Genomic DNA, 67913 nt, shown 5'->3' with positions numbered 1-67913 from the left:
AGGCCACAACACCAACCCCCTGACGGTGATTGGTTGGAACACTGTTTGTTTTGCTCTGGAATCTTTGGTAGCACCAATTGTTTTGTTTTTTTTGGCATATCTCGGACCCTAGACTGACCAGAGAGACACGTTTTTTTTACAGCTGATTTATGGGGCAGGCAGCGAGCGGATCATGAAGAAAGGTCAGCTGAAATCGACACTTTATGTTTCAGCCTAGAATCGCTGATACAACCTTTAAGGAAATTTGTTCTTGTCAAACAAGGCCAGTCAATTCTTGTTTATGTTTAGTTTGTGGTTACATTTTAATAATGGCAAGCTGTTTATTCTTTTAATTTCAAATTTGTATAATAATAATCGAGTATTTGCAATGCTAGTTTAGTCAGTTGTGTTTGTATTTTAGTTACACAGATGTAGTTTACAACAGTTTGATACCTTATGCATTGTAGTTTAATCTAGAAAAGAGGTTTGCATTGAAAAACCAGAAGGATGTTATTAAAAGTAAAGAAAAGTGTCTTTTTTTACTTCTAGTTTGTCTGACAGAAATGTGTTTTAATAGATTCTTGTTTTTAAATGTTTCATGGATATGGCTTGTATTTTATTCTCGAGTTTGCCAGAGTGAATCAGCATTGTCATAGTGGAGTATATCAACTATTTTCAGAAATGTCAGAAACTGCAAATTGAGATTTTTTGTTATTTGTTTGACTAACAAATATTTATCTTTTTTTACTTTTTAGATCAGAAAATGTCAAGCAAAAGTTTAAGTGCAACATCTCCGTACCGCTTGGTTAAAGTAGCAACAGTTGCAGGTCTCATCTCTCTGATAATTGCATTTTTCTGGTTCTCAACTTCAAACAACTGTCCAGTGAGACAGTATTCTGAAAAATACTACACAAATACCAACAACTCTGTTATTCCAGCAGCAGAAGAGAAACCTATACTTCTGTTATGGTTCTGGCCTGAAAATTTTAGATGGGACTTGAGTGACTGTAAAACCATTTTCAATGTTGATTGTTGTTTAATAACGGATGATAGATCTCTCTACAACAATGCAGATGCCGTCCTCCTTTATCACAAGTCCATAAGTTGGGATCTGTCCAACCTTCCTCCATCTCCTCGTCCTCCGTTCCAGAAGTGGATTTGGTTCAATCTAGAATCTCCAACCAACACGGCGAAAAAACCAGGTCTGGAAAACCTGTTCAATCACACTCTCAGCTACAGAAAGGATGCTGATATTTTTACCAGGTTGCACTTGACTGTGAACAAGAAACCTAATGAGGATTTTGTAATTCCCAAAAAAGACAAACTGGTGTGTTGGATAGTAAGCAACAACGCTGCCTCAACTGGTGTTGGCACAAGAAACAGTTTTTACAGAGAATTCAGCAAGCACATCCAAGTGCACATGTTCGGGAAGGCTTACGCAAAATTCTTGAATCATGACGAATACTTTCCAACCATAGCTAGCTGCAAGTTTTACCTTTCCTTTGAGAACTCCATTCATAGGGACTACATCACCGAGAAGTTAAATGGGCCACTTTCTGTAGGTACCGTCCCTGTGGTGTTGGGTCCTCTGAGAAAAAACTATGAAAACTTTGTTCCCGGTGATGCCTTCATTCATGTGAATGACTTTCCTGATGCAAAGTCACTAGCTGAATATTTACTTCAGCTGGACAAGGATGATGCTGCGTATCGCAGGTACTTTAACTGGAGGACATATATCACTCCAAGACGTCATTTACTGCAGCAGCAGGAGTTTGTCCTGCCCATTTGCCATGCCTGTCAATATATAGCAACACACAAGGAATATAAAGAAATTCATGACCTCTATGATTGGTATTTCAATTAATTGATGATTACTTCTGTTTGTGGTGTTTGTTATTTACGGCAATGATTTTGATGTAGGTGTTTTGTTAATCACATATAATTGGAATGAAAAATGGATCTTTAATGACTGATTTGTGCTGGCCAGTTGAAGTCTGAACATATTCAACTAAGATTATTCAATAAACTCTGGCCTTTTTTTTTTTTTTTTTTTTTTTTTTTTTTTTTTTTACAATAAATCACTTTGTCTCCTGCTTTTGCTCCACTCTGGCTTTGCTCAGTCAACTTAAAATACAGTTTTGGGTACTAGACAAAGACAAGGACAAAGCTATTAATGAGTTTTGGGTATTAGACAATTATTAGTGGATATTTTCTAACAGGATCTAGTGTTCAAGGCTGAATCTGATATTTCTGGTGTTGGGTAACAGGTTGCATGTGTAGCCTTACTTATTTGTAAGTTGGTAACACTTTAGAATACTGTATCTTACTTACTGCAGAACTAATAAGGAATTATTGAAGAACTAACAGCTAACTATTCATTAACACTTGACTCATTACTGTTAACTACTAAGGAAGATGTGTTAACTAATCAGTATGTAATACAATTTTGAGAATGTGTTAAGTAACAGGTAGCTAATCAATAACTAATGTATTCTGTCATACCTCCTGAAGAACTACTATTAATTATCTAGTAGTTAAGGTTCAAGAAAAAATAACTATGAAGTAACTACTAATGAACAGTCATACACAACTAAACTGAGTTGTGACCCTTTCATATATAAATGTTATTAGCAGTAGTAGTAGTATGCAAATGCAATATTAATAAACGGAATAAACTTCACAGGTTTTGCCTGTGTATTGAATTGTCTTGTGAATGTTTTGTAAGAAATTCACTTAGCTTCTGATAGGAACCCAACTACCACTCCAGTGCCATGCGATAACTTACTGTAGTTTTTATATTTTGTATAAAGTACTGTGTGTCCTCAGCATATATCATACTAATTCAGTTCCTGTATGTAAGGCCAGGACTGAGCGAAAGTAAAAATACAGGTTACCCATTAGTAAATAGAATTAGAGTTGTCAAAAGAATGATCAAATAATTCTGCAGGACGTATTTCAAACCTGAAACAATAGGCCTATTCTAAAAGGAAAATATTGGGAACCCATTAGTAATTAATAAAGGATTATTAGATAATTCTGCAAGAATTATTTAGAACCTGAAACAGTATTCTAAAGTGAAAACAAAGGGAACTCATTAGTAATTAATGAATAATTATCAAATAGTTCTGCAAGACTCATTTCAAACCTGCAACAATAGACCTGTTCTTAAGCGCAAATATAGTCAACCCTTAAGTAATTAATGAAAAATTATCAGATAGTTATGCAGGAATTACTTAGAACCTGAAACAGTATTCTAAAGTGAAAACAAAGGGAACTCATTAGTAATTAATGAATAATTATCAAATAGTTCTGCAAGACTCATTTCAAACCTGCAACAATAGACCTGTTCTTAAGCGCAAATATAGTCAACCCTTAAGTAATTAATGAAAAATTATCAGATAATTACGCAGGAATTACTTAGAACCTGAAACAGTATTCTAAAGTGAAAACAATGGGAACTCATTAGTAATTAATAAATAATTATCAAATAATTCTGCAAGACTTATTTCAAACCTGCAACAATAGGCCTGTTCTAAAGTAAAATTATAGTGAACCCTTTAGTAATTAATAAACAATTATCAGATAATTTCACAAGAGTATATTTCATTTTCATTATAGGCTAATAATAGTAGTAGACCGTAACAAAGTTACTACTGTAGTTGTCCTTTTACTCAAGTAGTTTTGAAAATGAATAGGCCTATTTATAATTGGACTAATATTAATAACTAATAACTGGAGTAATATTTTATTGTGGTATCTGTAATTTTACTCAAGTACTTGATTTGTGGGCCACAGCCCGATTATTATGGTGACTATTTGCATATAACTGTTCTGTAGTAGTTATTACATAGTTATGTTTTTGAACCATAACTACTAGATAATTAATAGTAGTTCTTCAGGAGGTATGACAGAATACATTAGTTATTGATTAGCTACCTGTTACTTAACACATTCTCAAAATTGTATTACATACTGATTAGTTAACACATCTTCCTTAGTAGTTAAAAGTAATAAGTCAAGTGTTAATGAATAGTTGGCTGTTAGTTCTTCAATAATTCCTTATTAGTTCTGCAGTAAGTAAGATACAGTATTCTAAAGTGTTACCAAATTTATAACCTCTAATATTTAAGTATTATAATGTATGATAATTGTTATGAATATTCATTGGATGATATAATATATTATACGTTTTTTTATAATGCATTATGCGTTCATTATAATGCCTTAGAAATACCCTTATAATAGGGGCTTCATAGAAAGTGTTACCAAATCAGTGAGAGACAAACAAAACATTTCATAATTTTTTTATGCTTTTTAGTGTTTATTTTAAAAATAGGTAAAAGTATTATGACAGTACAGTACATAACAACTCCAAATAAATCTATGCATTCGTTTCTTTGTTGCACATTGAGAATGAACAGAATAGGATTAGAGGTAAAAATATTCCTTATCATACGAGGACCTCTGGTGTTCATCCCTTGTATTACAGTCTTCATTTCTCCCTCTCTCACTTCTGGATACTTTTAATGTTTTTGGGGCCTCTGAGCATGATACAATTTTGATACCAAGTGTATTTTCTAAGAATGATTTGTTCTTAATACATACAAAGTTTTGAAGAGTTGGTATTAGGCACTTTAAAGATATAGAAAAATTAATGCAACTTTTTTTACTGTGACTTTTAAAAAATCACCACATCAACACCGTTCAAGATATCCAAAATCCGCTCACAATTTAGCATTTTGAGTATATTCTTATCATGTTGACAAAGTTTGGTGTGAACTTCTTGTTTCTGCTTTGTTTAGTATGATTTTATTTACAGCCTGATTTTTCCAAAAATCCACATTCAAATGAAAATAGCCAACTTCCTGTTTATTGTAGCTAATGAGTGTTAATTAGAAAGTTGTCCGGCTTGATGAGACCAATATATGTACCGAGTTTGGTAACTGTAGGCAAAACTAAACCCCCAACTTTTGTCAAAAGGTGGCGCTATAGAGTGCCTCCTCCACGCCCATTTATGGGCTTTTATCAGTGTCTAAATATCATTAATACAGATGTGTGTGTTGAGTTTCATGAAATTCCAAGTATTTTAAGTGGCTCGAAAACACAAAAAACTAAAGTTAAAGTTTGACACGTTGCCATGGCTACATGATAAAAGTTATCGATAATGCCCTTCACAGATTCTCATTGGCCGTGTTTCGACATTATTGGGATGAAGTTTCAAGCAAATTGAGTAAAATTAAGAGGCTGATTTAAAAGCATTTAGAAAACGTTGCGCTTTCTGCTGCCAGTTGGTGGCGCTATAACTTTAACTCATAATAGTCACATCTCTGTGATTGGCATCATAAGATCAAAATCAGACAAAGTGTGTTAAAGTTATTAGACACTTCCTGTTTCTCATTTCTCGCCATAAATTTGTCGCCCCACCACGGCCAAACCGTTCGAGATATCAAAATTCCCCTGGCAATTTAGCGTCCCCAATGTCTTGAGATCATGCTGACCGAGTTTGGTGGCCATCAGTGGAAAGGCCTTGGAGGAGTATTTCAAATTCCATTGCATGCGCTTTTTAGACATTCCTGAATAGCTGACTTCCTGTTGGGCGAAGAATGGACTTTGAGCATGAAAGTTGTTCAGCCCGATAAGGTCTATATGTGTATGAATTTTGATAACTGTAGGTCAACCGGCGTGCGCTCCAGAGTCGCTCAAATGTAAAAATTTTAAACGCTGTGCCACACCCCCCCCCCCCCCCCCCCCAGGTGACCCCCCTCATGTCAAAGTTTGTCCGGCCCTGATGGCCGCAGGTTCCAATGTGTGTGCAAAGTTTCAAGAGTTTTCGTGTATGTTAAGGGCCCCGAAATGACCCAAAACATTGATGAAATAATAATAATAATAATAATTCTTAGAAAAACAATAGGGCCTTCGCCCTTTTGGGCTCGGGCCCTAAAAATAAGAATCCTTAGAAGAACAATAGGTCCTTCGCCCTTTTGGGCTTGGGCCCTAATAAGAACCCTTAGAAGAACAATAGGGCCTTCGCCCTTCTGGGCTCGGGCCCTAATAAACGAAGCAGATCCAATAGGGTCCTCACACCATCGGTGCTCGGGCCCTAAAAATAAGAATCCTTAGAAGAACAATAGGGCCTTCGCCCTTTTGGGCTCGGGCCCTAAAAATAAAAAATAAGAACCCTTAGAAGAACAATAGGGCCTTCGCCCTTTTGGGCTCGGGCCCTAATAAACGGAGCAATTCCAATAGGGTCCTCGCACTGCAGTGCTCGGGCCCTAAATATTGCGAAAGTTTTACAGTTTCTCATGAATGTACTTTTGTGCTTGGGTTTCTTACAGTCTCATTATGGTGCACTAAAAAAAACTCGCCAACAATGTTCCATGCATTAAAAAAGGAGTCATAGCCATCTATTTGAATAGCTCAATATTTGTTATTGGTAAGGCAGTGAGGCCAGTAATATTGTAAATGATGCTCATAATCATTATATTAATTATCATTTTTATCTAGTTAATGGAAGGCCAGTACCAAATGCAGGTGTGAGAGCTGGACAAAATCAAAATATATTTGGATCCAATAGAAGAATATGTACACTAATTTCCAGTAAACCATTAATGCCTTTCAGTGTTCATGTTTATAATAAACAGTGTTTAAACTTAAAATATGTTTTTGTCGAGAAACATGGAATATAAGTAAATGGTTGTCTAACAGCTATAAAGTGTATATTTTACAGTCAGTAGATTTATAAATACTGTCCAGAAATATTAGTAATATTAATTTCTTGGTAGTTTTATGCACCAAAGATGGACACTTATGCTTTAATAAAAATGTAAAATTTGTTTTAAGAAACAAGCAGATATTTGTTGTCACATTTATGTGTTAAAGATAAAGAAAAAGCTCACTTCAAAAAAAGAAAGATGTTCATATAGCTTTATAACAACACAAGGGTGAGTAAATAATTCTTGAATTTGGGAGATTTACCCCTTTAAGTTTACATTAACAAACTATTTTAAAAAGGATGAGTTCCCAAGTTAAACCCAAATAATTATTTCTTGTGTACATTAGGTTTGTATTCTATTTTCCTCTTAGCTAAAGGCACATTATTTAAACTCATCTCATGAAAAACTTTTTTTTTTTTTTTTTAAGGTTGCAGTGGAGGATGGGAATGGCTTCGGTAGGACAGTAAGACCAAACAAATGATGTAAACTCACACTGTTGAAAAGGTTGTGATGTGTGGAAATTATTATATTGGATTCCATATAGCTTATATAGCCTATAGCCTTATAATAGACCTACTGTAGCAATAAAAAAGATATAATCTAAAACCAGGAAACAGATCTGAGAAAATGATCTGAGAAAACCAGCAAGACCAACAAAACTTTATTTATTCTAGCAGTTGTCCATGACTATAATTCATAATGAAGATAATATTGTTTATTAAAGTCAACACACCTTTAAATGCTTAATTATTTTTAATCATTAGAGCCATATATATATATATATATATATATATATATATATATATATATATATATATATATATATTGTGGCGAGGCAAAGGATCACACGACAAGGGGCGTTGGGCCGCCCGATTGAAGTGTTTCTGTTGGGCTTGCTGGGCCTTCACTAGGTGTTCCCGGACCAACGGCATCACTCTGTCGATCCTCTCCCGCATCTCCCGGACGTGCTCAATTGTGGAGCGCATTGGGGCCGGCTGCTGCTCCCAGGCCTCCCTCGCGACATCGAGAAGTCCTCGGGGTTGCCGGCCGAAAAGAAGTTCAAACGGGGTAAACCCTGTTGAGGCCTGGGGGACCTCTCGGATGCCGAAGAGGACATAGGGCAGCATCTCGCCGATCCTCGGCTGCGACCCTCTTAAGCATTTGCTTGAGGGTCTGATTGAAGCGCTCCACGAGCCCGTCCGTCTGCGGGTGGTAGATGGAGGTGCGGAGTTGCTTTACCTTGAGGAGCCGACAGAGCTCCGCCATCAGCCGGGACATGAAGGGGGTCCCTTGGTCGGTCAGTATCTCCGCTGGGATGCCGACTCGGCTGGCTAGGAGGAACAGCTCCTGGGCGATCGCCTTCGAGGTGGCCTTCCGAAGAGGGATCGCCTCGGGGTACCGGGTGGCATAGTCGACGATCACCAGGATGTGTTCGTGACCACGGGCGGACTTAGGCAGCGGCCCGACCAGATCCATCCCTATCCGCTCGAAGGGTACCTCGATGATAGGCAGCGGAATTAGTGGGCTGGGGGGAGGGGTCCGAGGAGACGTCCGCTGGCAGGTGGGGCAGGCCTGGCAGAAGCGCCGAACATCTCCTTCCATGCCAGGCCAGTGGAACCGATCCCGGATGCGTTGGGTGGTATTTTGCGCTCCTAGGTGCCCCGCCATAGGATGAGCGTGGGCCAGCTCCATCACGGTCTCGGTCTTGCTCCTCGGGACCACCAATAATTTCTTCTCCTCCCCCCGTCGCTGCGCGACACAGTATAACAGGCCATTTTGCACAATGAAGTGTGGGACCGGGTGTGGACCAGGAATAACCGTCTGGTTTTCCACCACCCTCACTTGGGCCCAGGCATTCTTCAGCCGGTCATCCTCGTGCTGGGCCTTCGCAAATGTTCCCCCTCCCGTCACCTGTTGGAAGACATCAAAGTAGAGGTTAGTATTTTGGGAGGGGGACTCACCGCTTGGAGGATGGTCGGAGGCCATCAGCACGGGACGCCGGCCAGTCTTCTTCGGCCTGGGCCGTCTTCGGCGGCCCCCGGCGGCACTGTCGGGCTGGCTTGCGGCGGCGAGTAGGCGGTCCAGCCCTGGCCAGTCCCTCCCGAGCAGTACTGGAACGGGCAGATCCTTCACCACGCCGACCTCCACAGCCCAGGCACCAGGACTGGCCGAGATGGTGACGCGGCGAGCGGGCACCTGGAAAGTGTCTCCGTGCACGCAGGTAATTGGAAGACACGCTTTAGAATCTGCTCGTGGGGGAAGGACGGCCGGATGGACGAGGCTGACCGCACTACCCGTGTCCAGGAGGGCTTGAAACGGATGGCCGTTTATCTTCACCTCCGTCTTCAGAGCCCCACTGGGCGGCTCGCGGTGGACAGCACAGCCCGCTAGCCAGGCGCGGTTCGGCGGTCGCGGGGCTTCGGTGGGCATTGGCTCATCCTGCATGCCGGGGGCGGCCGGCCTGCTCACTGGTCGCTGGGTACCCTCCGGCGGGCGTCGCTCTGGATTCACCCTCCGGGGGAAGGGCGGTGCTCGCTCCCCAGCCTCCCGGTGTTGGGCCGCTTCTGCCAGCTCAACCGCCTCCACGAGCTCGCCGACGGTGGTGGGGTTCCTCATCCCAGCGGCCTGCCTCAGAATGCGGGGAAGGGCTCGCAGCAGTTTGTCTACCACCACACGCTCCGCCACCTGGGTGGCGCTGGGACCCCCGGCCAATAGCCAATGCTGGGCGAGACGGGACAGCTCTGCGGCTTGGGCACGTGCTGGCACCCGGGACTTATACTCCCATTCGTGAAATTGTTGTGCGGCGCAGATCGGTGACAATCCCATTCGGGCCAGAATTTCCTGTTTCAATTCTTCATACTTCTCGCTGGCATCGGCAGAGAGGGAGAAATAAGCCCGCTGAGCTTCCCCGGTGAGTAAAGGGGCCAGCAAGCGTGCCCAATCCCCTCGTGCCCAGCCTTCGCGAGTGGCGACGTTCTCGAACATCTGTAAGTAATTTTCCACATCATCATTAGCCGTCATTTTGGGCAGAAGCTGTGTTACTGTGATCCGGGGGTCCGGCGGCGGAGCGGGTTGGGCTGCAGCCGCCCGGAGAGCGGCGAGCTCGCGGTCAGCTTCTCCTTGGCGGGTGGCGATGTGCTCCACGATTTGTTGCTGGCGAATGCTGACCTCGGTGAGGCATTTGAGCAGCTCTTCCATCGTTGGGGGAGGAGCGACCGCCTGCACAGGGACAGCAAACAAAAAGGAAAAAAAGGCGGGAAAAAGAACAAAGGGCTGAGGTTAGTCAAAGAAAAAGTGGGGTTTGTCGGTGATCCTCTGCTTAGTTTGCCCGCATTCTCCACCAGTGTGGCGAGGCAAAGGATCACACGACAAGGGGGTATGCAGTTTGTCCCCGGAGGGTGAATTTATTAACAATAAAGGTGCTCGTGGAAGTGAAGACTGTGTGCTCGAAGCTCCCTTGTGATACTCCTTCCCCGTGGCAGTGTGATCCGTGCTGTGCTCTGTCTGGCGGTGCTGATCGGTCACGTGCTGTTTTCTGTAGGAAGAGTGAGGGAAAAGTCATTAGCCGTGTCTTCGGAGACGTCTCTCACCAAACTAGTGTTGGCGGCGGCTTATATGGCCGCCGCTTGATTACTCGCCAGCCGGGACCGATCAGGTGTGGGAGGGGCGTGGTTGCTGCTCCTCGTCGGTTACCAGGGCGACGCTGATGAGGACTCAGGCCATGTGTCACAATATATATATTATTATTATTATTATTATTATTTTTTTTTTTATATTATAGACTTGTCCTTATTAGTGAAAATATATCAATTGTATTAATAATTAGAGCACTTATAGACGTTGTATCAAAAAGATTTTAGTTTTTGTCTTGTCTCAAAAGATCACTGGTATATTTCAATTAGTCTGTGAGTTACAGAAAATTGTTACAGTTGCCCCTGTGAGGAAATTATAATTTCTTAAAATAGATGTTCAAACAGGGCAAACTAATAGATTAATAGGAAAATATTAGAGTTTTCGTATCAAAATTTGGTTGCAATATTTTTTGTTAAAGTAATGATCTTGCAAATCTTGTACATTGCTATTCTTGTTGTGGTAAAACATTAAAAGTTTTGCTGCACAGCAACATTTATTTGACATAATTTTATGATAAAGACAGTACCATCATGATGTTAACTAGTAGGCATGTCCAGATGTCAGACAAAACTGCTGACAGGTGTTTTATATTATTTAAAAAAAATCCTCTCAGAGGTGGAAAGTAACTAATTACAAATACTTTTGTTACATTTTTAAATACATTTTGAATACATTTTTAAATTATGTTCTACTTCCTTGAGTATAATTAAATTGTGGTACTATTACTTTTACTTGAGTTGAATAAAAGTAAAGTATTCAACTTCACTAAATTAATTTTTCACCCAAAGTACAAAAAAAGAAAAAGGTGCCAGTAGAGAAAGAGAGCGAGCTGGCAATTGACGACTGTCACGTTACAAATAGGAGATCTGGGTCCAAATGCAGGTAAGGATTTTAATTAAATAAAAACACAAATAAACAAACAAAAAGGCCAACACGGCACAATCAAACATAAACTCAAACATAAACTGAACAAAACAAGAAACACGGTCAAGGGCCAAGATCAAGAATACAAAAAACTGCTCACAAAATAGCCCGGACACATATATCCACGCCACATGGCACTGCCCACCCATTAAACAATTCTGGGAAGATGTCACTGAATCCCTATCCCACCTCCTGGGCTGTCACATCCCATTATCCCCTTCACTCTGTCTACTGGGCGATCTATCAACACTTAATCAGGAAATAACAAACAAAAGGATACTCCTCATAGCTCTAGCCATTGCCAAGAAAACTATCTTCTTGAACTGGAAATCCCGAAACACCATTCACATAACACACTGGAAAAATTTGCTTACAGAATACATCTCCCTAGAATATTTTTCATCTCCATATACATCAGAATCGCAACATCCAACATCAGACCTCAGTCAACTCTTACAAATCTGACACACTTATCTTTAAGTATTCACAAAATATTATTCACATTTATATAAGGTATTAGTAACATGAGTGTTTTCATTATTATTATTTTTATTATTATTAATATTAATATTATTATTATTATTATTGTTGTTGTTTTCATTTATTGTATCACTATATCAGAGAAACATTGAAAAGTAATAAATTGATGGGATGATGTTTTGTATGGACGGTAACAGTTTACTGAAGATTACATCATTAAATATACATAATTAAAAATTTATAAATATAAATAAATTAAAACTGCACCCAACAAATACCACCCATGTTTTGCACCACATATTGATTTTAATGCACCGCACTCTTCTTTTAATGCACCACTTGAATTCAAACTTACATACATCATATGATGTCTACAATGTTGCCTTGAATGGAGAGGAGGAAGGAGGGAAAAAAAAAAAAAAACATGCACACTGACACAGAAGCTAGGATAGGTGTGGTATGTGTTGGGTATGGTTCATTAGTATATTTTCCTGCATACATATATTTAGATAACTACTATTGTGATTATATCATTATTATTATCATCATTATTATTATTATTATTATTAATAGTAATAGTACTGTTGCCTTCATCACAAAACATCGTCACAAAATATCATTGTTACAACTCAAACTTTACTATTGTTATTAATACTACTACTACTATTATTATTATTATTATTTATTTATTTATTTTTTTATTATTATTATTTATTATTATTATTATTATTTTATTATTATAATTATTGATATTACTGTTACCATCATCACAACATCATACTGTAATCACCATCCTTGGGATTGTTGTTGTTATTATTATTATTATTATGATTACTGTTATTATTGATATTACTGTTACTGTCATCACAAAATATTAACCGTATCATCACTACCTTTGGTGTTATTGTTGTTACTCCGATTTATGGCCATTTCTATTATTTTTGAACATGCTAATACTACCTATACTGCTACTACTACTTATACATTATTATTATTCAGATTGTCTTGTTCTCATTTCTCATTTATTATCATTGTTTTTGTTTTTTGTTGGTATTGTTTCTGTTGTTGTTGTTTCTGTTTCTGCATTTGCCATGTATGTTTTTGCACTCCAAATAGAAAAAAAAAAAAAAAAAAGAATACAAAAAACCACAGAAGACAAAAGACAGGTGAATGCAATCAGAAGGTGCAGTGTGAACAGCGACCTCAGGAGGCTGAGGGGAGACCCACAGCCCCGATCATGACAGTACCCCCTCCCTACGGAACGGCTCCCAGACGTTCCCAAAGTCTGGAGGGAGGAGGCACGGAGGAAGGCAACTCAGGGGGAGGGATGGCGGGCCAGGCCCGTGCAGCACAGTCACCGCCGCGTCAGGAACAGAGAGCGCGGTTGCCTCCGCGTCAGGAACAGAGACGGCGATTGCTTCCGCGTCAGGAACAGAGAGCACGGTCACGGCCACCTCAGGCACGGAAATAGCGGACACCGCCGTGTCAGGCACGGAGATAGCGGACACCGCCGCGTCAGGCACGGAGATAGCGGACACCGCCGCGTCAGGCACGGAGATAGCCTCAGAGATAGCGGACTCCACCGCGTCAGGCACGGAGATAGCCTCAGAGATAGCGGACACCGCCGCGTCAGGCACGGAGATAGCCTCAGAGATAGCGGACACCGCCGCGTCAGGAACAGAGGGCGTGGTCACCTGCGCGTCAGGAATGGAGACAACGGACACCGCCGTCTCCCCGCGGAAGAGCCTCTCCGCCCCCGCCGCAAAGCAGGCACGCATCCGTGCAGTCTCGGCCCTACGAGCGTCCATCTCAGCCAGGCAGGCGTAGATAAACTCGAAGCGAGTAGCCGACGCCGCCTCAAAGGACATTCCCGTCGTGTCGGGAACAGAGCGGGTGGTCGCCGACCCCAAACGCGCGTCCGCCGCCGCCAAACGGGGAATCTTCGCCTCCCCGAAAAAAATCCTTCCCGCTGGACCCATTTTGGATGGTTGCATTCTGTCACGTTACAAATAGGAGATCTGGGTCCAAATGCAGGTAAGGATTTTAATTAAATAAAAACACAAATAAACAAACAAAAAGGCCAACACGGCACAATCAAACATAAACTGAACAAAACAAGAAACACGGTCAAGGGCCAAGATCAAGAATACAAAAAACCACAGAAGACAAAAGACATTTCATTTTGAAAGGAACAGATAGTTCTGACTCAAGTGTAGGTCTTTCCAGGAAAGTTATGTGTTTTGAATCAGCAACAGTGCTTCAATATTTTAGTGCATGTGAGCTATAATTTTAAATCATAATTTTGACATCTCCTTTAAAAAGGTATCACTCTCTAAATTAACACTCTCAGCCAGGGTGCTTTAAATTAATCTGCTCCATCACCAAGATGAAGGGTGAAGATGATCGATCTGATTTTTTTCATAAAATACCAGTGAGAAACATTTTGAGTAAAAAATATAAAAGAAGTGACTTTTTTTAAAACTAGGTGTTCTATCAAGGCTATCAGAGAGAACAATACATTATAATAATAATAGTTAATAGTAGGGCTATTGCCAATAATAGCCATTAGGTGGCAGTGCCCTTCCACATGCTAAAACTAACTATATAAATTCCATTCACTATTCATTCAAATACATACTTTGTCTGTTCCAAAAATGTAAGATATATATGTTTTCAGGGGGAATATGTAGGGTACAACGTATATAAACATTCTAAACATGGTGATTATCTTTAAGATGGACACCCAACATAATCACCCTACAAGACACCCAATCGCATCAAGGATCAGACAAAATTGCAGGTGTATCTATAAAAGTGGATGTTTTGGAAAGTGCTACGGCAGGTTTTTCTGCCATCTAGTGATTCAGAGAAAAATAATATCAAAGGCGCTTTTACCCCACCCCCGTCGTACCCTACACTTTCCGTATACTGGAAACTTCCACTGGAAATAGTTTCATAAACATAGTATGCTAAGACTTAAAAACTAGGTTTACCAACTAGCAATAGACGAGGGGTAACCAGACTTACTTTTCATGTTAATATTAGACCAATCTATCTTTTTGTAAGTTATAACCAGTCTTGAAGGGAAAAAAGATTCACTAACTTTTTAAGACTAATCTAAGCTGTTTATGCAACCGCCCTCAGGACTGAGTTTGGGCACCCCTTTGTGACAGCCAAAGACCCATGAGTTTGGTTGTCACACTTACTGTTTGTGTTTTTGTTCTGGTTCCTTCTGTTGATAACTGATTCATTATTTAGTTCAGCTGTGTTCACCTCGTTTTCACTAGTACAGATCTGGCCATTAAAAATGCGTCTATTTTCACGCGGCAGCCTGCAATTCGGCACGCGTGGGCACGCGTCCTGCCGCAGCGGCTTTTTTAGATTTTTTTACAACGTTGTTGCACTTCATATAATATCCACCAGGTGGCGCAAGGAACAACATTCTGTAGCCAAACACCACGGCCAGCTCTAGGGGGCGTTGGTCACAAATACCAGTACAATAGTTCAATGATTCCTCTTTCCTGAAATTATGGTTCAAACCAATAGCAAAAAGATAGCCTATTCATAAGCAGGTGCAGTTGTATTGTTATTTTGTTTTCTTTCTTTGTTTTCCTGACGAACATTTATTAGACTGCATCGGAAACAGAAATGTTAATTTCGGTTATTTTATTTCTCCAACCGACAACTGACGTAAACCGCTAAATTCGTTTTCAGGGATTAATTATACACAAGCAAGAAGCAGCATAAACATCAGAACCTCACGTGCAGAGCTTATGCACAGAGAAAAACCCAATAAACCTATATATAATAATAAATAAATAAAATAGGCCCACATAAGAAATATATGTTTTTCTTTTCTGAATGAATAATAATTTAACAAATTAATAAGTAGCAAGCCTATATGCAGAATTTTAGGCAATTTCTGTGATGCGCCCTTAAACCAGCATCTTGTTTCCATTTTTTTTTTTACAAATAGCCTACACGTTTTTTTTAATTTTTTTTTTATTTTTATTGTGATTGTACACAAATAACAGAAATATGTAAAATATCATAGTTTTAAGCAATGCCGTACTCTTGAAGGAGTATTGTAAGCTGTATCCACTTTATTAAGGGGAAAAAAATCAAGTGATCCTGACGGCGCCGCGGGCAGTTAAATTACTCGACCTCTTTCACCTTCAGAATAAAATACATTATATATTTCAGCGTTTTAAAGCAACATCAAATTAAGATATGCATGGTAGTTCGTCTTTTTCTTTTTCTAAGATACACAATTTTAGATACACTGACAATTAATTTGAGTAGAGACAGATAGAAATGGGAAGGATAAATATAAACTACAGTATTTTTGCGATTTTGGTGCTTAGAAATTTATTCTAAGCGGGCAGCGGGCGAATAATATAGTTAATATAGCGGGAGCGGGTGGATGCGGAATAAAACCTCGTGGAAGCGGGACTGGAAAAGCACTTTGTTATATCCTATAGACTATTTAGATACTTCATCATCAAGCAAAAATTTATTCATAAGCAGGAGCAGTTTTATTATTATTTTCTTTTATTTTTTTCCTGTTGAACTTTTATTAGACTGCATTGAAAATAGAAATGTTAATTTCTGTTTTTTTTTTTTTTTCCAAACGACAACCGACGCGTTTAGTTATTATTAACGACAAGATTGTGTTAAATTACATTTAAATTGAAACGTGGCTGTGACACATTAATAACAGTTAAATTCGTTTTGAGGGGTTAATTGTACACAAGCAAAAAGCAGCATAAACATCAGGGCTGGGTTCTCCGAAACCACCTTAACGCTACGTCGTTCTTAAGTTGTACCTTAAGAAGTACCTTATCGTTAATATGTGTTTTCCGAAACCTTCTTTGTTAAGTATACCTTCTGTAAGTCATACGTTCGTAAGGTTGGTCTGGAGCGCTCTTAGCTATACCTTACCGCTGCTGACGGTTCATACCGCTAGTGGGCACCACGCAAAAAGCTTTTTTACATCGCAGTTTAATTACAAATAGAAAATTTTATATGAACATTTAATATAAAATCTGATTTAGTATTAAAATTGCATTTTTTACTTTACTTTAAAATTTTACACATAAAATACTTAAGTTGTTATAGCCTACACCCAGTGTCAAGTCAAGTCACCTTTATTTATATAGCGCTTTTAACAATACAGATTGTGTCAAAGCAACTACACAGTATTTAAACAGAACAATAGTGTGTAAGTAACGCATTATTGTAAACAATCAATTTTCAGTAAAAGGCAGTTCATCAATGAATTCAGTGATATCATCATCCAGTTCAGTTCAAATAGTAGGCTATACGATATGGCTGGAAAGTGTCCCCAACTAAGCAAGCCAGAGGCGAGAGCGGCAAGGAACCAAAACTCCACATGTGACAGAAATGGAGAAAAAACCTTGGGAGAAACCAGGCTCATTCGGGGGACCAGTTCTCCTCTGGCCAGTGTATGGAAGTGTTTTCATTAATAAAGCTTCCATGGTTGTTAGCTTTTTTAATTACTATCTCGAGGCACATCAGCGGGCGAACCATTTGACAGAAAAGACTATGAGTCTATATAAAGAAAGATGAGTTTACACAAACTTTATAGCTATGGCAGCGAGACAGAGTACTTGTTTTAAATCAAAGACGGCGCCGTGCGCGGAGAGTGTAATGCATACGCCAAAGTCCAATTTTGCGTGCATATGATAAGCCAATCCTTCCCATTAACTTTAATGGAGAGAGGATGCATACAAATACCACGCATCATCTTTTATATCATCTATATAAAAGATGATGCGTGGTATTTATACGCATCCTCTCTCCATTGAAGTTAATTGGAAGGATTGGCGTATCATATGCACGCAAAAATGGACTTTGGCTTATGCATTACACGCTATTGCAAAGTCGTTTTATTCGTCCGCAAAATGATGAGAATAAGTTGAAACACATACACATGTATTTCTGCATGTACATATTTCAATGAGCCCCGATAAATGCAGTTTGTACTATTTCTAAAACGCTTCTTTATGAAAAAAAAAAACATTGTTTTCTCAATACTTTACCTATACCGCTGTGAAGGAAAGAGCGCACAATCGATCACCGAGGCATCGATATCAACCTATTCAGCACCTCCACCATGGACAGCACCTGCTAAGGTCGCACTTAAGAAGGTTTACCTTAAGCAATATCCTAAGGTATAGTTTGGAGAACACACGTAGGAAAGGTATACCTGTAGTTAAGGTGTACCTTTTGAGTCTTCGTAGCACGCTAAGAGACAACGTTATCGGAGAACGCAGCCCAGAACATCACGCGCAGATCTTATGCACAGAGAAAACCCAAAAAAGCTGTATGTAAAATAAATAAAAATGCCCATATGCGAAATATAAATTTCTTAATGAATAATAATTTAACAAAACGAAATAAAATAAAATTAATAAGTAGCAAGCCTATATGCAGAATTGTAGGCAATTTCTGTGACGCGCCCTTGAACCAGCATCTTGTTTACATTTTTTTTTTTTTACAAATAGCATACACATCTGTTTTTTCGTTGTGATTGTACACAAATAACAGAAATATGTAAAATAGCATAGTTTTGAGCAATCCCTTACTCTTGAACGAGTATTGTAAGCTGTATCCACTTAATTAAAAGGGGAAAAAAACGCGATCCTGACGGCGCCGCAGGCAGTTAAATAACTGGACCACTTTCACCTTCAGAATAAAATACATTATATATTTCAGCGTTTTAAAGCAACATCAAATTAAGATATGCATGTTTAAGAGGTAGTTCCTCTTTTTCTTTTTCTAAGATACACAATTTTAGATACACTGACAATTAATTTGAGTAGAGAGGAATAGAAATGGAGAGGATAAATATAAACTACAGTTTTTATAGAGTTAAAAATTAATTTATTTATTTATTAGTATTATTACTATTATTATTTTGATTTGTTTTTGCGATTTTGGTGCTTAGAAATTTATTCTAAGCGGGCAGCGGGCGAATAATATAGTTAATATAGCGGGAGCGGGTGGATGCGGAATAAAACCTTGTGGAATCGGGACTGGAAAAGCACTTTATTGTTATATCCTGTAGACTATACTTCATCATCAAGCATGGGCGTCGGAAGCAAAATAAATGTGGGTGGGTCCTCCCCCAGAAAAATAAATTCTTTAGTATATGCCATTTTCTGTAGTCTGGTGCCTTTTATTTAATGTTTTTACACAATGCAAATACTCCATATTTACAAATATTACAAAAGACGGCTATACTGCAACATTTTCAGTGGCGTAAGTGATAATGCGAGTAACATATCGATTTTGACGCGGGAGACCCGAGTTCGCATCCGCCTTTTGGTGAAATCATTTTCGAAATGATTTGAATGAACATGTCTCCCTTTTCACTTATATCATATCGGAAAGGCATTTGTTTATTAGTTAATTAATGAAATAATTGAAAAGTTGAAATAAAGTATCAACTAGGGTTAGGTCACCTACCGTAAGTGTATCTGAGCACTATACTGTACTTTTAGGAGTGTTAATAATTAATTTTATTATTATTATTGTTATTATTATTATTATTATTATTATTATTATTATTATTATTATTATTATTATTATTATTATTATTATTATTATTGTCTTTAGATTTGTTCTTACATTTTGATGCCGTACATTATTATGACGCACTGCCCATGCAGTTTTTTTTTCTTTTTTCTTAAAAACTAATTGAAGTGAAAGGGAAGAAACCCATGTAGATTTGGCCTAATGTCCATAAATACTATAGCCTAGTATTATATCCTAATATAGAAAATAATTTAGACAATAGGCTCACTTTTCAAAACAATAAAGCTTAGCCTATATGACTGACAACGAATACAACAATTGTTAAGTATCAAATCGACCAGACACCGAAACAGTTTCTTTCCTCAGGCAATCCATCTCATGAACACTTGATCGTGCAACATACAACACTATACATTCTTTATTCATTTTCCGTTATTTATTTAAAGCACATACTTACTTCTATTCAAATGTCTTTGCTATTTTTGCACATTGTCTGTCTTGTATACCTCTATATTGTTCTTTTTATAATATGTATCGTCTTGTCACTGTCATTCTGTAGCACTTTGGAGCTCTGTCACAAAAACAAATTCCTAGTATGTGCAAACATACCTGGCAATAAAGCTCATTCTGATTCTGATTCTGATTCTGATTCTGAAAAGTGCTCCAGTGAGTTATGCAATTTTTTTCCACCTTTTTTTCTTTTTCTTTTTTTTTTTTAAGTGGAAAAGTAGTTCTTCTATTTCGGAGAAGTTCATTAAGTCTGTCTCTTAACAGCTTCCAGTCACGAACTGCGGGTTGAATCTCCGACCAACGATCAGTAAAAGTTTTTTTTTTTTTTTTTTTTTTTTTTTTTTCTCCATCTTTAAACAGCTCCGATTTACATCATTTTAGCCTGGAACTAGGCTTAAGTCTGTTCTGGGAAACCAAAGGGAAGTGTATTTTTTTTTTTTTTTTTTTTTCAGTTTTCTGAAAAGTAGCCGTTAATGAGGCATCAGAGTTAAGCGGCATGCAGTATAAAGAGCGAAATGTTTATGAATGGCAGAGTGGGGGTGGGGTGGGGTGTTGAATGCTGTCTGTTGCCTTGTTGTAATCAACATTTGGAGACTTGGGGGTGGTGGGGGCGGATTCCGACTGCATTCAGTTGCATTTCGAATTCAGCATTCAAATGCATGCCAGGGAGAAGGGGAAAGCTTTCCTCACACGCTCCACTTTTTTCAAAACATTAGTGTCCAACCTGACACGCGGGTCAGTGGATAAACAACCCGAACCCGACCGTTTTCAAATAACCCACCCGCAACTCGGACCGCAGAATAAAAAAAATAAATATTGTACCCGACCCGCCTCCTGACCCGTATGTTTAATACTAAAGTGATTAAGCTGTGGAGATGCAGTCTGAAATATCCCGACATCAGAAATCCATTGGTGTACAAGCTAAAAAATAAAATTAAAATAAAACAATGTGTCCTGTTGTAAAGTCGTTGCCGTATTGTTGTGTATGAAGTTCAGATGTTATTATTTTAAGAAATATATATGTTTTAGGATTCTCCTTATTTTTGTTTTAGACATCCATCAATTACGGTGAATAAAAAAAATTCCGCGCTGGTGGAAACAAGACTTTCGCTTCTACTTTTGAGACCGGTGTTCGGACGTTTTTCTAAAAAAAAAAAAAATAAGAATTCAAAATTCAAAATTTATTGTCATAAAAACAGAAGGTGAATATAATTCAAAAATGTTAAGTATTTGCTGATTAAAGAAAACATGAAGGATGCCGCTTAATATTTGGCTTTTACGTGAACTTTAAAGCTTATCCCTCATTCCATTTGTTTTCTTTGTTTTGTAATCTTTATATTATTTTCGTGAAATGTATTTTTGCTCAACATGCATTTCTCGTGGCCACGAGTTTAATGAATAAACCAACCTGCGTGACATTAGTAACCCAGAATTATTTGAGATATTTCGTTTTGAGTTAAGAAATTGTTTGCCTATATTAATTGTTATAGAAATTAATACAATATTAAATAATTATACAGGCGATGCTGTATATGCTAATGCTGTCTGTGCGCAATGTAGACAGCTTTCACAAGTGTTTACATGTATTACATGTTGGCCTACTTCAAATTAAATAGCCCTGCAAGAAACATTTCATGCATCCCACAATCTTGTCCATTGACTGACCTTCTTTTTTTCCCATTATATTTGTATTATTCGTTTGTATTCGTTATTTTTTCCTTCATTTTGATCTCGTTACATAACATTCTGAATGTAAATGATACTGTAAAGGTGCTATGACTGGGGTTTTTACTGGAATGCAGTTTAAAGGTTAAATTTAACATATATTGTATTTTATTAAGTCTAACTAATAGACAAATAACTGAAGAGTGAATCATTCACGTAGTTTCATTTGGAAATAATTTATCGTCACACAGTAAAATAGGCCTACATTCCTTCTCTTAACTAAAGAATTGAACATATAAAATATGAATTGAACATATTTTATTTTGTTTAGTCTAATTAACAGACTAGACTATATAAATATTAAACTGTTTTACTGAGAAATGAATCATTCACGTAGTTTCATTTGTAAATGAAAACATCATGTATCGTCACACACGGGGATAAATACAATCAAAAAGTCAAAACGTAATTGGCATAATTGTCAGGCGTTAAAAATAAATAGCCCTAACCAGGTATTGAAATAATAATAAACTATAATAAGAATAAATAATAAGTGATTTAGAGCTATCTACTTTTTTCTTTATTGTGAATCGCTTAACCTAAATAACTTTATATATGCTATTTGGCATATATTTAGCAAATATTGTGAACTACAATTATGCCAATAAAGTTTTGACTTTATGATTGTATTAATGCCCGTGTGTGACCATACGATTTACAAATGGAACGTGAATGATTCACTCGACAATGAAACACTATATAGGTTATAATTAGACTAAAAATGAATATATGCCATATAGTATAATCAAAGCTTTCATGGCATGTCAGCATTTATCATTTAGATTCGGAATGTTAAGAGATCGAAATTAAGGGGGACATACTGAATATAAACGAATAATACATTTATTACAGAAAAAAAGGATCAATTAATGGATAAGACTTAAGGATGCATAAAATGTTTCTTGCAGGGCTATTTAATTTGAAGTACTTTTATGTAATAAATTCTTGATAAACTTTTGAATGCTGTCTAAATCGCGCACAGACATTCGCATATACAGCATTGCCTATTGTTAATATATAACTTAATATTGCATTAATTTCTATAACAATTAATAAAAACATTTCTTAACTCAAAATAAAAAATATTAATAAACCTATCTCTGATAATCCTGGGTTATGGTTACGCAGGTTTGTTTATGCATTAAACATAAGGATGTCGTTACCTCGACAAAATAATCTTGTGGCCACGACATAATATGACATTCCCAGGAATTAATATCTCATGGCAATGACAAAAAGTAATATGACGTTCCTAGGAATTCATTTGTGTGGCCACGACAAACATAAGTGAACCGAAGGTGTCCCCTCCAGGTTACCGTACCTTTTAGTTTGCAGCAATGTTTTCAGCCTGCTCCAGTCCAGTGCGTTACATGACTGCCCCCTACTGATCATGTCTTTCCTATGTCATTGTATTTTCCGTGTTCCTTTGGAATACACCGGCGTCACGCGAGACCACTTTACTTCCCGCGCGCATTTTAAATGGCCAGATCTGTATTTAGGTTCTCTTTGTTTCTGTGCAGTTGGTCCTGCCTGGTCAGTGCTATTTCTAGTGTTGGGTCGAGTCCACCTAAGTCGAGTCCGAGTCTTTATCCATTCGAGTCCGAGTCGAGTCCGAGTCCAAAATGGGTCGAGTCCGAGTCGAGTCCGAGTCCAACTAAACACTATACAATTCAATTCAATTCAATTCAAGTTTATTTGTATAGCGCTTTTTACAATACAAATTGTTGCAGAGCAGCTGTACAAAAGTTTTAGGCTACTACAATATATTTAGTAGCTTATTAGTGGTGAATACTGTATGTTGAGTCGATGTACATATGATATAAATATTAAAATCAGTAACTGTGTAATCAAACAGATGATGAACACTAATTGCAATGGTTATGTGCTGTAATCGACTTGTAGGAAAATTATGTAGTGCTGTATGTTGTTTCAAGGCTGGCATCATCTCTTCTTCTGAATCCGGGCTGAATCTTGTGTAAACCCTAGTTACCACGGGATGGAAATCCCGTGGCAGAGACAGAGAAACAAAGAAATAATTAGCGTAGCTGCTGTTCCAACTTCCGACCAAACAAAAATGATGTGTTTAGCCCAAGCTGAGGAATATTAATGTGCATTTGATCAGATGTAACTGAAATTACAACGTTATGAGATACATTATGTGAATGCTTGGCTAAAGAGATGAGTCTTTAATCTAGATTTAAACATAGAGAGTGTGTCTGAACCCCGAACGTTATCAGGAAGGCTATTCCAGAGTTTGGGAGCCAAATGAGAAAAGGCTCTCCCTCCTTTAGTGGACTTTGCTATCCTAGGTACTACCAAAAGTCCAGAGTTTTGCGACCTTAGGGGGCGTGAGGGATTGTAGCGTAGTAGGAGACTAGTTAGGTACGCAGGAGCTAAACAATTTAGGGCCTTATAGGTAAGAAGTAATATTTTGTAAGTGATACGGAACCTAATAGGTAGCCAGTGTAGAGACTGTAAAATTGGGGTAATATGATCATATTTTCTTGACCTGGTAAGGACTCTAGCAGCTGCATTTTGGACTACCTGTAGCTTATTTATTGAAGAAGCAGGACAACCACCTAGTAGTGCATTACAATAGTCCAGTCTAGACGTCATGAATGCATGAACTAACTTTTCTGCATCAGAAACAGGTAACATGTTCCGTAGCTTAGCAATGTTTCTAAGATGAAAGAATGCTGTTTTTGTAACATAGGAAATATGATTTTCAAAAGACAGGTTGCTGTCTAATATAACACCCAGATTTTTGACTGTAGAGGAAATAACAGTACATCCATCTAGTTGCAAGTTGCAGTTTAAGAGATTCTGTGTACTGTTTTTTGGTCCAATAAGTAATATCTCAGTCTTATCTGAATTTAACAGTAGAAAATTATTGGTCATCCAGTCTTTCACATTTTTAACACACTCTGTTAACTTTGCTAAGTTAGAAGTTTCATCTGGTCTTGTTGAAATATATAGTTGAGTGTCATCAGCATAACAATGGAAACTAATCCCATATTTCCTAATAATATTACCGAGGGGTAACATGTAAATTGAAAATAGCAGAGGACCTAGGACAGATCCTTGTGGCACTCCATACTTTACTGGTGATAACTGCGATGACTCCCCGTTTAAATAAACAAAGTGGTAGCGATCGGACAGGTATGATCTGAACCATCCTAAAGCCTGCCCTTGAATACCTGTATAGTTTTGTAATCGATCTATGAGTATTTCATGATCTATAGTGTCGAACGCAGCACTAAGATCAAGTAAGACTAGCAATGAGACGCAGCCTTGATCTGACGCAAGTAGCAAGTCGTTTGTGATTTTTACAAGTGCAGTTTCTGTGCTATGATGGGGCCTGAAACCAGACTGAAATTCTTCAAAGATAATATTATTTTGCAAGAAGGAGCACAATTGAGCAGACACAACTTTTTCTAGAATTTTAGACATAAATGGAAGATTAGAAATGGGTCTGTAATTTGCCAATTCACCAGGGTCTAGCTGTGGTTTCTTAATAAGAGGTTTAATAACCGCTAGTTTGAATGGTTTTGGGACATGACCTAAAGATAACGATGAGTTAACAATATTAAGAAGCGGTACTTCTGCTACAGGTAACAACTCTTTTAGTAATTTAGTGGATACTGAAAAACAGTAGTGTTACTGAAAAACACTACTGTTTTTCAGTATCTTAACCTTGTTTTAACCTTTACAACTACAATAAGGCAATGACAATTTAAATGTAAAAAAGCAAACCGACATTGCATATTGCCATTTGGATTTTTTATTTCACATCATCTCATCTTATCTCATCTCCTAATTAGTGTCCTGCTCAGCAAACTTTAAAGTCATGTAACAGAAGTTATAACTTATGTATTGTGACATATTTTATAGGGAAACAGCTTTCAGAATTTGAAAAATTATAGGGCAAGAGAGGACTTGACTTTATTTGCTGTTATATAGTAAATATATAAATTCAACGGGGTGGGTAGGAAGCTTAGTGAGACCTGAGGAGCAGAAAATTCACCTCTTATCTCTGATTTTGGCTGTTTTGGGTTTTATATGACGAATGATAAGACCTTAGACAGGGTTGCATTGGCATTGGTATGGCATTTTGATTTTTTTTCTTGGATAAAAATGAGACTGTAAGGGGACAGTTTTTAAGTAGCAGTCTATGGAGGCCATGGAATAAAAGAGTAAAAAAAGTAAATTTGAGTTTATATTTCAAAATTCTGACTTTATTTTCACACTTCCGAGATTATATATCACAATTTTGATAAGAAATGACATTCTGCCTTTTCCCCTCAGTTCAAAATCATGAGTTTAAATCCCACACTTCTGACATTTTTCCCCTCAGAAAACTCTGTTGAGTTAATTTGAGTAATAAAGTCCGAAATACAACATATAATCATCATATAAAAAAATTCTGAATTGTGTCATTTAGGTAAATGTAATATGACGCAGTCTGCTGCAGCAGGTTTACGCTGCTGTCGCTTTAAGACCGGATGCACAGATCAGACATCATGACACATCTGTATTTCTCAAAACAGGCTTTCAAGTACTGGCAAGACTTTTAAACACGTCAACTGTTCCTGGACTCGGCTGGACTCGGCAATTATTCCGAGTCAAGTCCGAGTCAAAATGCAATCCGAGTCCGTGACAAGTCCGAGTCCGCTGTGACGAGCGTCCATGGAGGGATCAGCGTCGCCCTGGCAACCAACCACGTGCACCTGCACGCACTCACCACCGGCTGATCGGTCACAGCTGAAACTCATCAGCCATGACCTACTTAACCAGCACATGCTGAAGCAAACAGACAGACTCTGGTCTCGAGCCGAATGCAACGTTGGTCTAACCTTTCTCTCTTGTTCTCCGACAGAAAGCAGCGAGTGACCGATCAGCCCACACATTTTTGGAGCACTTTGGACACCCTCTTCTCACGGATTGAGCACTTGGAGCACTGAAAGCACCGACCACGCCAGCACTTCTCACCGGCTCACCTTCATTCATTCACCTTTCATTTCTTTGTAAATAAATCCACCCTCCGGGGCCTTGTTTTCACTAAGCCTGCCTTGTCGAGTGGTTCTTCCCCCGTCACAGTGGTGGAGAATGCGGGCAAATTCGCGAAGCCTGGCCGGAGGATGAGTGGGCACGCGCGCTGGCACCCCTCCTCACAGGGGAAGCCCAACGGGCCTATTTTGCACTTCCCTTGGCTACAGCGGACGATTACGGCGAAGTCAAGAGTGAAATTCTAGCGAGGCTCGGCCTCTCACCCATCTGTGCAGCGCAACAATTCCATGAATGGGAATTCAAGCCCCGTGTGCCAGCCCGTGCCCAAGCCGTGGTCTCATCGTGGTCGATCGCCTCCTCCGCGTACTTCCCCGCGCTCACCGGCAAGCCGTTGGAATGAGGAACCCCACCACCACCTTGGAGCTTGTGGAGGCGATCGAGCTGGCGGATGCTGTCCACCACCGCGAGGCAGGGGATCGAGTGACGCCGTTTCCCCGGAGGGTGGTCCAGGAGCGGCGCCCGCTCGAAGGCACCCAGCGGCCAGTCAGCAGGCCGACGGTTCCCCCACCGCGTGATGAGCCGATGCCCAGCGCTGAACCGCCTTCGCCCCCACGTGCGTGGCTGGCCGGCTGCATCGTACATCAGCGCCTACCATCGGGAGCCCCCGAAGCCGACGTGACGATGAACGGGAAACGGTTCCGGGCCCTCTTGGACTCAGGCAGTGCGGTCACCCTCGTCCAGACCCGGCTGTGTGGACGCCGCGACAACCAGAAGACGTACCTTCCCATTACCTGTGTGCACGGGGACACCCGCCAAGTGCCGGCCCAACCGGTAATCATCTCAGCACCTCAAGGCACCTGGACGGTGGAAGCTGGCCTCGTGGAAGACCTGCCGGTGGCCGTACTGCTTGGGAGAGACTGGCCCGGCTTTGATCGACTGCTCACCGCCGCCACTCAGCCGGCCAGCCAAAAGGGGAACCGTCGAAGACGGCGGCGGCCACGTGGACCCCGTCGCCGCCCAGCTCTGCTTGCCTCCGACAGCGGGAGAGATGGTGAGTCCCCCTCCCAAAATACTAACCTCTTTTTTGATGTTTACCAACAGGCTGCTGGAGGGGGCTCCTTCGCCAAGGAACAGCGGGAGGACGACCGTCTCAAGCACTGTTGGTCCCAAGTGCGGGTCATCGACGGAAAGGACGTCCTCCCACGGCCCCATCCTCTCCCGCACTTTGTCGTTGAGAATGGCCTGCTGTACTGTGTCGCTCAGCGGAGGGGGGAGGAGAAGAAACTGCTGGTTGTACCGAGAGGGAAGACCGAAACCATCCTGGAGCTGGCGCATTCCCATCCTATGGCAGGTCACCTCGGGGCAGCCAACACCACCCAGCGCATCCGCGACCGCTTTCACTGGCCGGGCCTGGAGGCCGAGGTGAAGCGGTTTTGCCAAGCCTGCCCGACCTGCCAAGCCACGTCGCCCAGGACCCCTCCCCCCAGCCCGCTCATACCGCTGCCCATCATCGAGGTGCCCTTCGAGCGGATTGGAATGGATCTCGTGGGGCCGTTGCCAAAGTCTGCCCGTGGCCATGAACACATCCTGGTTATCGTCGACTATGCCACCCGGTACCCAGAGGCAGTCCCCCTGAGGAAAGCTACCGCCAAGTCCATCGCCCAGGAACTGTTTCTGCTGGCCAGCCGAGTCGGCCTTCCTGCGGAGATACTGACTGACCAGGGTACTCCGTTCATGTCCCGGCTAATGGCGGATCTCTGCAGGCTGCTGCGGGTGAAGCAGTTGAGGACCACAGTCTACCACCCACAAACGGACGGCCTCGTGGAGAGATTCAACCAGACCCTCAAGCAAATGCTTCGACGTGTCGCTGCGGAGGATAAGCGGGACTGGGACCTCATGCTCCCGTATGTACTGTTTGGAATCCGCGAGGTCCCCCAGGCCTCAACTGGCTTCACCCCCTTTGAGCTCCTCTTTGGCCGGCAACTGCGCGGCCTCCTGGACGTCGCCAAGGAAGCTTGGGAGCAGCAGCCTGCCCCTCATCGTACCATCATCGAGCACGTCCGACAGATGAGGGAACGGATTGACCGAGTGATGCCGTTAGTCCGGGAACATCTGAGTAAGGCCCAACAAGCGCAGCAACGCCACAACAACCGGGCAGCCCAACCACGGGAGTTCCAGCCTGGAGACCGTGTCATGGTCCTGGTCCCTAGCTCCGCCTGTAAGTTCCTGGCCTCCTGGCAGGGACCCTACACAGTCCTGGAGAAGATCGGCCCAGTCACCTACCGGTTGAGGCAACCCGGTCGACGGCAGGCGGAGCAACTTTACCATGTCAACCTCCTGAAGAAGTGGGTAGGGGACCGGGAGCAAGTGGCTGCCCTCAGTCTCGTCGATCCCGTGGTTGTGGACGTCAACCCCCATCTCTCGGCTGCCCAGAAGGCGGAGCTGCAGCACCTGGTCAGTCAGTTCCAGGATGTGTTCTCCTCTTAGCCAGGGCAGACCAACATCGTACACCACGACATCAGGACGCCCCCAGGAGTGATCGTCAGGCAACGGCCTTACCGAGTTCCAGAAGCTCGTCGGCAGGCTATTGAGGAGGAAATTCAACAGATGCTAAAGTTGGGGGTAATCGAACCATCCCGGAGCCCATGGTCCAGCCCCATCGTCATGGTCCCTAAGCCAGATGGCACCCTCCGCTTTTGTAATGACTTCCGCCGCCTGAACGAAGTCTCCGAATTCGACGGGTACCCCATGCCTCGGGTTGACGAACTGCTGGACCGCCTGGGAAGGGCCCGGTACATCAGCACCCTCGACCTCACCAAGGGCTACTGGCAGGTACCATTCAGGAGGCTCAGGAAGCCATGGCCGAGTAAACGGTCCAGGTGGCCATGGCGGATCTGGGGGCTCAGGAAGCCATGGCCGAGTAATCAGTCCGGGAGGCCATGGTGGATCTGGAGGCTCAGAAAGCCATGGATGAGTAAACAGTCCGGGTGACCATGGAGGATCTGGGGGCTCAGGAAGCCATGGCCGAGTAAACAGTCCGGGAGGCCATGGAGGATCTGGGGGCTCAGGAAGCCATGGCCGAGTAAACAGTCCGGGAGGCCATGGCCGAGTAAACAGTCCAGGTGGCCACGGCCGATCAGGGGAGTAGCCCCCCCCCAAAATTTTCTTGGGGGAACTTAAGGCATAGTCCACCCAGGAGAGCACGGAAGGGCGTGCTGGAGAAAGCGCCAGCTCTGGAGGGGGAGCTGGAGAGAGCTCCGGCTCTGGAGGGTGCGCTGGTTCTTGAGGAGCGGGCTCTGGACGGCGCTCTGGCTCTTGAGGAGTGGACTCTGGACGGCGCTCTTGAGGAGAGGGCTCTGGAGGACTGGACGACCCTAGCGGAGACTCTGGAGGGCTGGGCGGAACCAGAGAAGACTCTGGGAGACTGGGCGGAACCAGCGGAGACTCTGGAAGGCTGGGCGGAACCAGCGGAGACTTTGACTTGGCGGTAGCCATCTTGGGTACATACTCAGGCTTGGTGGCCATCTTGGCCTGGGACTCAGGCTTGGCGGCCATCTTGGCCAGGGACTCAGGAACAACGACCATCTTGGCCAGGGATTCAGGCTTGGCGACCATCTTGGCCGGGAACTCAGGAACGGCGGCCATCTTGGCCGGGGACTCAGGAATAGGGGTGGGTATCGTTTGAATTTTATCGATTTCGATTCCGATTCCACTTATCGATTCCGATTCTTTTCGATTCCCAGTTTCGATTCCGATTTAGTAAAAAAAAAAAAAAAAACAACAAACACAAAAGTCAAACATTAATATATTAAACATGTTTATTTTCAGTGCTAGCTTGCAACATATTATTTTATTACAGGGGTTCTCAACCTTTTTTATATCAGGGCCCCCTTCTTCTCGGGTCAGTTTTGCAAGGCCCCCCTATGCCTGACATTTCCTCTAAAGGTGTTTATTTTTTTAACCTTTTTTATTAACCTAAACATTAGTTTTGCCTTTTTATTTTTCTCCTGCATGTTATAAAAAAATTCAAACAAACTTTAAATTAAAGCTATACTTTTGAATTTAAAAGAAAATCCTCTGCTCTAACTTTTTAACATGAATACACATATACAGATTTAAAGCACCTAAATTATTTAATTCAGACATTCTTCACAATTTCAGAGTACTCTTTCTTAAGTGACTGAATATCTACTGTTTGTATTTATTATAAAATAAACATATAAATGAAAAATACAGTAAATACATTGTAAATCTGTTTATGCTGGTGCTCATATGTGCTTAAACACCACTGACCCTTACAAGATCCACCTCTATGGGTAAGCATTCATTATAAAAAACTCACAGGACATTCATTTTGAAAACTATGCAAATATTTTGAAATTTCACACAAAAATACTATGGATCAGAGCACCGAATGCATGAATAGTTTGTGAATCAACAGCGGACTTATGCGTGCCTAATGTACGACTCCGATATACAAGAATGAATACATTAGGCACGCGCGAGTTCGTTACTATTACTCTGGTCATCTTTGCCTTTACATTACCGGGAGGGTTTGTTTCATGCAGCCAAGAGATAAAGTAGATACCTGTCTTCCCGCGGGGGTATAAGTGACTTTTATGTGGGATTTTGCGGGACGAAATAACATATATTCCTTCTGGAGTGGGCGGGCGCAGGACTAAAATCCGTCCCTTGCAGATCTCTAAGATGAAGTTTGCGTGCAGCGGTAGATTTGTCTTCGGTTTTTACAAAGCGTAGACACTTTTAAACGCTTACCGTGATCCATCTTGTCGACTGATGTTTACATTACCACGTAAGGTCCTGGCAGATTGCACGCGCGGAAGGTCCTGGCAGATCACTACAAGGAAAAAATGCAACCAGGAATCGAAACGAGGAATCGAAATTTTAATATTATAACAAGTATCCGATTCTTTATCTTAAGTATCCGATTCCAGAATCGGAATCGATTTTCGATTCCCAACCCTACTCAGGAACGGCGGCCATCTTGGCCAGGAACTCAGGAACGGAGGCCATCTTGCGTGCAAACTCTGGCGTGGCAGCCATCTTACATACCGACTCTGGCGTGGCAGCCATCTTACATGCCGACTCTGGCGTGGCAGCCATCTTGCTTGCAGACTCTGGCGTGGCAGCCATCTTGCTTGCAGACTCGGGCGTGGCAGCTATCTTGCTTGCAGATGCTGGCGTGGCAGCCATCTTGCTTGCAGACTTGGGCGTGGCAGCCATCTTGCTTGCAGATTCGGGCGTGGTAGCCATCTTGCTTGCAGACTTGGGCGTGGTAGCCATCTTGCTTGCAGACTTGGGCGTGGTAGCCATCTTGCTTGCAGACTCTGGCGTGGCAGCCATCTTGCTTGCAGACTCTGGCGTGGCAGCCATCTTATGCTGTGGCTCTGGGCTAGCAAACACCTTGCACTGTGGCTCAGGGCTAGCAGACATCTTGTGCTGTGGTTCTGGGCTAGCAGACATTTTGGGTGCAGATTCTGACATGGCGACAGCCATCTTGTGAGCTGGTTGTGGTTTGGTAGATGTGGCTTGAACAGTTCCAGACATGACAGATGGGATGTGTAAAAGTTCTGGTGATGTGGGTGCTGTAGGACTGTGGGGCTCCTCATCCGCAGTCCCAACAGTAAACGTTGAACCGGCCAGCAGGAGAGCATAGTCTATGTACTGTTCAAGTGTCCAGTGCGGGGTGTGTAAAGGCATATTGGGTTTTAAATTCTGGTTCAGTCCATAACAGAAAATGTGCTTTAGAAAAATGTCAGTGAAATCTACCTGGTAACATAGTTTGCAGAAGTCAGCCACATACTCCTCAATAGGCCGGTTGTTCTGGCGAAGACGAACTAGACAGTCTCCTGGGTTCATGGTGAACGGCTGATGAATAAAGCCGCTGGATCCGGGGTGTGGCAAAGTATTCTGTAACGAGGGAGGTCTGGAGACTGACGTGTGGATCCAAACGCAGGCTTTATTAGAAGACGTGGTCAAACAGACAGGGTCAAACACCAGCAAGCAATAACAACGAGGATAATTCAGAGAGTAGTCCAAAAAACAGGCGTGGGTCAGAAACCAAATGGGCAGTCAGAGTAAAAGGAACACAAATGAAACAAACCAACAAAACAAGGCTAAACTAAAACTAAGACTGAAACTAGAAAACAAAACCAGGAATAAACTAGGAAACACGGAGACTTGGAAACTGGGAAACACGCTTGGTAAGGTTCGCAGGAGAAACGCAATACTTTGCGGTGTGAGTGTGTGCAGAGCATGCTTTTATGCAGTCCGTGTGATGAGCTGCAGGTGTGTGTGTGAATGAGCTGCAGGTGTGAGCAGTGATGGGTGCAGTGGCTTGTGGGGGCTGAAGTCCATGAAGTGTAGTGCAAGAGTTTGTGATCCTAGGGCGACGGAGGCTGAATTCGTGACAAACAGGAAGTAACCACCGAAGCAGCAGAGGGAGCAGCAACAGTCAGTGAGGGACAGGGCTCCCCCTGCTGGCCTGGTGTGACAACAGCATTGGCTGCTAGAAGCCTCTGTAATAATATGTATATCTGCAAGGAATGTGTCACAATATAAGGTACAGTATTGCTGTACTGATATTTTGAGCACAGCCCTATTTAGGGAGCCCCTTTTATAGTGATAGAAATATTACTAATTCTATTGTTTGAGTTCTGAACTAAACATAAATGGAATTAAAACTTCGAATAATGCATTGTCTTATTAATGATGTTGTTACTTGTAGTAACTGGATGCCTACAATGAAGTGATGGACCCGAGTGGCTCTTTAATGCCTTGTTCCAGGTGCCCTTTTTATACTTTGAGCACCTGCCCCTTTAAAGGTCTCAGCACGGCCCTGCTGTGACTCATCATCTTTGTCATGCGTGTATATAGACTCTTGTAATCAAACCGTTTAAGTCAAAATACATTTCTTTACAGTGCTTCTGTAAACAGTGTTCATTGTGTGAAGAGTATTGTCATTGTGGATAAAGGCTGACGATCAGTAATCAATTGCAAATGAATCAACACTCATATAGTAATTTTGTATTGTAGTAAGTGTTTATATATATATATACTAGTTAGTTACTATATATATATATATATATATATATATATATATATATATATATATATATATATGTATATATATTTAATGCATCTTCTTCTCAGTAAGCTAAGACATGTAGGGTATATTTTAATGTTTTGATATGAGCCAGACTTTTCTTTTATGCCATTAATGCCATTCTAATACACCACAACACACAAGGTTTGCTTTAATGCTTTTATTGATTTGGGAAATGTGTCAGTGAGAAGAGATTAAAGTTCAAAACATTTTGTAAAGATAAGGTACAATCAACGTAACTTTGGAGCAGGATGACTGCATATGATCTCACAGGTCTTTAGCACAAACATAGCCAATTAAGTTTGAGCAGTCTCTATCATTCCAGCAACGGTTAGCTGAAGGGTGGAAATATAAAATGAGTTATTAAAATCATTACAGTAGTGTTAGAAAATAAGCCAATTTATGTTACTCTTTAATGTGAAGTTGTAGGATGGTAAACATTTGACATTAAAAAACCACACTGCATTCTTACGGGTCCAGTTGATCTCTCCACAGTCCTCCGCTGAATCAAGATCATTAGGTTCCCCAGAGCACCAGTTGGTGTAGGCAAAGGGAGTTCCATCACCCCACACCCACTGTCCTTCCTAAAGAGCAAAGACAGTTATTAAAAGACCGCACTACTGTACTCAGACTCCATAAAGAAGTTCATTTAGTTTGCCTTTGAAGAAGTTATACCATCTTCATTAGAAACTTTTGAAATTTCAGTTTAGACAAACAAATAAGTCTCTTTAGGGCACACAACCTAACTTACTTGTACACCATCATGAGCACCAATCCAACATAGTGAGGAAGTAGTAGGCAACAGACTCATCAGAAAATCATTCTCCACTTTACTGTGCACAGATGCAAGATTTGCATTCTCCTTTTGGCAGTTTCTCTAAAGAAAAAAATATATTTTTTTAGCAAAAAGTGCAAATTACTTTTTAAACAACATTTTAGTCCAACAAAATCTGATTTGATTAATTATTTGCTCAGTAACAGTTTTCTGTCAAATTTACTTGAAGAAAGGGATTTTGACTTTCACCTTGGTATAACTAACACTTTACCTCTGCTGTGACCCAGTTACAGTAACCCTCTGGGAGAAGTACATGAAGCATCGGACTCCAAAATTTGTCCATCCATAGGGGCACTTTTCAATTTTATCAACTGTATCCAGTATAAAGGTTAGTCTTGTAATATTCGCATTAGTACTCTTATTATAGAAATACTTATATAATAAAAGAATACTGTATTTTGTCCTACTATCCCTCTCCATAAAGCTACAAAATGCAGACAAACTTGGCAGAACAAGCTTTTAATTAGAATAATGAGGGTTTATATAAATAAACGTCTTGTTTACCTTCTGCATTCCCAATAGAGAACACAGTGAAAAGAAGCAGAAGACTTCTCAGCATTGCCATGATGAACCTGAAAATTAATGAGCCGCAAAAGTTAATGGTCCGCACTCATATATTGCACACCGTGGATTTCTGATGTATTTTAAAGACAAATTTATTCAGTAGGTCTCTGTGCCAAAAACTCACCTTGGTTTTCAGATTGTTGCGTCCAGAATCTCAGAGGAAGATTTTGAAGTTCCAGAAAGAGCCCTGCTTTTATACTTCACTTGATTTCAAGTGTGCATAAGTCACAAGGATGATACAGGATGTTATTGTTTGATATGAGGACTTGTGTACACATACAATAGAAATCAGATACGAGCGATAACATTATCAGCTTAAATACTTAAGCATTTGAAAAAATTATATGAGGGGAATTTTCCCCCCACGCTCAACTGATGACACGTGTGCTAAAAAAAAAAAAATTAACTTAAAAGTAAAATAGGGGTTGGGTTTCCCATAGAATGACTTAACTCGCTACTTAATACTGTAGTATGATGCAGTGGGGAAATTAACTAGCCACAGCTATTTTCCAACACTTTTGATGTTTAATTGATGTTGTCTAACAATATCCGCTTGTTAAATTGTGATGTATCAAATACTGCTTCCAGGTCCACACTCAGAGTGAAAATACTACTGTATAGGTCTGGGCGATATGGGCAAAAATTCATATATCGGTATTTTTAGGAGGAATGACGGTATACGATATATATCCGGTATTTTTCCATAAATGGTTACTTTGAGAGTCAAAGCCTTTATTAAACCTTTATTAAACAGTTTTTGAGCAAAATATAATTCAAACACAGGGGTTTCCCTCCCTGTTTACAAATAAACAGCTGCACAACAAATAAACATCTGCACAAAATCTATGATAAATAAAATACTGTACAGGTTGTTTCTCCTGCAAACACTATAAGCTGCACAACATATTTCAAATTATAAAAAAAATCTTTGATAAATAAAATACAGTACAGGCTAGACCATAAATCGGCTGTTAGTGCGAAATGAGCCACTTTTGTGAGCCGCTCGGAAAGCTTCCCTCTGACCTCTGACCCCCTGACTGTACATTTGCGTACTTGTACTTGTGATTGGGTAGCTCGTATCTTGGGTCAATGGTTTTTATCAGCGTTTTAAAACCCTCTTTTTCCACCGTTGTTATAGGAACCATGTCTTTAGGAATGTGATACGTTACCGCATTAGTTCTATCGTGCCACTTGCAACTTTTCTTTTCTTAAGGCACACTTCGGGTAAAAGATGCTTCCAGAGAGCTTTGTTTCGGGGCAGATGTTTTGGGTTGCGGCTGCGTAGTCTTTGTGGCCGAAGTTGTTGCACGAAGTTGTAAATACTCATCGTACTTCACTTTATGGTAAAGCTGTAGGTGGTGGAAGAGATTTGAAGTGCTTCCACATTTTGATACAACTGATTTATAACATTCTCCGCAGATGGGCTGTTTTTTGCTGCTCATCGGAAGTTTTTAATCCAAACCATCTCCAGATAAGTGAACTATTGTTTTTCTTTTTACTGACCAGTACATTTTCTGTGTTGACCGGCGCTGCATGTTCGTCCATGTCGCGTGCTACCTTGGAGTGGTCTGTTTCGAGCAGAATGCGCACGTGCATGTGTGGCCACAAACCATATCGATATGAAAGATATTGGATAATCCTGCATCGCGTTGGGGAATCATATCGATATATCCCCAGAACTCGATATACCGCCCAGCCCTACTACTGTATCTCAACAGCCATTTATGCTCTTAAATGTTTAAACTGGCAAAGCTTAAATGAGTTTAGTTCAAACACAGATAGCAACGTGTGCTGTCCAGGTCTCACCTGCATACGCATGTTATCAGTACCCGAGTGATGACGAAATAAATGACTGCTCGTGTTCTAGCATACAGCACTCACATTGAACATAAATAAAATAATACATCAAAATAATATGGTAAGACACACAAGTTTTCAATGTCAAGAAGAAAAACAAGCTGTTTTGAAAAGCTAAAAATAGCTGGACGCGGATAAGACCGGAACCCAGACCCATAAAATTGACAAATGGCCGTGTCCGCTCTTACATGAGGAAAAAGGTGGATAAGGAGCAGTTGATGGGTGTCACACTCACTGTTTGGACTGTGGACTTTTTGTTCTGGTTCCCTCTGTTGTTAAATAATTTGTTATTTAGTTCAGCTGTGTTCACCTTGTGTCCACTGGTATTTATTTGAATGCATTGTGAAAATATAGATTTCTGTCATCAAACAGTTTAAGTCAAAATACGTCTCTTTACATTGCTTCTGTGTAAACAGTGTTCATTGTCTGAAGAGTTTTGCCATTGTGGATAAAGGCTGATGATAAGTAATTAATTGCAAAGTAAGTGCAATATTTTGTAGTAAGTGTTGTTAAAATATTTAATGCATCTTCTTAATAGGATATGATAAGACATATAGGTATATTTTAATATGAACCAAACTTTTCTTCTTTTATCTATACCTAAGAATTGTATTAGATTTGCAAAATACTAATTGTCTTTTTGTATCTAGATAGTAACACAAACATACAAACAAACAGAACACTCGATGCCTAATGCCATTTTAATACACCACAACATACAAGGTTTGCTTTAATGCTTTTATTGATTTGAGGAATGTGTCAGTGAGAAGAGATTAAAGTTCAGAACATTTATAAAGATAAGACTGGAAAATGTAAATGTAGTACAATCAAAGTAACTGTGGAGCAGGATGACTGCATATGACCTCACAGGTCTTTAGCACAAACATAGCCCATTAAGGTTGAACAGCTTTCATCATTCCAGCAATGATTAGCTGAAGGGTGGAAACATGAAATTGGTTATTTAAACCATTACAGTAGTGTCAGAAAATTAGCCATTTAATGGTACGCTTTAATGTGAAATTATAGGACGGTAAATATTTGAAAGTGAAAAATAAATTTAAAAAATACTACATTCTTACAGGACACGCTGATCTCTACACAGTGCTCGGGACCCGGATTGTGATTGTTAGGTTCCCCAGTGCACCAGTTGGTGTAGCTATAGAAAGTTCCATCATTCCACAGCCACTGTCCTTCCTAAAGATCAAAAACATTTATAAAAGTGCACTACTGTACTCAGAATATAGAGGGTCATTTAGTTTGTCTTTGAAGAAGTTAAACCATCTTCATTAGAAACTTTAGTAATTTCAGTTTAGACAAACTCTTTAGGCCACACAACTTTAACTTACTTGTTCACCATCATGAGCACCAATCCAACATCGTGTGGAAGAAGATGGCAACAGACTCAGCAGAAAATCATTCTCCAGTTTACTGCGCACAGATGCGAGATTTGCATCCTCTTTTTGGCAGTTTCTCTGAAGATACATTTTTATTATTATTATTATTATTATTATCAATACAAAATAGTCTTTTTAGCTAAATGTGTAAATTACTTTAAACAAAATCTGTTTTTTTTTTTTTTTTTTTACATTACAAGCTGTGTCAAAGCAACCTTACAGTATTAAAATAATAAAAAATAATAATACAAGTTGTAACTAACACTTTACCTCGGCTGTGACCCAGTTAACTGACTGAGAGAAGAACTTGAAGCATCGGACTCCAAAATTTGTCCATCCATAGGGGCATTTTTTAACTTTATCAACTGTATCCAGTATATAAAGGTTAGGCTTGTAATATTCACATTATTACTCTTATTATGCAAAGCATATGATTGTTCCTATTATTCCTCTCTCTAAAGCTACAAAATGCCAAAGGTTTGGCAGAACAAGCTTTTAAATGGAATAATGAGGGTTGATATAAATAATTGTCTTGTTTACCTTCTGCATTCCCCATGGAGAACGCAATGAAAAGAAGCAGAAGACTTCGCAGCATTGCCATGATGAATCTGAAAATTAATAAGCAGCAAAAGTTAATAGTCTGCACTCACATATTGCACGCTGTGGATTCTCAATGTATTTTAAAGACAAAGTTATTCAGTAGGTGCCAAAAACTCACCTTGGTTTTCAGATTTGTTGCATTCAGAATCCCAGAGGAAAATTTTATGAAGTTCCAGAAAGAGCCCTGCTTTTATACTTACTTAATGTCAAGTGTGTAACGTAAGTCATAAAAATGATACAGGATGTGATTGTTTGATATGTGGACATTTGTACACATACAATAGAATTCAAATTTCGGGAGAATACGTTATCACACTCATCTGATGACATCTGATCTGGACCAACTAAAATGGACCAACTAAGATTTCAGCATAGGAACAAAGGTTAGGATCATGTTTTTTTTTTAGTAGTATTACACAAGTCAGTGTATGAGTCCCTAATGTGTAAATCCCTGTCGCTAATCCGTCGTGTAGCAGCAGCTATGGTACCCCAGACAGTCGTTCAGTGTGAGAAGAGCACCGATCTGATGACTTTAAAAATTGTGCAGTGTGAACCCAGCATTAGTATTAATACAGAAGTGAGACCTTTTTTTAAGGTGTTAAAATAATGTAATCTGCATGTTGGAATATGACATTAAAAAAAGCCAAATCATACATGGTACATTCTGTTGTAAAAATATCGGTAAAATTTTAACATTACAGCAATTAGCAATTACAGCAATCTCTCCTTCGAAAGCCACATTTCTAGCATTTGCAAAACCGCATTTTTCCATCTTAAAAATATATCAAAATTACGACCTGTGCTGTCAATGTCAAATGCCGAAACGTTAATTCACGCGTTCATGACCTCAAGGGTAGATTATTGTAATGCTTTTTTGGGTGGTTGTTCTGCACGCTTAATAATCAAACTTCAGCTGGTCCAAAATGCAGCAGCAAGAGTTCTTACTAAAACCAGAAAGTATGACCATATTAGCCCGGTTCTGTCAACACTGCATTGGCTCCCTATAAAACATCGTATAGATTTGAAAATCTTGCTAATTACTTCTAAAGCCCTCAATGGTTTAGCTCCTCAGTACTTGAGCGAGCTCCTATCGCATTATAGTCCCTCACGTCCGCTGCGTTCTCAAAATTCTGGCAATTTGATAGTACCTAGAATATCAAAATCAACTGCCGGTGGCAGATCATTTTCTCATCTAGCGCCTAAACTCTGGAACAATCTACCTAACACTGTTCGGGAGGCAGATATAATCTGTCAGTTTAAATCTAGATTAAAGACACATCTCTTTAACCTGGCCTACACATAAAACATTAATACATTCCTATAATTCAAATCCGTTAAACGATTGTTAGGCTGCATTAATTAGGTCAACCGGAACCGAAAACACTTCCCATAACACCTGATGTACTCGTTGCATCGTAAGAAGAATGGCATCTACGCTAATATTAGTCTGTTTCATTCTTATTCCGAGGTCACCGTAGCCACCAGACCCAGATGGTCACTGCAGTCCCCTGGATCCAGTCCGTACCCAGCTCAGATCATGGATCACCACCTATAGATGACTTCTATAGCCCTGAATGTCAACCAGATGAGCTCCAGAGACGGATTATCAATGAAGACCTCTCCACCTAGATGTCCATCGGCGCTACACCACAGGAACCTGATGAGTTTTCTGCAATCTGACATTGGTAAAAATTGCTGGTTTCGTCTGGCCAGAGGAGAACTGGTCCCCCGATTGAGCTTGGTTTCTCCCAAGGTTTTTTTCTCCATTTCTGTCACTTGTGGAGTTTTGGTTCCTTGCCGCTGTCACCTCTGGCTTGCTTAGTTGGGGACACTTTCCAGCGATATCGTATACTATTTGAACTGAGCTGGATGATGATATTACTGAATTCATTGATGAACTGCCTATAACTTAAAATTGATTGTTTACAATAATGCGTTACTTACACACTACTGTCCTGTTTAAATACTGTGAAGTTGCTTTGACACAATCTGCATTGTTAAAGCGCTATATTAATAAAGGTGACTTGACTTGACAATTCAGTGACTAAGTAACAAATCAGAATCAGAATGAGCTTTATTGACAGGTTTGTTTAAACATACTAGGAATTTGTTGTAGTGACAGAAGCTCCACAGTGCAACAGAATGACAGTGACAAGACAAGACACATTATAAAAAGAACAATAAACAAGTATACAAGACAGACAATGTGCAAAACACACAATATACAAAATAAACAATTTACTATGTACAGGTATGTTAGGTACAAATTTCAATGTAAATAAGTATGTGTGTTAAATAAATAACTGAATAAATTCATGTAAAATAGTGTGTGTTCCACGATTACTGTCAGGTGTTCATGAGAACGATTGCCTGAGCGTGTGGTGCTCCAGGTTGTTATGTATCCTGTATCCAGATCAGACGGTCACTGCAGTCTCCCGGATCTAGTCCGTGCCCATCAGCACCCAGAGATATCCTCTACAGCCCTGAATGTCAGCAGAGACCACATCAACTAGATGACAGAGACAGATCATCAGTGAAGACCTCATCACCTAGACGGCCATCGACGCAAGACAGCGAAAACCAGATGAGTCCTCTCCAGTCTGATTTTGTGGCAACTTGGAACTCTTGCATCTACATTAATATTAGTCTGTTTGTTTCTTATTCCCTGGTCACCATAGCCACCAGATCCAGTCCGTGTCCAGATCAGATGGTCACTGCAGTCCCCCGGATCCAGTCCAAACCAAGAGCAGATGGTGGATCAACACCTACAGCCGAATGTCAGCGGATACCATGTCAACTAGATGAGCCCCAGAGACAGATCATCAAGAAAGAACTCCTACCCTAAACGGCCACCGGCACAAGGCCATGGGAACCAGATGAGTCCTCCCCAATTTGACTTTGTTGCAATATGGAACTCTTGCATTATTATTGACATTTTACTTTATTATTTTAATACTGTAAGGTTGCTTTGACACAACTTGTATTATAAAAAGCGCTGTATAAATAATCTTGACTTGACTTGACTTATGACTGCACCAGACAGTCAGCTCTTTAACCTCCTGTCTGTAAGCAGACTCGTCACCATCCTGATTGCGGCCAATAAGTGAGGTGTTGTCAGCAGACTTCAGGAGCTTGACAGAGGGGTCTTTAGAGGTGCAGTCATTTGTGTACAGGGAGAAGAGCAGTGGGGAGAGAACACAACCCGGGAACAGAGTCTCTCTCTGGGCTGGACTTGGAAACTGAAGCCCTCACTTGGCTGGACGTGAAAACAGGAGCCCTCTCTGGGCTGGTCAAGGAAACAGGAGTCCTCTCTGGGCTGGATGGGGAAAACCAGAGCCCTCTCTGGGCTGGAAGTGGTAACAGGAACCCTCTCTGGGCTGGTCGAGGAAACAGGAGTCCTCTCTGGGCTGGACGTGGGAACAGGAGCCCTCTCTGGGCTGGTCGAGGAAACAGGAGTCCTCTTTGGGCTGGATGCTGGAACATTCTCTGCCACTATTCACGCTATTCAAGTGCAATGACACATGCGTGTGCATTCCTCGAATGAAAGTGACACTTCATACTATGTATTTTTCTAAAGTCAGGTATGCATCTTTTACTCTTAGATTCATCTTTGAGAATTTGATGTCTTGTATTGATAGATATCTTTGAATTGGCTATATAATTTGCATAATACATATTTAATACTTACATTTGATTTTATTCTGACTTACGCTGAAATAATTTTTTTCGAGTAGATTAAGTGAAGGTGTATGTTACATACTAAATCTCAGGTTAGATGGAGCATGGGGCACTTCAGATGAGGTTCTAGATTTCTGATTAACTGCTTGACTTTATTTTGTTATTAAGTTGTTATGCAGTTACATTAACTATGGGGGGGGGCTAGACAAAATACTTTTGGAGTACTAGCATGGTTCCGCCATATTTCATAGTACTAGCCATAACCACTGGTTATTGTCTTAACTTTACTCAAATTGTTATATAGTTAGACTAACTATAGGGGGCAAGATAAAACACTTAAAGTATTAGCATATTTCATAGTGCTAGACATAACCTCTGGTTATTGTTTGAGCTTTAACTAAGTTGTTACATAGGTGACTGTCGGGGGCTAAACAGAATCACTATTTAAAGAATATCAAGCATGAGGTGGTCTAATAAATAATTAGCCATAACCTCTGACTAATGTTCAGACTGGAGAGTTTGTGATCATGAGGTACACGTAAATCGGCCGACGTGATACACTCTGAGCGACATAGATTCCTAATGAACGAGTAAATATAAAGAGTTAGAATAATCTAGAAATTGACAAACAACCAAATTGCATTTCAACCTAAATTCAAGGTCATAATAAAATTGAATCAGATTAGAATGCCAATAAAGAACCTTTATTTTTGTGGGCTCAACACATGAACAGGATACATAATCAGGCCTACTGAAAACTGTAAATATCAAAAAGATATCATGTTTTCAGTTCTGTTCAGAGATGGACTGTGAAAATAACAGGAAACAGATCTGAGAAAAAGTGTTCACAGGAAAACCAGCAAGACCAACAAAACTTTATTTATGCTACCAGTAGGCTATGACAAGAATTGATAATGGAGATAATAGTGTTTGTTAAAGTCAACAATTAAAGACAGCTGAAATGTTTAAATATTTGAAAAAGTGCAGGCATGCAAAGATTGGCTCAATAACAATTAGAATATTGTGAAAGGCTTAAAGTTGTATGTCTTAAAAATATGAATGTCATTTTGTGCTTGGGTTACAACAATTGCTATGGTGCACTAAAAACTCGCCAACAATGTCCCATGCATTAAAAATGAGTCATTGCCATTTATTTGAGTAGCTGACTATTTAAGTTATTGGTAACGCAGTGAGGCCAATAATATTGTAAATGATGCTCATAATAATTATATTAATTATATTTTTTATCTAGTTAATGGAAGACCAGTACCAAATGCAGGTCTGAGAGCTGGACAAAATCCAAATATTTTTGGATCCAATTGAAGAGTATGTACACTAATTTCCAGTAAACCATTATTGCCTTTCAGTGTTCGTGTTTATAATAAACAGTGTTTAAACTTAATTATGTTTTTGTCAAAAAACATGGAATAAAAGTATATGGTTGTCTAACAGCTGTAAGGTGTATCTTTTATAGTCAGAAGATTTATAAATACTGTCCAGAAATATTTGGTTACATACGTAACCTGAGACATTCCCTTTCGAGGGAACGTTGAACTGTGTCCTCTACTGAGGGAAGTGCAGGCTAAAAAAGGTGAGCACTAAATACCAATTCCCTTAAGCTTAAGGGAATTGCCCCTGAGACGTTAGTGATGGCTGTCGGCGAGGTTATCCCCCATCGGCTAAAGGCCTGAGCTGTTACCCAAGACTTACCTGCAAGGGGTCAGAAAGCTGGACCGGGGATAGAGCTAAAGGCTTGGAATCAAGCAGGTTCCGTTAAGGGGATACGGCTAAGTGCCTAGGTCATGCATGGGCTACTGCTAGCTCTGCATATGTTCATTCCCTCAGGAACCGTCTCACAGAACACCCTGCAGCACCCTGTTCAAGGAAACATAGGTAGATTGGGGCCCAAGGTAGCTGGGGCTTTAAACCGAATGAAGTCTAGCACGTAACCCATACCATACAGGATTTTAGAAAGTGCACAGAGACTTGCGTGCATACTTATTATCATCCCACTACAACCTGGAATAGCCATAGGGAGCAGAGGTCCTTCTCTTAACATCAGCTTATGCACTCTATCTAGTAGTGGCATGCTCACAAGAGACCCTCAGGGGAGGGGAGCATTGCCATGTCCTGAGATGAGCATCAGAAGGGGGTATCGGCACAAGATCCAACTTCGAGGGAGATTGAATCATTCTTATAGAAATTAGTTCAAACAACCCATGTGATAAAAAGTGCCTTCGACCTGAGGCTGAGACAGCACCTACGCCAGCTCTCCAGGGAGGGGAGCCTTCTAAGGGCAATCAACAGTTGCTAGTTCTTAGGGGGCAGGTTTCTAAATCCTAAGAAACAAGGAGGAACACCTGATCCGCCAGGGGGTGGCAAGCTCTTAAGAGACCCTTCCTCAGAGAGGGGAGCAATGCCATGCCCTGCCAAAAAGGGGCATTAGCTAATACCAACCCAAAGTGGTCTGTGCTTTCTATCTCGATAGAAAGCATAGGCCCTGTTCTAGCCAGACCCGCAGATCGTGCAAGAACGACAAGGGTCCAGTCATGGATGGAGAGCTGTTGCTCCTCGGAACCAACACTCAAAAGGGTTTCCGCAGAAACACCTTTATCCATATCTCAGTGGAAAGGGAACAATCAAGCCTACTCCACAGAGGGTCGACTCACTAATCCACTGGGGAGAGCCGCTCTGTTCCTACAAAAGAGGGGGTCCCCACTCCGATAAATACATGAAGATTGGGTGGATAGCCTGAAACAAGAAGCCCCTCAATGCGAGCACATGGGTAGAGTGACCTCAGAAAGGTAACCTCTTTAGGGCGAGGTGTCCAGCCAGGGATGTCCAGGGGCATCCCGTGAAGTGAAACTTTAGAGAGCTTACCTGGAATAAGGACTTGCAAGTCCCAAGATACAATGCTGTAATGGACCTGGTGAGAGAAGCACGCCATACTGGAGGTTACCTGAATAGAAAAACCAACAGGCCCTGGGGTTGTAGTAATGTAACGGGGATCCAGCAACCAAAGAAAACTACCTCCGTAGCACCTAGCGATTTGGTTGCAGAATCTGGTGTGTCAGATCGGCTGTCTGCTTACAACCCTAGTAGGGGAGACAGTACTGACTGGGTAAAAGCTCAAGAAGGGCGCTACTTAAAAGCCCTAGGAAGGGGAGCAGTCACCAAGCTATCAACTGCTAGTCCCACGCTACTGAGTGTGTGGTTATCCGAAAGCAAATTGATAAAAATCATCTGTCCAATTATTGCAGACAGATAACCACGTCATACAATTCTTTAGGAATTTACTGATAGGGAAACTTCCCGTCAGGTCCTTTCCATGTTCTGTCATGAACCGCAAATCGCGATTAATGGCAGATAATTCTCACCGCAACATGCAGCATGTATTCAGCTCCTGCGGGAGCTAAAAACGCCATCCACATGCTAGATTACCCCAATAGGGTCTGGCTGCAGACATGCACCTCCACTGTCAGACCTGCACTCTCAGACCTGCACTCTCAGTCACCCAAACTTCCTCTGCAGGTGACATCACTTGCAATCGACACCTGCACACTACGGTACTTGCTACGTCACTTTTCAATCGACACCTGCAGTCTACGGTACCTGCACTATTTGCAATCTGCGTGTAGTGGGACGTGTTGGATTGAGAATCACTTCTGAATTCGTTCAAGAATCATTGCTGTAAGTACATATTTGTATCTGTGTGTGTTTATTATACATTTTATTAGATTGTATTCTGATATACAAAATTATGTTTGCCAACGTGTTCGGTGCTCACTGGTTGTGTTTAAAAAGTTGCATTAGCTAGGGCTGTGCAATTAATCGATATTCGATTTCGATTTCTGCTTCAAACGATCATGAAAATGCAGTAATTGAGATGAAACGATTATTGTGCCCCACTCCGCCCCCTTTCCAGTGGTGCGCTTTCGCTCTTCGATAAAAGCCTAATTTCACATGCAAATCAGCAAAATCATGTAATGTGACTTTCATAAAACGGGACATGCTTGATTTATTCATGTTTCTTTGATGTTATGTTTTTAATAGCGCGTAGGAAAAGTTGCGGTGTTTTTTGAATGCGCTCAAAGACGGAGCCGAACATGGACTTGTAAAGTTATATTTTAACTCAGGTGCGCGCCTAAATGGTCAAATACACACAAAAATATTTGAAAATGAGGCGCTTGTTGATTATTCATGTAAACGCTTGTCAGTTATGTCTTAAATGACCATAAACAGTTGAGAATAAAAATACGTGTGTAACAGTATATTGGGTCCGTGTGGTTAAGCGCATCACATAAGATTCCTTCTGCTGTCTGTGTTTAATGTGAATAAAACTTAAAAATACAAAAAGAAAAATCACTCACTGCTTTTGAATGAAGGATGTTTGTAGTTTTAATAAGAAACAAAGCATGTTTAACTATTACAGTGAAGATGCTGTTTTATTTTTATAAAAGGTAAATGGAAGTTCAAGAGATAATCTTTAATTATTTTGCGTGGCACCAGCCAGTGGATTATACTTTTTTTATTGTCCATGGTTTCAGAATTTGTTGTGGGTTTTTGGGATGGCCTGGATGAGTGTGAGATTTCCCGGCCTGAAATTTTGTCCCAGTCCGCCCCTGACCTACAGTATGGTGAATGACGTCAAGTGGACCGCTGCAATATGGCGGACGCATCTACGTGCTTGGAGCGATCCAATGGGGTATCTACGTATACATATATATGTTTGGAACAGTCAAGTGTGCTGCTTGGTTCTGTTCAGCTGCCCAAAGTACTCTGCATGGAGGATGAAGATGTTGATGAGGCCATGGACAAATTACAGAAGGCTGAATTTTCAGAGGACAGACTTGTTGCTCTGGAACCTTTCAGCTTTATCTTTACTGCGATTAAGGACATGGACTTCTTCCTTGAACATGTAGTTGATTTTATGAATCTGAAAGTATTCTGTCAAACTGAAAAGGAAGGAAATGCATAATGTGCTTCTTTGCAGAAATAAAAGAAAATACATAATTTGCCTCTTTGCATTCTTTCTGTTCTGTTTTTATTTGTTATGGAAGTGTTTTAAGCTTTTACTTATTTTTATATTACTATTTTATAAAACTATTGCTAGTTTTCCAAATAATAGTAAATAGTCTGTCTCTTTGTAACTAGCTTACAATAAAAAACTAAAATTAAAAATTGCATCTGCTTAATTTTTGTTAATGCAAACTTGGGTATTATAGCTAGAGTAATCCCGAAAATGCATTGCAATGAGCACAAACCGTCTCTTTACAAGCTAGTATGGTCAATTCATGCCCATCCCTCATGAAAAACAAGCAATGAAAGCAACAAGCGCATTTAACTCCCTTGAGAGCCGAACGCACTTACTCCACCACACACAGACAGCTCGCGAGCCACGTGAAAACTGTGGTTATAGAGCGTGCTTGTCTCTCTAAGAAATAAGCAATAAATGCAACAAGCACATTCAACTCTCTTGAGAGCTGAACGCGCTTGCTCCTCACCACAGACACACAGCCCGCGAGCCGTGTAAAAACTGGGGGTACAGAGCGTGCTTGTCTCTTGTAAGAAACAAGCAATGAATGCAATTCTACTCCCTCGAGAGTTCCCATGCTCTCAACACACATAACATGTGAAATGTGTGAAACTGCGGAGCATGCTTCAGAGCATTTTTTATGCTTAGCTAAAGGACAAAATGCTCAGTGAAGATAAAGAAGAGAATGTTGTGTTCTACCAGCGCCCTTTTATACATAGCGCCCCTTAGAGGGCGCAGTTCGATGTTCCCTCGAAAGGGAACTTATTTTTAAAGATGGCAGTGGAGGATGGAATTGGCATCAGTAGAATAGTAAGACCAAACTAATTGTGATGTAAAGTCACACTGCTGAAAAAGTTTTGATATAATGGAAATTATTATAATGTATTCCATATAGCTATTAAATAGCCTATACATAAATAATGAAAAATAATAGGCCTACTATAAAAATCAAAAAGATATCATCTAAAACCAGCTCTGTTCGGAGGTGTGGTCTGTACAATAACAGGAAACAGATCTGAGAAAATGATCTGAGAAAACCAGCAAGACCAACAAAACTTTATTTATGCTACAAGTAGGCCATGACAAGAATTGATAATGGAGATAATAGTGTTTGTTAAAGTCTACTAAAAAAGACAGCTGAAATGTTTAAATATTTGAAAAAGTGCAGGCATGCAAAGATTGGATCAATAACAATTAGAATATTGCGAAAGGCTTAAAGTTCATATGAATGTCATTTTGTGCCATCTTTTAAACTTAAAAGATGTTTTTGTCGAGAAACATGGAATAAAAGAATATGGTTGTCTAACAGCTGTAAAGTGTACCTTTAACAGTCAGAAAATTTATATAAATATATATGATATAAATAATATTCACAAATATTTGTAATATTAATTTCTTGGTTGTTTTATGTACTAAAGGTTGACACTTATGCTTTAATAAAATATAACATTTGTATTAAGAAACAAGTAGATATTTGTTGTCACATTTGTTAAAGATAAAGAAATAGCTCACTTTAAAAAAGAAAGATGTTCATATAGCTTTAGTACAACACCAGGGTGATATATAAATAATACTTGAATTTGCTTATTTGGGGGAGAATTTCCCCTTTAAGTTTACATTAACAAACTATTTTAAAATTGATGATATCTCTGGATTCTAACCGAAGTCCCCAAATGGTTGCCAAAGGTTTGTATTCTATTTTACGGTGACCGCCAGGGGTCATGATCGGTTCACTTAATTTTGTCGTGGCCATGACATATAAACTTGTAAACAAACCTGCGTGACCATAGTAACCCGGGATTATCAGAGATAGGTTTATTCATATTTTATTTTGAATTAAGAAATTATTATGTTAATTGTTATAGAACTTAATACAATATTAAATTATTATATTAACAATAGGTGATGTTGTCTACGCGAATGCTGTATGTGCACAATGTAGACAGCATTTAAAATAAGTTTATCATGAATAAATATTACATAAAGGACATCAAATAAAATTGCCCTACAAGAAACATTTTATGCATCCCACAGTCTTGTAAAGCTATTAACTGGTCCTCTTTTTATTCGTAATATTTGTAGCATTCGTCTATATTCGTTATTTTTCCCTTCATTTCGATCTTACTTAACGTTTTGAATGTAAATGATACTTTAAATGCTGGACATGCCAGTAAGGCTTTGATTATGCTATATGACTGGGATTTTTACTGGAATGCAGTTTAAAGGTTGAATTTAACATATATTTTATTTTATTTTGTCTAATTAATAGACTAGCCTATATAAATACAGTGCTTCATTGACAAGTGAATCATTCAGGTAGTTGTAAATCATTTATCGTCACACACAAGACATTGGCCTACAAGACATTTTTATCCATCCTTCTATTAACTGATCGTCTTTTTTCCCGTATTATTATTATTATTATTATTATTATTATTATTAGCGTATTATTATTGGATATATTTTTATTTTCGTTTATATTCGTTTTTCCCCCTTCATATCTCCTGCTTTTGTCTGCCGGTTTGCATTACTCATTAACTGTGTTTCAGTCATTTTTTATGCCCTTCACTCGCTAACTTTCTTTCGTGTGGTTGACTCGGATGTACGTCATTGATTACACTGCATGAGTGCCCACTTCTGGCGGAACCCTTGCAGTGAGCTGAATTGGAATGTTCAACAGCCATTTATGCTCTTAAATGTTTAAATTGGCAAAGCTTAAATGAGTTTAGTTCAAACACAGATAGCAACGTGTGCTGTCCAGGTCTCACCTGCATATGCATGTAAGTAAGTGTTGTTAAAATATTTAATGCATCTTCTCAATATGTTTTGATATGAGCCAGACTTTTCTTCTTTTATGCCTGAGAATTGCATTAGATTTGCAAAATACTAATTTGTCTTTTTATATCTACATAGTAAAACAAATACAAACAAACACAAGACTCGATGCCTAATGCCATTTTAATACACCACAACACAAGGTTTGCTTTAATGCGTTTATTGATTTGAGTAACGTGTCAGTGAGAAGAGATTAAAGTTCACAACATTTTGTAAAGATAAGGCTGGAAAATGTAAATGTAGTACAATCAAAGTAACTGTGGAGCAGGATGACTGCATATGATCTCACAGGTCTTTAGCACAAACATAGGCAAGTACGTTTGAACAGTCTCTGTCATTCCAGCAACGGTTAGCTGTAGGGTGGAAATATGAAATGAGTTATTCAAATCATTACAGTAGTGTTAGAAAACATTTTTTATGTTACTCTTTGATGTGAAAAAACACTGCATTCTTACAGGTCCAGTTGATCTCTCCACAGTCCTCCATTGACCCCGTATCATTAGGTTCCGTAGAGCACCAGTTGGTGTATGTATAGGGAGTTCCATCACTCCACACCCACTGTCCTTCCTAAAGAGCAAAAACAGTTACAAGAGTGCACTACTGTACTCAGACTCCATAAAAAATGTCATTTAGTTTGGTTCTAATGAACCATCTTCATTAGAAACTTTAGAAACTTCAATTTAGACAAACAAATAAGTCTCTTTAGGCCACACAACTTAACTTACTTGTACACCATCATGACCACCAATCCAACATAGTGAGGAAGAATTAGGCAACAGACTCATCAGAAAATCATTCTCCACTTTACTGCGCACAGATGCAAGATTTGCATCCTCCTTTTGGCAATTTCTCTAAAGATACAATTTTTTAATTACCAATACAAAATAGTCTTTTTAGCAAAATGTGTAAATTAAATCTGCTTTGATTAAAGTTTGATTCATTTTTTTTTTTTGCTTTAAAAATAATAAAAATCTACTAAAGTTGTAACTAACACTTTACCTCGGCTGTGACCCAGTTAACTGACTGAGAGAAGAACTTGAAGCATCGGACTCCAAAATTTGTCCATCCATAGGGGCATTTTTCAACTTTGTCAACTGTATCCAGTACATAAATGTTATTCTTGTATTATTAACATTATTACTCTTATTATGCAAAGTATATTATTGTTCCTACTATTCCTTTCCATAAAGCTACAGAATGCCTACAGTTTGGCAGAACAAGCTTTTAAATAGAATAATGCGGGTTTATATAAATAAATGTTGTTTACCTTCTGCATTCCCAAAAGAGAACACAGTGAAAAGAAGCAGAAGACTTCTCAGCATTGCCATGATGAACCTGAAAATTAATTAGCAGCAAAAGTTAATAGTCTGCACTCATTGCACACAATTCTCAATGTATTTTAAAGACAAAGTTATTCAGTAGGTAGCTCACCTTGGTTTTTAGGTTGTTGCTTTCAGAATCTCAGAGGAAGATTTTGTGAAGTTCAAGAAAGAGCCCTGCTTTTATACTTTACTTTATGATAAGTGTGTAAAAGTCACAAGGATGATACAGGATGTGATTGTTTGATATGTTGACTTTTGTACACATACAATAGAAATTAAATTTCGTGAGAATAAATGTCATGCTTATCTGATGACATCTGATCTGTGTCACAGGTGGGCACTAATCAATACAGAACACTTTATGGCTTTGGGCCAAATTCTTCAATTATGACACCGGAACACTCTTTATCAGAAGTCACCTTAGTTTTCACAAATTTAAAATCAAGAGGTCAAGTAATTTTGTTTACGCAGCATTCAATAAAATTAATCTTAAATGGATGAAAGGACGATAGGCTATTTCACCCCACAATAGACTTTTACAACCTTAACATTGAAAAATTCAAGTAAAATAGTTTACGTAGCATTCAATAAAAATGAAATTAAAATGAATTAAACTGAAAAGGACAATGGCCTAGCTCAGAGGTTCTCAATTCTGGCCCTCAAGATCCACTTTCCTGCAGAGTTTAGCTCCAACCTTGATCAAATTCACCTGCCTGTAATGTTCTAACAATCCTGAAGGCTTTAATTAGCTTGTTCAGGTGTGTTAATTTGGGTTGGAGATAAACTCTGCAGGAAAGTGGATCTCAACGGCCAGAGTTGAGAACCCCTGGCCTAGCTGATGACCACACAACATGTACCACTTTTAGATCAGCTAAAGAGAGTTATCTTGAAAGAGGACCCACAATCTTAAATTGAAACCCACAAAAGAAAATCTAAGTTGCACACACTCCAAAATCAAAATAATCACTCAAAGTGCAACGTGAACACACACAATTTTCCACACAGTACACACTAAATACTTAAGTTTCTATGGTTCCCGATTTGAGTTAACTTTCTCAGGTTTTTATACACAGCCAAAATATAGTAGAAAAAAAAAAGACACCACAAAAATAGTGATGCTACTGATAACTCTGATAACACTTATTAAAACTCACTTCATCCACGGTAACATATGGCACAGTTCAACAGTTCAATTCACAATCACAATCTTCTCAGCGGCTCTTCTCATGTACAACGTGCAGGTCCATCTATAACCATGCAGTTAGTTCCTGAGTTTCTGCATGTACCCAACAAATTCAGTAGGGGTGGTATGTGTTTTTCGACACCCATAGATCTCACATAGTTCTTGCACTAACTTGGACTCAAACCCTGGCCCTTGGTCTGAATGAAATCTCTCAGGGCAACCAAAGGGCTGAATTATACAGTTCCACAGCACTCGGGCAGTTGTTACTGCTGTCATGCAAATTTAGTAAAAAGATCAGTCATAACAAGAATGTTCTGATACTGGTCCATAGGTCGACTCAATGACAAGAAGTTAATGGCTCTGGCACGCTTCCTCCCAGCAAGCAGAGATCACAGTTATGCCCAGAAAAGCTTGGTTGGTCCTCAGGCACCCATCTTTAGCATTAATGATGCCTCTTGCTGGTACAGATGCTCCTTTCACATCAAAATCTGCAAGAATATATCCCATATATGGAATATCTAATCCATTTGCGGCCCTTAGGGTCAGCCAGGGGACATCTCCTACTTCTCTGACTGGCTTATTCCGAAACAGTTCTTGACACAGGCTCTCAGTAAAAATCATGACTTGTAAGCTAGTGTCCACTAAACACTGGACAGGTGCACATCAACTTTTATCTCTACCAAGGGGCATGTTCCTGCAATTGTCTCTCTAAGGGGTACACTAGGGCCTTTCAGGGAAGGTCCGACTACTTGGACCACAGTAGCTGGCACTCTTATAAATCCCGCCGAGAATTTTGACGAGCATTGTCATCGTATGTTCCCCACTTCTCCGCATCCATTACACACTGGTCTACCTTGAGCATCCCACTTGAATCGATCATTCACAGGCCGGGCAGGGGCCCTCTGATTTCTATTAGCTTGGGCCAAATATGGTTCATCACATGGGTAAATGGTTGATAACTGATTCTAACACAACTCTTCAAATAAAGTCTTTGACATTTCTGTGAATTGTTCTTTTACCTCTTGCATCAGCTCACGACGGAACGTCTGCTTCCAATCAGCAGCTGGCTCCACTGCGACATTCTGGGTAAACACTGGTGTACTGGGCCTGCAGCTCTTGCTGAATGGGTCCTTCTCGTAACCCCATTACAAACTGGTCTCTTAACAGATTATCTCCTCCCTCCAAGCCGGTGTCGTCTCGCCGCTCCAACCTGGAAAACAACTCACGAAGCCTGAGAGAAAAAGCCCTAATAGATCGCCTGGCTTCCTGTCTGCAATTAAAAAACTGTGCCCTTAATGCAGCAACTGGGGTATTATCACCATACAGTCCCTTCAATAATGCAAACAGTTTCTCAGGAGTGTCCTGTTCTTCTGCCGTCACGGCTAAAACCTCCCTCTTAGCTTCTCCCTCTAACACTCCCAAAATAAAATGCAATTGTTGTCCACCACTTAGTCCTTGGAGAGTCAGCATGTTTTGTACTTGATCTTTCCAAGCGCCAAAAGTCACTTCCGAGTCAGTCCCACTAAATTTCTGGACCCATGGTCCACCCATAAAAAACGGCATCATCATAACTGGGGCCCTTGGGGCTTGTGGTTCATCCCCGGGCATAACTGAAGTCTTGGTTGCTCAACCCAAGCTTTAAATACCCTGCCGACTATGTTAAAAGTTGTCACAGGCAGGCACTAATCAATACAGAACACTTTATGGCTTTGGGGAGCTAAGAACCAAAACTAAGAACCGAAACTAAGAACTCGTTCCACCTCTTCTCACTGCCGCTCACGTTGCGCCGTTCATTTGATTTAAGCTGCGTCCACCTTTCACCCATGCTGCACACCTTATCTCTGGATTCGAAACCAAGTCCCCAAAGGGTTGCCAAAGATTTATTTCTTGTGTACATTAGGCTACATTTCATCTCATGAAAAATGTCTCAGGTTATGTATGTGCGTATATGCGTCGAAACGCTTTGGGAACGCCTCCAGCGTGACCACACTCTGAATCATGTGTGCAATCAGTCCAATGGAATCGCGGGACGTCACCGGCGTGATGACGTCACCGACCAGGAAGCTTAAAAGCACATGCGGAGAAAACAGCATCAGCTTCTGGAAGTAGCAAGCGCTGCAGGGATGCCGGAAGTATGCCCTCAAGACGCAGCGTCTCGTTCTCTTCAGGGAACTATTGTTACATACGTAACCTGAGACGTTCCCTTACAGGTCACTTACGCTGCGTCGAAACGCTTTGGGAACGAGAATGCCCACGCCGCCATACTGAGGGTGTCCCTGCCGAAAATTAGGGCGACAGAACGAAGGAGCCGGGAGAGGCTCGGAGATCGAGGCCATAGAACCTAGCGAAGATTAGGGGCGTGGACCAACCCGCAGCGTTACAAATCTCCTCCAGGGAAAGTCCCGAGAAGAAAGCTTTCGAGGCAGATACTGAGATCAGAGGACTCATAGGCTACCGAGATGGCATCCACGATCCACCGACTTATTGAAGGCTTTGCCGCAAGGTGGCCTCTCCTCGGAGGGCCGAAACAGACCAAAAGTTGGTCAGCCTTCCTCCACAGGGCAGTTCTGTGGACGTATGTGTCCAGTGCTCAGCCGTGTGAAAGATGATCTGACTGAAAATCACATCGGCGATTACCTTCAGCCAATGAGACAGCAACATGCAGGCCAGCGGGAAGTTGGGGGAGGAGTTACGAAGGTATAGACCACAATATCAACAAGAATAGCTTTGGCTTCTTTTCTTTCCGCTGCAAATGAGTGCACATGCAATTTGTATGACAAGCTTCTTGCGGGCTACCATTTTTTTTATAATAATACCAGTCTCACGTGAGAACTTGCACGCCTGACCTCGCGTTGTTTCCATGTCACTTCTCGCATGTGTTTGGTTGTGAGACGTAGTTTGCGGACCGGGACAAAGTTGTCGGCGATTCTTCCTATTGTAAAGTCATGCAGTGTGAAACCCCCTGTCGCCGATCCATCGTGCAGTGTGAACACAGCAGCGACGGAATGCTACCCCTGATAGTCATGCAGTGTGAAAACATCTGTGACGCAATTGCTTTGAAAATCGTGCAGTCTGAACTCGGCATAAGGGAATCAGCCTCTTCAGGCTGACCTCTGGTATTAGAGAAACAGCTAACTCGGGGTCCTGAAGTGACGAACCAGCAGGAAAACCCCCAATTAGCTGCTCGAGGGACCTTCCTGATGGTCGCGAGCCTCTCGGAACCGCTACGATGTCGGGCGGTAACTGAGAGATATGCACGCTGGGGACCGCTGCGCCCTGAAGCACCAGGGGTGGCAGGGTTGGCAATGCGATCCCCTGGGGACACTGAGGAGAGACGGGCACCGTATGATGAGGTGTTAACCGCTCTTCCCCAGAGGGGACTGTCCCCATCAGCCCTCCGTACTGGTCAGTGCCTTTTGGCCAAACTCTTCTTAGCCGACGTGGTCTTAAGCTGTCTGGAGGGCAAGGTCGGAGTCTTCAAAGACGATGCCGCCTCAGGGGACAGATAGCTCCCAAGCGTCTGTTCCACTCGGGGCATCGCCTTATACGCGTGCTCTGACAGCCCCACCAGGTTGGTGTAATGAGCGGCGGACGGGCTGTAGAGGCACACAGAGTATGGTTTTCCCCATGACCTCGACACCTCGGTGTGGAGGTCAGGGAAAAACGGAAGACTCCGGCGTGGTGGTGGTGGCCGAGACCGCAGAAAGCGTTCATCCAATTTGCTTCTCTGCGGTTCAGCCTGACTCTCGGCCGGCCACTCCAGATTTAAAGTAGCAATGGCACGAGTGACCACCTCCAGCAGCTCCTCATACTGGGGAGAATGAGGGGGTGAATCCTCATCGACGCCCTCCACATCCACCTCCTCAGAGGAGGATAGAAGGAGCGCCGCGCCCTCTCCCTGGGTGGAAGAAACCGCAGAACGGGCTTCCGATCCCAGAGAGCGGGCAGCGGATCTGGCTGGTGAGGCAGAAGATAGGGACTCGCCCGTCTCCATACCCTCAGCCAGATCCAATTGCGATCCCCACAAGTGCAATCGCCGCTCCGCCTCGACGGAAATGGGACCAGACCCGCGAGGAACGCTGGTGAAGGCTCCCTCCTCGAAGAGAGCCTTCCGGGAGCGGAGCAAACGCAAAGGCATGCGCTCGCAATGCGGGCAACCAGCCCCCTCGAGGGCTGATGCCGCATGCTCCGCTCCCATGCAGACAACACACAAGCTGTGTGTGTCCTCACTCGTGATGAAACGAGAGCAAGGAGGCACACACCGCTTGTAATGTTGCTGCTTATGTTCACCCTTCTTAGACATACTGACAAACAATCACTCTCAAAAAGAAAGTTGTGCATACTGGCACGAAAAGGGAGAGTGACATGCACACAGAGCGCTTGCTGAATACAGAAAGCTGACGCTGTTTTCTCCGCACGTGCTTTTAAGCTTCCTGGTCGGTGACATCATCACGCCGGTGACTTCCCGCGATTCCATTGGACTGATTGCACACATGATTCAGAGCGTGGTCACGCTGGAGGCATTCCCAAAGCGTTTCAACACAGCGTAAGTGACCTGTAATGGACCTAATTTTTAAAGGTGGCAGTAGAATATTAGATGGCATCAGTAGAATAGTAAGATCAAACAAACTCTGATGTAAACTTACACTGTTGAAAAAGTCATTATAAGTATGGAAAATTATTATATTGTATTCCATATAGCTATTAATAAATACCTATACATAAATACTGAAAAATAATAGGCCTACTATAAAAATCCAAAAGATATAATCTAAAACCAGCTCTGTTCGGTGGTGTGGTCTGTACAATAACAGGAAACAGATCTGAGAAAAGAGGTTTAACTTGGAAACCAGCAAGACCAACAAAACTTTATTTATTCTAGCAGTCGTTTATGGCAATATTTGATAATGAAGATAATATGGTTTATTAAAGTCAACACACCTTTAAATGCTTAAATATGTTTAACATTTGCAGGCACGCAAAGTTGGAATCATTAAAAATGTGATAAAAATTATAAAAAGCTTAAGTATAAAAAGAAAGAAATAGAAATCCAGCCAGGCCTCGTCTGGCACTTGCTGCTGACACTGCTTCAGGAAAAGCCCCCTACAATCTCTATAAGACACAATGAGACAAAGACACTGGCTGCGTCCGAAACTGCCTACTCAATGAGTAGGTACTTAATTTCAATAAGTGCTTACTTAACGAGCGCTAAAAGAGTACCTACTCAACAGCCAAATCTCGTTGAGTATGAATGCGTTCTGCCATGTTGACGTTTTCATGTGACCTATGACGTTAACAAGCGCAACATGAAATGATATGAGCAAGATTTAATTCATCTATCTGTAAAAATGTTGATGTTGATAAAATTTGCTTATTTTGGATTGATTGAAGTTTTTATATTTTTAACAATACTAAAATGACCTAGTTTAATCCCTAAAAATATTATTATTTTATTAGGAAAACCCCCAAATTTGTTATGTCATGAATATGTTAATTAAATGTGCAAAATTGTGCAAAACTAGTTTAGATCTCATTTGTTTTCCTTTTTCTTCCAAACAGGCGGGGTCCATATCAGCGGCAAACATAATCCAACGGGGTGAGACAAGAGAGTAATCCAAATAGACAGGTGGGAGATTGGGATACCAGACAGGAATGCAAACACGGAAAGACAAGAAAAGGAAAACAATGAAACGCTTTGTATGGCAGCAATGCTAACTCAGTACTCCGCAGCGAGTGACTGGGGTGACCTTGCATTTATACAGTTGCTGATTGGATGTGGGTGAAAGTGCAAACCGTGCAATGACACATGGGAAATGGAGTCCAGGGTGATGTATGAAAGTCAATTTAATGAGCGGGCGACCTCCAGTGGTGATCGGACAGAAGGACACAGGCAGGGTTCGTAACAGCTACACTGGGCAGTGTTCCTCTGGTTACTTATTTTTAATGCAATTATGAAACACAGTTCATTCCAAGTGCACTGTCTCTTTTATCTGGGGCATGAACGATGACCCATTTGCGAATTAATCTCTCTTTTGAGTCGTTTCTGTTCGAGACCTTGAACAAACAAGCCTGCAAAGTGGTCTGAATTGGTTCGCAAATTACTTGAATGATTTGTTCAGTTCCCCGCTTGTAATGAATTGTCTGAAGTGGTTTCTCATTCATTCCGGGTAATTTACGACACGGAAAACATAAAGATCTATTCTACTGTTGGCCTGGAATGAGACATTTAGTTTTTTTTTTGTTGTTTGTTTTTTTTACAGTTTTTCTGTTTTTACTGTATTTTCCCATACAGCAAAAAAAATAAATAATAATAAATAAATAAATAAATTTTCTATGTATTTTTAAAGGGGTCATCAGATGCAAAACCAACTTTTACATGTTGTGTGAACATTAATGTGTGTTGGCAGTTTGTGTACACAACCACCCTACAATGATAAAAATCCACCCACTGGTATTTTTTTAATCTTTAAAAGTAATATCCCCTTTTTAAAATCAGTTCATTCTCAGCTTCTTGTCGCTGTGACGAAACACAGTTGATTGACATGAGCGTCTTACCTTAGACCCGCCCTCACCGAGCTGAAACAGTCCGAATACGATTGCCATTGTGTCGACTCAGGTGCAGAGGAAGACTCTAATTGAGCGATTGAGGTGTTCTGTTGTTGGATGTAATAATGAACATAGCAGTCATCATTTACTCCTGACATCTGAGCCGCTTAAGAGGAAGAGGACAACGTTACTTTCGTTTTTAAAAGGAAAGCGCAGATCCCGATCTACATATGTGTTTATGTTCATGTGAATCATTCGTGATGCAGCTTCACCCACAGCAGAAATGAGTATAAGGGGGTTTTATGCATCTTTTCAAATTGCCTTTCTGAATAATGTGGCTAAATGCAGCTAAACGTGGCTAATGTTGCTAAAGTAAACATTACAGCTCCTAATCCCTCAGCAGAGAGGGGCGGCGCAAGCAGAGCTCATTTGCATTTAAAGGGCCCATGCAATAAAATGAGCTGATATTCTGCAGAGCTGATTTTGACGAGGTAAAAGGGTGTTTTTTTACACTACTATTGAGAATAGTATAAAAAGTATATTAGAGACTTTTCATTAAGACCCTAAAGAATCATATGAACTTGTGGAAAATGGGCATCCGATGACCCCTTTAAAACACATCAGACTAAATCTTACTAATTCTAAACTTTTGAACGGTAGTGTATGTGTGTGTGATTTATATATATATATATATATATATATATATATATATATATATATATATATATATATTAGTGGTGGGCATAGATTAATTTTTTTAATCTAGATTAATCTAGATTAATTTCAAGAATTAATCTAGATTAATCTAGATTAAAATGGCTAATTTAAATTCTGCTGAAGGCATTCAGAATATGTGTGCTACCCAAATAATGACTAAAAGTAAGTCTTTGAGAACGGGTTTCTCAAGCCAGGTGGCGCATTAGATCAGGCGCTCATCTCCTGTTTCCAAAATGCATTACAAACTGCTTGACAATTGCATTTACAACACAATTAACTATACAAACTTGTGTAACCAAGTACTTCTGCGCAAAAGGCTGTACGACGTGCGCGTTCCCCAGTAAAAAGGGTCTAGCAACGCACGCACCTGCCCTGAAGCGGCTTCACAGCTGCATCCATGTCTGCGCGTCTCATTTGATGTGGTAATTTCACAGAAGTTGAAGACTCGTTCCCGCCTCCTACAGTGCAATTCAACTAGATATACGTCATCCGCGCTAAAATATCAAGGTGAAAGTCATCATATCTTGCGTAGTTTAGACCCAGCTCCCAACCCAACTTTGAGAATAGATTAACGGCGATATTTTTTTTATCGCGCGATATGAGTCTCACGTTAACGCAGCACGTTAACGCCGATAACGGCCCACCACTAATATATATATATATATATATATATATATATATATATATATATATATATATATATATATATAAAACCATTTTGGTCAAATAAATGGTAAGCATAAGAGATATAAAAACATCTTTTTTTCTACATTTTGAACATTAATGTGCATTCTCAACATAAACAGTTTCAAATGAAGAAAAAGAAACATAAACACATCATATTGTTAATGTAGCAAATGTTACTGCCACAACTTACAAATAAGTAAGGCTACACGTGTCTAATACCCAAAACTCATTAATAGCTTTGTCCTTGTCTTTGTCTAGTACCCAAAACTGTATTTTAAGTTGACTGAGCAAAGCCAGAGTGGAGCAAAAGCAGGAGACAAAGTGATTTATTGTAAAAAAAAAAAACAGAAAAAAAAAGAAAGAAAGACAGAAAAAAAGGCCAGAGTTTATTGAATAATCTTAGTTGAATATGTTCAGACTTCAACTGGCCAGCACAAATCAGTCATTAAAGATCCATTTTTCATTCCAATTATATGTGATTAACAAAACACCTACATCAAAATCATTGCCGTAAATAACAAACACCACAAACAGAAGTAATCATCAATTAATTGAAATACCAATCATAGAGGTCATGAATTTCTTTATATTCCTTGTGTGTTGCTATATATTGACAGGCATGGCAAATGGGCAGGACAAACTCCTGCTGCTGCAGTAAATGACGTCTTGGAGTGATATATGTCCTCCAGTTAAAGTACCTGCGATACGCAGCATCATCCTTGTCCAGCTGAAGTAAATATTCAGCTAGTGACTTTGCATCAGGAAAGTCATTCACATGAATGAAGGCATCACCGGGAACAAAGTTTTCATAGTTTTTTCTCGGAGGACCCAACACCACAGGGACGGTACCTACAGAAAGTGGCCCATTTAACTTCTCGGTGATGTAGTCCCTATGAATGGAGTTCTCAAAGGAAAGGTAAAACTTGCAGCTAGCTATGGTTGGAAAGTATTCGTCATGATTCAAGAATTTTGCGTAAGCCTTCCCGAACATGTGCACTTGGATGTGCTTGCTGAATTCTCTGTAAAAACTGTTTCTTGTGCCAACACCAGTTGAGGCAGCGTTGTTGCTTACTATCCAACACACCAGTTTGTCCTTTTTGGGAATTACAAAATCCTCATTAGGTTTCTTGTTCACAGTCAAGTGCAACCTGGTAAAAATATCAGCATCCTTTCTGTAGCTGAGAGTGTGATTGAACAGGTTTTCCAGACCTGGTTTTTTCGCCGTGTTGGTTGGAGATTCTAGATTGAACCAAATCCACTTCTGGAACGGAGGACGAGGAGATGGAGGAAGGTTGGACAGATCCCAACTTATGGACTTGTGATAAAGGAGGACGGCATCTGCATTGTTGTAGAGAGATCTATCATCCGTTATTAAACAACAATCAACATTGAAAATGGTTTTACAGTCACTCAAGTCCCATCTAAAATTTTCAGGCCAGAACCATAACAGAAGTATAGGTTTCTCTTCTGCTGCTGGAATAACAGAGTTGTTGGTATTTGTGTAGTATTTTTCAGAATACTGTCTCACTGGACAGTTGTTTGAAGTTGAGAACCAGAAAAATGCAATTATCAGAGAGATGAGACCTGCAACTGTTGCTACTTTAACCATGCGGTACGGAGATGTTGCACTTAAACTTTTGCTTGACATTTTCTGATCTAAAAAGTAAAAAAAGATAAATATTTGTTAGTCAAACAAATAACAAAAAATCTCAATTTGCAGTTTCTGACATTTCTGAAAATAGTTGATATACTCCACTATGACAATGCTGATTCACTCTGGCAAACTCGAGAATAAAATACAAGCCATATCCATGAAACATTTAAAAACAAGAATCTATTAAAACACATTTTTGTCAGACAAACTAGAAGTAAAAAAGACACTTTTCTTTACTTTTAATAACATCCTTCTGGTTTTTCAATGCAAACCTCTTTTCTAGATTAAACTACAATGCATAAGGTGGCAAACTGTTGTAAACTACATCTGTGTAACTAAAATACAAACACAACTGACTAAACTAGCATTGCAAATACTCAATTAATATTATACAAATTTGAAATTAAAAGAATAAACAGCTTGTCATTATTAAAATGTAACCAGGAGTGTTTTTTCACTGACTCACATCTTTTGAATCTGATCAACTGAAGTTATGGTTGCTTGTTTTTCGTCGCACACCAGCTGTTGTGAACACACTCAGGACAGTTGCAAATGGGGTGGATAAGTGGTAAAATTATATAAATACTGTTCAGTTACTTGCACAGGCCGAATGTTTCATGTGTTAAGACCTCAATGTATCGTCACGAGCCGCAGGGTTTAATTTGGTCATGTTTTATGACTCTCAAAGCCATCAGTCCCATTTAATGCCATTATATTACTGACAGACTACAATGGTTTGAGTTAAAAAATCTTTGTTTGTGCATGCTAATTAATGTTTTCAGGATGATTAAAGAATCACAGGTAGGTGAGTTTGATCAGGGTTGGAGCTAAACTGCAATGCATTGGCCCTCCAGGGTAAGATTTGAGGAACCCTGCTTTAAACTGTTGCAGATAAAAGATTGTAGATTGTAGATACTCATGCAAAATGTGATGCATTTTTAAACTGTTTATTTCAAACCGTTACACTAATACAGCTAGCTAAACATTGGATGACAGGGGTGGAGTAAGTTGTAACACATTTTAGCATTCCCTTACATAGAACTGAGAACTTTCATTTTGGAGCTTTTTTTGGCAGCTCACAAAGGAAGTGTTGGTAAATGTGCTTTGTGCAGTTTCCGGTATGGGGTTCCATTTGTGCCAAAAATAAGTCGTCTGCTTTGTGCTTTGTACTATAGTTTTGTCTTTGTCTACAGTCATTGCCTACTTGTTCAGGTAAATCAGTAAATGTTGGCGTCTATGCTGTTCGTTGACGTCGTCTTAATCTGTCGTCCTTTAGTTTTTCTCTTTGATGTTTTTGCTGTCATCTTTATTGTTGTGTCGTCCTGTCGACAGAACTAACGACTTATTTTTGGCACAAATGGAACCCCATATCCGGAAGCCTGCAGTGCACTCTATGGTTAAAACCTTGGTCTGTCGCCATTTTGACTAACGTTCATACATAGACACCATCTCACATACATTTACACAGTGTTTAGTTAGATCTACATATTCTTTACCTCGGTACACTGGAGTTCAGTGTTCAGTAAGCTTAAATACACTGAAACAATGTTTTAGTAATCTAATTTCCACATACATGCACACACTCCTGCATCAAACAGAAAGTGGATTTGAGCTTTTGTAGAAGCATATGTAGATTTTATATTATTCCACTTTACTTGTTTTCTAAGCAAACTTTATGAGGTGGCTGCTGTTTTTTGTCTATTTTGTGTTACAACTTACCCCAGTTGAGTCACAGCCTACCCTGTGGGAAAAATTGTAACAAAGACACTCCATGTTTTTAATATAAACTTATAAGGGCTGTTATCTTCTTGCAGAGGCTTGAATTGGTGCATTTTTAGTAAACAATTGTGGGTGCTTTGTATAAAAGTTTGAGCACTCTAGCTTAAAAATTCAGCAAGTCAGATGCTAAAACAAAAAGCGGTACAGCCATACCAGGTCTCCACTACTCCTCATTGAAAAGACGTTTTTTAAAACAGGTCTATTCATTTGTACAGTGATTTATGGGCCTATAATTAAGATTATTAACACTGCAGTCATCAATGAAAATTAAGAGCAGCTTTATTCTATGCACTTATTTTCAAAAACTACATGTTTAACGCGAAATTCCTTCTCATGTTTTTCACTATATTGCGCCACAAGAGAAATCTTAAGAAAATAATTTAAGACTGTTATTTACCGTTCAATCAGCTTATGTTGAAGTAGATTCGTCTCTCGTCGTCTCTGAGAAAAAATGCGCCGTTAACCCTTAAAGCTCCGTCAGTTTTTTTTCCTTTCACTTTCTGTATAGTGAGTTGAATGAGGTTAAGACGTTCACGGCATACATCTTGCGCAAAGTTTGCACGTTGCTTGTGTGATATTCATTAGCTCCTTTATGGTGTAAAACATGCAGGTTACCGGTTTTAATCAATCTTGACGAATCCTTGTTTGAACTGAATCCATCACAGCAGTTACTGAATCATACAGCTCTATATTTTCATTAGTTAATGTATTATTAGTTAATAGTATATAAATATACTATTGTTTATTATGAGTAGGCTACATAATGATTATCTATTATTAACACATTTTAATGTTCAATGTTAAAGAGTAAATGCATTTAAAAAAATCATTACATTATAAAGAATATATTACTGATATTGGAAATTAAATTCTGTGGCATTGTCAAACAAAAAGTGCATTTTAAATTTGTATATACAATTTTCACTGCTATGTAAATGACCTACAGTTACATGTTTCACTTAGTTTCTAGTGACTAGTCTGGATGTCCTTTAAGTATGTTTAACAGATATAAAAAAATTGGATGGCCTCAAAACTTCTGCAGTTAAACACTGATAAAACTGAAGTTGTGATAAATGGTCAGAGTTGAGTGAAAACCAGATTGAGCAAGCTCTTAATAAGGTTTTTCTAAATATTAAGCATGTATGAAATTTGGGTGTTTATTTTTACACCAGTCTTAACTTTAATTATCATGTTAAGAAGTTGGTTCAGTCTTGTTTTATTTATTTATTTTTTTATTTTTTTATTTTTCTAAGGCGAGGTGGATTTTAACTTTTTTAATGATGCAGAGAAACTTATTTATGTTTTTATTTCATACTGTCTTGATTATTGATTATTGGTTTTTTTTTTTCTTTGAATCAACATACTTTATCACGGTTACAGTCAAATGATCACCACTTGCCACAAAGAAAAATATATATTTGTAGGGATCATGCTCACAAGTTTACAATTTCTGGTTCATGCAGCTGAACACAGAAAGACATTTCTGTCTTGAAATAGAAGATTTTATTGTAAAATATTGTACTGCTTCATTGATGCTGTCAGAAAATAAACAAGTATGCTTAATTTTGAACAGAAGTGAAGATATTTGATCATTATCACCATGTCTCCACCAGAGGTCACTATTGCATTAAGTCCTGAGTGTTTTCACCTGATTCTAGTGTGTTTGCTTTTGTATTACTCTTTTGCGCAACATCACATTCAGGGCTTTTCAGAGATACCAAATGAATGGAAGTTTCACCATGACCACTCTCTCTCCTTGGTCTTTAAAGATGGCTGACATTAATTTAGTGATCAAATTTAACACCCTTATGGAAATATGATAATATTTTGTAATGATAATTTAAATCTGAATTGTTTCTTATAAAACAACATCTCAAGAAAATGTTATGTGGTTTCAAATTAAAATATGACTTTCTGTTATGAAACAGGACGTTAATTTCATGCATGTCCACTGTAGAGGACACCAGGACTTGGGGCATGTTTATTACACATTTTGGGAAACACAACAAGTGAATAGGGAAATAAATAATATTTAAATATTTCTATGAAATATTAGATATTATTATGAAAATTTTGCCAGTTATTACTACCATTATTACACTTATTTGTTCATTATATGTTGCCCCAAAAACACATTAATATGCACATTATACACAGTTTATAGATACATTGTTTATAATGGGAAAACCTGATCATGGCCATTTTACACACATTTTGCATAAAGAAAAATGGTTTAGCAAATCATTCTGTATATATCTTTTAAAAAGTAGTTGAGAATCATCTTTCTATAAAGTTTGGCATGAAAAATAAAAATTGATTTGTGGTTACTGTTTACTGTTTTTGCTTTTTTTATGTCTATTCATCATGTCTTTTTATTTAAAAGAAAAAATGATTTTTTAAAGTCCTGATGTCCTCTACAGAGGACATAGCATAACATGTGAATAAAATATAATTTTTCAAAAATTGTATTTTTCAGTTTTGTTCTTATACTCTAAACAATGTAATGACATGAAAAAATACTAAAATCTCTAAACTTTTTTTTCCTGTTAGTCAGGAGGTTATGACAACAACAGCTGTAGTATATTCATCACTGTCTCTTATGGCTGAAAAATAAAACTTACTTTCTGACTTTTATTGATGAAATAATCAAATGACACTAAATAAAAACACTAAATTAATAACTGTTTTTTAAAACACTAAATAAAACTTTTTTTTTTTTTTATTTTTTTTTTTTATGACACCATCCACAGTTGGCCCTCAGGTCAAAAGTGATATCATGCTCATTTAAACTGTAATTCAAATTTGAGTTTTGTACACCTGTCTGAAGCACAGTGACACAAGAGTCATTTACAATTTGGTAAATGCGTACCAGTTGCCACAAAAGCAAAGCATTTGCAAAAACATGCTCAGAAAAGTACATATGGTTCATGCAAGACATGTCTGTCCTGAAAATTTATTGTAAAACATTGTACTGCTTTATTGACACTGTTACAAAGGATTTTGTCTTATGAGTAATTTTGAACATAGGAAGTTATTGTTGATCATAATCACTATGTCTCCATCAGAGGTCACTATTGCATTGAGTACAAAGACTCCACTGTTTGTGTATTTCCTGCTTTTGCCTTCTTGCGTGCATTACTCTTCGCTTACCCAGACTATCATTTGTCTGACTGCTAACTATGTGTTTGCTGTAAGGATTTGTCTGACTGTTTGTGGGGTATCTTTTGTTATTCCATGGAATGTCTGGATACTGAATTCTGATTGGCTGGCAGGTGTGCAGTAAAACCGTTTAATGCACAGGTAGTTCCAAGTCAGTTTAATCACCGTTCTATATTAATGCGCTGCTTTAATTGATGCACACAAACGCAGAGAGAGACCGGAGATCGCATATTGTGCTGCGCACATACATAAACTTCTTGTCAGCACTTCCCCGCGATTCTTATTGTTAAAATATCCTAGATACTAGATCGCTACATTATATTCCTCAGCAACGAGGTGGTAAAACTGCGGTTTTTGAATGAATTCGTTGTTTGTAGAGAGAGACGCGCAGACGCACAGCAATGCAGACAG

General features: G+C 40.0%; 4 protein-coding genes and 1 pseudogene across 5 annotated transcripts; 1 reads left to right on the top strand and 4 right to left on the bottom strand.

Annotated features, from left to right (window-relative positions):
- The first annotated feature begins 742 nt into the window (after window positions 1–742).
- LOC141287198 (4-galactosyl-N-acetylglucosaminide 3-alpha-L-fucosyltransferase 9-like) lies at window positions 743–2003 on the top strand. The gene has a single exon (XM_073819332.1). The coding sequence runs from the start codon at window positions 743–745 to the stop codon at window positions 1841–1843; it is 1101 nt and encodes a 366-aa protein (XP_073675433.1). The 3' UTR covers window positions 1844–2003.
- A 31921-nt stretch (window positions 2004–33924) lies between these two features.
- Window positions 33925–35057, bottom strand: LOC141287390 (ladderlectin-like; annotated as a pseudogene).
- A 2720-nt stretch (window positions 35058–37777) lies between these two features.
- Window positions 37778–38917, bottom strand: LOC141287391 (galactose-specific lectin nattectin-like). Its single transcript, XM_073819533.1, has 5 exons — window positions 38848–38917; window positions 38578–38672; window positions 38260–38385; window positions 37993–38107; window positions 37778–37845 (listed from the first exon to the last, which is right to left on the bottom strand). Exons 1-5 carry the CDS (start codon window positions 38906–38908, stop codon window positions 37778–37780), a joined length of 465 nt encoding a protein of 154 aa, XP_073675634.1. The 5' UTR covers window positions 38909–38917.
- An 11823-nt stretch (window positions 38918–50740) lies between these two features.
- LOC141287578 (ladderlectin-like) lies at window positions 50741–51792 on the bottom strand. 2 transcript variants are annotated; one of them, XM_073819739.1, is made up of 5 exons: window positions 51723–51792; window positions 51455–51549; window positions 51181–51306; window positions 50911–51022; window positions 50741–50808 (listed from the first exon to the last, which is right to left on the bottom strand). In XM_073819739.1, exons 1-5 carry the CDS (start codon window positions 51781–51783, stop codon window positions 50741–50743), a joined length of 462 nt encoding a protein of 153 aa, XP_073675840.1. In that variant the 5' UTR covers window positions 51784–51792. The 2 variants fall into 2 exon arrangements, with proteins under 2 accessions (XP_073675840.1, XP_073675841.1); XM_073819740.1 differs by having other exon boundaries at window positions 51455–51540.
- A 9504-nt stretch (window positions 51793–61296) lies between these two features.
- Window positions 61297–64873, bottom strand: LOC141287066 (4-galactosyl-N-acetylglucosaminide 3-alpha-L-fucosyltransferase 9-like). Its single transcript, XM_073819204.1, has 2 exons — window positions 64741–64873; window positions 61297–62566 (listed from the first exon to the last, which is right to left on the bottom strand). Exon 2 carries the CDS (start codon window positions 62556–62558, stop codon window positions 61458–61460), a length of 1101 nt encoding a protein of 366 aa, XP_073675305.1. The 5' UTR covers window positions 62559–62566; window positions 64741–64873; the 3' UTR covers window positions 61297–61457.
- Window positions 64874–67913: the final 3040 nt, after the last annotated feature.

This window comes from Garra rufa, chromosome 15 (genome assembly GCF_049309525.1).
Source record: "Garra rufa chromosome 15, GarRuf1.0, whole genome shotgun sequence".
NCBI classification, from domain to species: domain Eukaryota; kingdom Metazoa; phylum Chordata; class Actinopteri; order Cypriniformes; family Cyprinidae; genus Garra; species Garra rufa.
This window is presented reverse-complemented; position numbering and strand designations above follow the sequence as displayed.

Coding starts and splice junctions, on each gene's coding strand:
- LOC141287391 (XM_073819533.1), bottom strand. CDS start 38,908: ATGGCAATGCTGCGAAGTCTTCTGCTTCTTTTCATTGCGTTCTCCATG. Junction 38,673..38,847: donor CTCCATGGGGAATGCAGAAG/GTAAACAAGACA, acceptor TACTGGATACAG/TTGATAAAGTTAAAAAATGC. Junction 38,108..38,259: donor GTGCTCATGATGGTGAACAA/GTAAGTTAAAGT, acceptor TTTGATCTTTAG/GAAGGACAGTGGCTGTGGAA.
- LOC141287066 (XM_073819204.1), bottom strand. CDS start 62,558: ATGTCAAGCAAAAGTTTAAGTGCAACATCTCCGTACCGCATGGTTAAA.
- LOC141287198 (XM_073819332.1), top strand. CDS start 743: ATGTCAAGCAAAAGTTTAAGTGCAACATCTCCGTACCGCTTGGTTAAA.
- LOC141287578 (XM_073819739.1), bottom strand. CDS start 51,783: ATGGCAATGCTGAGAAGTCTTCTGCTTCTTTTCACTGTGTTCTCTTTT. Junction 51,550..51,722: donor CTCTTTTGGGAATGCAGAAG/GTAAACAACATT, acceptor TACTGGATACAG/TTGACAAAGTTGAAAAATGC. Junction 51,023..51,180: donor GTGGTCATGATGGTGTACAA/GTAAGTTAAGTT, acceptor TTTGCTCTTTAG/GAAGGACAGTGGGTGTGGAG.